Source organism: Strongylocentrotus purpuratus, unplaced genomic scaffold (assembly GCF_000002235.5).
Source record: "Strongylocentrotus purpuratus isolate Spur 01 unplaced genomic scaffold, Spur_5.0 spur5_scaffold_2, whole genome shotgun sequence".
In the NCBI taxonomy this organism is placed as follows: Eukaryota; Metazoa; Echinodermata; class Echinoidea; order Camarodonta; family Strongylocentrotidae; genus Strongylocentrotus; species Strongylocentrotus purpuratus.
This window is the reverse complement of record NW_022145605.1, coordinates 23,038,384-23,100,200: the sequence shown is the minus strand read 5'-3', so window position 1 is coordinate 23,100,200 and position 61,817 is coordinate 23,038,384. Positions and strand designations below refer to the sequence as shown.

The window sequence follows — 61,817 nt, the reverse complement described above, 5'->3', positions numbered from 1 at the left end:
TTAATCCTTGTCTGAATGAAGATTCCACCCTTCCACAAAGCGTGAAAAATTTCACGTTTCATTAAATTATTATAGAAAGCAGACGATTCATGTAGTAGTTTCTTGACTCTTATCCTTTTTGTCTGAATTCAGTTTCCCCCAATCGCGCAAAGCGCGGAAGCTTTGACGTTTTATTAAACTATTAGAGATAGAAGACGATTCGTCGTAACGTTCTCGAGACTCTTAATCCTTGTCTGAATGAAGTTTCCCCCTCCCCGCGCGTAGCGCGAAAGCTTTAGCGTTTCATATACATATTAGAAAAAAAGGACGATTCGTTGTACCGTTCTTGACTCCTAATCCTTGTCTGAATTCAGTTTTTCCCCCGCCCGCGCTTGCGGAAGTTTTGACGTTTTCTTTTTGGCGTTTCATCACAATATAGAGAAAGTAGACGATTCGTCGTACCGTTCTCGACTCTTAATTCTTATCTAATAATGTTCCGCGCGAAGCGCGAAAGCTTTGACGTTTCATTAACATTTTAGAGAAAAGGACGATTCGTTGTACCGTTCTTGACTCTAATCCTTGTTTGAATTTAGTTTACCCGAAACTTTTAAACCTCTGATTTCTTTAGCTGATATTATAGGAAAGTCAAACTTCTAGAAAGTACAAGTATTATAGTTGTAGTCTCTCTCGATGTCGTCACAGTTAGTAGGGGAAAAAAAATTGTCGGCCAACCGACATTATACATCTCGCCGACTTCAAATTCCTGCATTTATATAGTACCCGAGGATCGAGCAAGAATACCGACACGGCTGACCCGACACAGCAATTTATTTATGCGTGTCTTTCTTGCTCCCTCGACGAGACGACTCCACCCAACAACCCCCCCTCCCCCTCTCTCAGGCTCTTACCTCCCCTTGTTTCCTTTTTCTCTTTTTTTCTTCCTTTTCTCCTTTTCTTTCTTTCTCTTTTCTTTTCTTTCCTCTCTTCCCTCTTTTTCTTTTTTTTCTCTCTCTTTCCTTTCCTCTCCTTTTTTCCTTTCTTTTCCTTTCTTTCCTTTCTTTTCCTTTTCTTTCTTTCTTTTCTTTCCCTTTCCCTCTCTTTTTTCCCCTCCCCCTTTCTTTGTTTTCCGACGGCAGCGCAATTTCGCACCCCCCCCACCCCCACCCCCCCCCTTTGGCGACGCCCCTGGCCGCAGTCAGCTCAAATTAAGCTAGTAGGGTCTACTCAGCTAGTTTAGTAGAGTCTAGGGCTAATTGGCCCTCCCCTGAGTAAAGGATAGGGCTTAGCCTTGCTATAGCCTAGGGGGGCAACAAGTTGAGTGAAAAATAGGGTCTTGAGAACGGGTCATGGCAAGAGTTCCATATAGAGTCTAGTCCTAGTAGGCCTACTCCTAGATCTAGATCTCCCCCCCCCCCCACCCCCCCCCCCCCCCCCCCCCCCCCCCCCCGCTGAAAAAATTAACGACTGATAGAATCTACTTAGTTAGACTAGACCTATGTCTAGACTATGATAGAATTTTAAATTACTGGAAGTCCACCTGAGTCCGCGTTGCCCTAACCCTAACGCTAGGACAGAAATACTGGACGAAATAGCTTTAACATTAATGGATACAACATTAAATATTACATAACACATTGTGTTATTCTTCAAGTTCAACATCCAAAAAAATCAAATAAATTATTATCAAGTTCTTTTCTCATGTTTTAGTAGGGGGTATAAATATGGAACTCTTGTCTGGGTCAGAATTCGACCATCATGTCATGAATTGACCGCGCTTGTTGCGTGTGTACATGTATGTGTCTATGAGCGCGCTCAGCGGCTATGTACAGCGCTCATGCATTGGCTGTTCTGGGCAAAAATCCGGCCCGCACTGTTCGGATGCCATATGGTTTGGGAACTGGGAGTTTGCCGCATAGCGGCAAGAGAGAAGGGGGGAAATAATTTTGTAACCCTTGAGAGCGGCAACCGGCCCGGCCTGGCCGAGCGGCCCTCATTAAAAAATTGGCTCTGAAAAAGGGGGTCTTTGTAGCGGCACATACCCGTGTCACCAATATATGCGAGTACATTGGGATTTATCAATCGAATCATGTATTTTGGAGGTGGAAAACTTTCAATTGACGTCAAAGAATTTGAAATTAGGTATTACATAAAGGTAATAATTGAGTTCAAACCCATATAAATTATCATTTGTTCATTTTGGGGGATTTTGTATCATATAGTAATGGTGACATTCATGGATTTTGAATGCCAATATGCCAGGCGCGGTAAAAAAAAAAATTGTTGCCAATTTGAATGAAATGTAAAAATCCATGTCAAAATTATTAATTGTCACTGTGTGTCAAAATAGAATAGTCAAAGTGGATGATTGATATGATCAGTCTTGCTTCGATATTTAATATAATATCTTGTGCATCTTTCTGGTCTTAGCGGTAATTTTGACATTGGAATCATTGCAAGGTCAAACTTTTTTGTTTTGCATTGTTGTGGGTCAACCTAGATACACGCACCCGCTATTGCTTGCACCTACATGTACAAAGCATGAAGCCTTAATTCCTATTCACTGTCGAAGCCTATGTAACGACCCCGGTCCCGGCTTGTACATTTCGATAGCAACCGCTCAAACAAATGCTTAACGCAGGGCAATCAAGTGCTGTTGGATTATATGCGAATGTGTACTGTGCGCGTGCGTGGCCACGCACTGCGCATTCCAACTTCGACAGCGAATATAGAACCATATGTCAAAAAATGCTGATTACAACGATTTACCCTAGACCTCTATAACAAAACAAATTTCTGTTTATTTGTGTTGTTGGCATAGGGTTCTGCGTTGAACTGCTCGCGAAACACCCAACGATGAACATGCAGTATCTGCAGAAACTTTGCATGCTTTTTGGGTTGTCAAAATAATTTTCCTGATTTTTTCATTGGATTGTAGACCATGCAAGACTGGATCTATGACAATTCCATTGAGAAACAAAAATAAGACAGGGAAATTAAGTTCTAGAGGAAGCTTTGTAGGTGCACCGCTATCGCAAGAGATAGCGGGTGCGTGTATCTACATTGTAGGGTCAAACAGTCTTTTTTAACACAATTTTTCTGACACAATATGAAAAATATGTACATGTTTTTATTTTCCTGCAGCAACTACTTGCCCAAGAAGACGAGCGATGTGAGGAGTCGCGGTTGCAGGGCTAGGGCTTTTTTTTTCAAGCATCAAGATCAAGGAAAGAGTCACTGGTAAGTTTCACTGGGTATTCAAAATTTTGTATCCAAGACCAATTCGAGAGATCGACAAGAGCTGTAAGATATTCTCCGATAGCGGCGCTATATTACTTTGGTTGTGCTGCCTACTTCCAGGACAGGCACGAGTGAATAGCTTTCCTATTGAAATCAGCCAAAATCATGATGCGTCATTATAACGAACGGTTCTAAAACGCTATCGAAAAGTGATTTAAACATTGATTTAAATCAGTTTAAATAAGTGTTTTTGTGAGTATGGGGTTCCGTTGCGGATGAAATGATCAAATTAGCCGGCAAAAATTGAATTCTGTAGGATTTCGGCGTAAAAGACCGGAAGTAGGTAGCACAACCTGAAGCTGGACCCGCTGAGCCAACAGCGCACGTCAACCAATCAGAAACAAGCATTTAATTCATTTAATTTAACGCCCTCTAGCGGCCAAATAGTTATTGTCAATCCCCAATTTCATCATTCCCAATTAGGCCACTTGTGGTGATGGTGACATACACTAAAATAGATAATGGACCCCTTTTTGGAACTTGATACTTCCCTTACTGGAATGTAATCCCTTCTTCCATAGCGGTGTAACCCTACTAAATTTGATGAATACCATCTGTAGTTTTTCCTATTAAATGCTGTTATAATTCTTGGTTTATATAGGCCTTGTCTTCATTTTCTATTTTTCTCTAACCCTTTTAGACATGCTGACCAGAAGAAGACATTGTGGTGTTGGAAAACCCAACCCCCTTGAGGTAGCAGCACAATACACAGAGAAAGAAAAGGACCCTCCTCACTTCATTGTCAAGCTGTTTGAGAACAAAGGTAAGCAACATCATTTTTTAATTCATAATTAAGTTTCATGGGGCTGCTACAAGTTTAGGTCGTATACTGTCCAACAATATTTGATTGATGTCACAGCAGAAACATAACTTAACAACATAATTTGCATATTTTGCACATTCATTTCAACTCAAGTTCTTTTGTTTTATGCCTCCGACATGAAGTGGTGCCGGAGGCATTCTGTTTTTAGGTTATCCGTCTGTCCGTCCATATTTCTTCTTACCACGATAACATAAAGGGATGTACATGTATACCTGGTGTTCTAGAAGGCGCTGTTCGATGGCATGTTGTGCGCCGCCAATTTTATCCCGAAGATTGACCAGGCATATTTACATACATCATTTTTTTACTGTTTGGAACATGGCATTGTGTAAACACCGGTATGATCGAATAACATATATTGGTGTCAATGGCAACTCACACCGTCTGTCCGAGTACACATTGTCAAGATATTCTGACAAAATTAATTGTACTGATCAAATTGGCACTGTGATTTTTGGAAACATATAAATTCCTGCCATTTCCATCTCAACATAAAAGAAATAGAATAGTGAATCTGGCATAAAAAATCAGACACACTTCCTGGATACTTTTTGTAATCCTTACTTCCTCAAACTCTACAATGTACAGAACCTGCAAACCCAACTCTTGGAGGGTGTCCAAAATGAAAACAGTGAGAAACAAAACAAATTGAGTTGAGCTGGACATCCTTATTTACTACATATAGAGTATATAGGGACAATGTCTAGATGTGCGCCTGAAAGTAAATTGCACGAAATAAATTGCAAATCAATATTTTGTTGAAGATGACTTTCAGCTGTGACGTCAACAATCAACTATCGTTGTTTAGAGGTACCATAATGTTGGTGTAATGATGTCTTACTGTAATTTTTCTTACAGGAAGAGGGATAGTGGCACAAAGAGACATCTCAAAAGGGGAGTTTTTGTTGGAGTACCCAGGCCAACTTATATCTGCCCAAGAAGGCAACCAACGTGAGGAGGAGGAATCATCTGGTTTTCGTTTTTTTTTTAAGCATCAAGGACAAAGCTACTGGTAAGTTTGCACGTTTTATTCCTATTAGGAGATTATGAAACGGGCACTGTCCATCCGTATGTGTACTACCTATTACTTTTGGATGGTTCGTCCTATCATTACCAAATTTGAATGGTAGATGCATTAGCTAGGGAGGCCTATACATTTTAGTGTGGTCAAAGGTCACTCAGACTTTGTGTACAAAATGTTAAATTTGTACATAAGATGTTAAATCTACATATTACTTTTGGATGGTTCATCCCATCCTCACTAAAGCTGGATTTGGGGGTCATGCGGTCAAAGGTCATAGGGCAATAAATAGCTTGTGGTCGTGTTATCTCAAGAACCGATTGACGGATTCTCACCAAACTTGGCCCATGTATGTACCTTAAGGGGCCAATGATGAACTAATTCGATTTTTGGGTTATGAGGTCAAAGGTCACAGGGCTCATTATATATGCAATAAGAGCTTGTGATCACGTTATGTAATTGGGCTTAATATGTAAATCGCGCAATAGTGGAGGCATCATTTTCGACTGCGCGCAGTCGAACATCCATCTAGTTGAATGACATACAATATTGTACACTTTTCTTTGGAATACAGTCTTGATGCAACTGATGAGTGTGCTTTTGGGGATAGACTCGGCCGCCTCGTGAATCATGGACAAGGGAGGGAGGAGAACGCCCGAATGAAGATACTAGATATGAAGTCACATCCACACATGTGGATAATTGCTACAAAGAACATATCTAAAGGGACCGAAGTTCTGTACAATTATGGAGTTCGAGAACTGCCGTGGAAGAAAAAGGTAAAATTAATTTTGATAAATTTAGAGTATGATGGAAATTACAAGATTATTATCAGATGTGATAAAAGTCAAATTTTACCTTTTCATGTTTTTGCTTGTAACCCATGATAGACAAAGCAATACAAGTCATGTATGTGAGATTCAATTCTTTACCTCTGTACATTACCCATAATACTAAAAATTGCCCCATGTGATATAGCTAAACTGATTACATTTTGGACAAGTTTCTACTCATTATTTGGCTTTATTCATCTAATTTCTAATTATTTTTCCCCTCAGCATTTCAGAGGACAAGTTCAAAGGGAAGAAGAAGAAGGAGAGACACAAGTCCACCAACAGGAAAGAGGGACTCTAGGACAACAACAAGAAGGAGAGATGCAGGTTCACCAGCAAGAAGGACAGACACAAGGACATGAACAAGAAAGAGGGACTCTAGGGCACCAACAAGGAGAAGACATACATGTCCACCAACAAGGAGAGACACAGGTCCACCAACAAGGAGAGACAGAGGACCACCAACAAGAACGAGGAACACAAATCCACCAACAAGGAGGAGATACACATGTCCACCAACAAGAAGGAGAGACAGAGGGCCACCTACATGAAAGAGAGACTCTAGGACACCAACAAGGAGAGACACAGGTCCACCACAAGGAGAGACAGAGGACCACCAACAAGAGAGGAACACAAATCCACCAACAAGGAGAGATACACATGTCCACCAACAAGAAGGAGAGACAGAGGGCCACCTACATGAAAGAGAGACTCTAGGACACCAACAAGAAGGAGAGATGGAGGTCCACCAACAAGAAGGAGAGACAGAGGGCCACCTACATGAAAGAGAGACTCTAGGACACCAACAAGAAGGAGAGATGGAGGTCCACCAACAAGAAGGAGAGACAGAGGGCCACCTACATGAAAGAGAGACTCTAGGACACCAACAAGAGGAGAGATGGAGGTCCAAACAAGAAGGAGAGACAGAGGGCCACCTACATGAAAGAGAGACTCTAGGACACCAACAAGGAGGAGAGATGGAGGTCCACCAACAAGAAGGAGAGACAGAGGGCCACCTACATGAAAGAGAGACTCTAGGACACCAACAAGGAGGAGAGATGGAGGTCCACCAACAAGAAGGAGAGACAGAGGGCCACCTACATGAAAGAAAACTCTAGGACACCAACAAGAAGGAGAGATGGAGGTCCACCAACAAGAAGGAGAGACAGAGGGCCACCTACATGAAAGAGAGACTCTAGGACACCAACAAGAGGAGAGATGGAGGTCCACCAACAAGAAGGAGAGACAGAGGGCCACCTACATGAAAGAGAGACTCTAGGACACCAACAAGAAGGAGAGATGGAGGTCCACCAACAAGAAGGAGAGACAGAGGGCCACCTACATGAAAGAGAGATTCTAGGACACCAACAAGAAGGAGAGATGGAGGTCCACCAACAAGAAGGAGAGACAGAGGGCCACCAGCAAGAAGGACAGACACAAGGACATGAACAAGAAAGAAGGACTCTAGGACACCAACAAGGAGAAGACATACATATATACCAACGAGGAAAGACACAGGTCCACCAACAAGAAGGAGAGACTCTAGGACACCAACAAGGAGGAGATACACATGTCCACCAAAAAGGAGTGACAGAGGACCACCAACAAGAAAGAGGAACACAAATCCATCAACAAGGAGAGACACAAGTCCACCAAAAAGGAGTGACAGAGGACCACCAACAAGAAAGAGGAACACAAATCCACCAACAAGGGAGACACAAGTCCATCAACAAGAAAGAGAGACTCTAGGACACCAACAAGGAGGAGATACACATGTCCACCAACAAGGAGAGACACATGTCCACCAACAAGGAGGAGATACACATGTCCACCAGCAAGAAGGAGAGACAGAGGGCCACCAACATGAAAGAGAGACACAAGTCAACCAACAAGAGATAGGGACTCTAGGGCATCAACAAGAAAGAGGAACACAAATCCACCAGCACAGGGAGACACAACAAGAAAGAGGGACTCTAGGACACCAACAAGAAGGAGAGATGCAGATTAATCAGCAAGAAGGACAGACACAAGGACACGAACAAGAAAGAGGGACTATAGGACACCAACAAGGAGGAGACATACATTTCCACCAACAAGAAGGAGAGACACAGGTCCACCAACAAGAAAGAGGGACTCCAGGACTCCAACAAGGAGAGACACAAGGACACCAACCAGTCGAAAGAGAGTTCAAAGGATTAGAACAATCTGAGCATCCACAAAACTGTGTATCTCCATCAAGTTGTTCCTCAGATGAGGAAGAGCAGTACACACGCCCAAGAAGGTTCATCTACCCTAACCTATCTAAATCATCAAGTGAACTCCAAAATCATTTTGACAGTGATGAATCTGACCTTGATCCAACATATCGACCAGAGGAGGGTAGCAACGAGGAATACAGCAGTGATGATGAGGCAACTCTTGAGATTCATCCAAGAAATGTTCAAGTGCGCAAGAGACCATCTTCTGTTATATCTACACCAGATGAAAAACCTACAAAGATTTATAAACAGTGCCTTCCAGGATCATTTTCAGGGCCAGAATTGCCACATCAGAAAACCAATGATAATATGGAAACGACACACAAACACGAGGACAAGAAAACAAGGTACAAGAAGCCATCAAGGCCATGCCCTTTCTGCAACAAAGCTTGTGGTGAAAAGCTCTCGAGACACATTTGTTTGGTACATAAGGATAAGGAGCAGGTGAAATCTGCCATGCAGCTGCCAAAGCGGGAGAGAGACAAGGTGTTCTCAAAGTTCAGGAAGGAAGGCATATACCAAGTAAATAGAGAACGTATGAAAGATGACAACCCCATTTATGAAAGAGAAAAGTTACCAAAATCAGGGAATGATGACAACCTTAAAATGTGCAGTAACTGCAAGGGCTTTTACAGCTCACATTTCTTCTGGCATCACAGGAAAGTTTGCCAAGGTGATATATGCACTCCATCTGAAGGAGTACCAGTAAACCTCATGGAAGGGAAAGATCCAGTGTATCAAAAACACCCAGACTTTGTCACTGACATACTTAGTAGATTCCAGAATGATGACGTTGGGAATACGTGTAGAACGGACAAAGTGATAGTTAATGTTGGACATCGACTGTGGACTAAACACAGATCAAAAAAAGACAAGAAACTTGAAGTAAGAAAATCAGTTATGGCTGATATGAGAAGACTTGCCACCTTATACACTGAGTTTAAGAAGAAACACGAGGTTCATGGGACTGCAGATCTCACAATGGGACATGCTGGAGACATGTTCAGTAGAGAGCACTTCGAATCTTTGACAGAGGCAATCCAGACGCTCACTTATGATGAAACTGAAGGCAAACTAAAGCCAGGACTGAAACTCTGCTTGTACTTTGTGCTGAAAAAAGCTAGCAAAATCACTAAAGCTAGTTTTCTTGTATCCAGGCTAGATGAAGATGCATCTGAGATTGACAAGTTCGTAGAGATTCTTGACTTGAACCAGAATTTGATTTTTGGGGATGCACACTACGAAATCCAAAAGAATCGCCAAGTGCGTTTGAGGAAGCCTGCAGAGCTCCCGCTTGAGGCTGACATTGAAGCATTGAAGACATACACTCAAAGAAAGTCACAGAAATCATCTCTGATGAGTTCCTGGTTTGGGATTCTCACACATTTGTAGAGTTACGAGATCTGACTTGCTCGCGATTGACATTGTGGAATGCAAGGCGTGGTGGAGAACCCAGCAGGCTTACAACCGAAGAATGGAGAGATGCAGAAGAGGGTGTATGGATGCAGAAAGACAAGATTCATGAAGTTAAAAATCCAGCCCATCAGGAACTTTTATCTCAGCTCAAGATATGCTACCAGACTGGGAAGGGCACTAATCGCTTGGTTCCAGTCCTGTTCCCAAGAGACACTGTGAAACCTGTGCAACTTCTATGTGATCAGGAAATCCGGCATACAGCAGGAATAAGACCTGATAATAAGTACATATTCGCTTGTACTCAAATGTCTCATGACCATGTTGGAGGGTGGCATGCTCTAAAGAATGTCTCAGACAACATCAGCCTTTCGTCCAACGTTACGGTGAATGCCACCAAGAACAGGCACAGAGTGTCTACAATTTACGCATCCCTCGACTTGCCTGATGCTGACTTGGAACTATTTTACCGGCATATGGGACACTCCTCTACAATCAATCAAACAATCTACCAGACCCCACTTGCCATCCAAGAAATCACCCGAGTAGGGAGTCATCTCCATCATATAGATATAGGAGGTAGGTAAACATTTATACAAATTTTGCATTGGTTCAATGTACCATATTATATGTACAGCAAATTTATGATTATCTCGAGTTCAGATTTATAACAGCGAGGCAGTAGTAATAGAAATAAGAGCTGATATAATTTTGAATTGGGATAGCATATAGGATAATAACATCGAGCAACAAAACAACCAGTAAATGATACACCCAATTGTACATTTATATGAAAACAATTGCAAAATATTGATGGAAAAAACTTGCACCATTTCATATTCCCAAATCTGAAGCAAACCTAACGCAGAAAACAAAAATGTTCATCAAGTGATATTTACTATTTATTTATTTCATAAACTCTTTGTGTTTGGTATATATTTATTTTGTATTTGTTTGATTGCACTATTACAAATTTGTTAATTTGTTTATGCTCTCTCTCTCTTATATTGACTGTTGTTATATCGTGTATGCAAATTATTGATGTTCGCATTTTATATGTCTTTCCCTTCCCATAGGAATGAGGGCACGCAAAGAATCTGAAGCGTCTGATGACGATGGCTGCTCAAGTGCACCAGCGACCTCAAAGGATGGCTGCTCTACAGCACGGGTGAACTCTAAACATGACGACTCAACTCTAACGGTGACCTCTGAGGATGGCAGCTCAACTACACCAGCGACCTCAAAGGATGGCTGCTCTACAGCACGGGTGAACTCTGAGCATGGCAACTCAACTCTAACAGTGACCTCTGAGGATGGCTGCTCTACAGCACGGGTGAACTCTAACATGACGACTCAACTCTAACAGTGACCTCTGAGGATGGCAGCTCAACTACACCAGCGACCTCAAAGGATGGCTGCTCTACTGCAACATTGACCTCTGGGGATAGGTCTTCAGGTAATATGAAAGCGAAGTGTTTGTTTTTTTGCACATTGTTGCTTTGATATTAAACAGGGAGTTGTTCCCATTAACTCTGCAGTTCAACTATCACATGTGCTGAATTCATAGTTGTATTGTATTGTTGAGAATCATAGGCATGAGTTCAAAACTTGGTTCTTGTAGAATGAATCAGTTCATAAAGGTTTCAGCATATGATACAATGGAGATTCATGAAGAAAAAAAAAAGTAGTAGATTCATGCATTTATATGACAAATATTGGTGTAAATCTAATTGGATCTGCTCAGGAACGCAACACTGTATGGGAAAAGTTTATAGCTGACCATAATGAGAAGTTTTCCCAGCAACCATTGTAAATACTGAAAGATTGTGTGATATGGATACAATTTGAATCTAGCAACTGCGAGAGTAATGGTAAAGGTGTATTTGGCCTAGACATTTAAAAGTTGGAGGGACACATGGGCTCTAACTACCTGTGCGCATGCATACAGCTTGTTGATTGATTTATTCCATATTTTTTAGCCCATGTGAGCAGAATGCTCAAGTGAGATTTTGCCATCCGTTTTGTTTGAAGGGGGTATACTGGAATCAGCGTGCAGTCGGTTGGGCGGTCGCGCGGTCGGTCGAATCTTGTGTCGTGAACTACTTCCTCAGTTTTTGAACAATTCTAGTGAAATTTGGCACAAATGTTTGCCTTGGGGTGTTGATGAGCAGACACACTATAGGCCCCTGAGCAAATTTACAAACTTTTTTTTCCCCCTTGGGGCACTATGGGGAGGTTGCGAAATTCAGGTGAGCATCTAGTCTACTGGGCTCTTTTTGAGTATTTTTTATTTTATTTTTGCCACATCATATGAGATGGGGATTTGAGGTTTGCAAAACATTAATCACCCTGTTTAAATTACAGTATCTTTTGCCCATAAATAAATTGGTACATGTAGGTGTCCCGATGCTGTGGTTATGTTTCATGAGATAAAGCAAATTCAGGGGAGGGTAGTCATGCAAGCTGCAACCGGAGTGTTGTGCGTTTTAAAGTATTTTTCTTCTTTTCAAACATGTTTCATAGATGTAGGCACAACATGTGACAAACTGTGAAACATGTCTGAAGCGTAGAAGTATATAAGGCTTATATGTTATGTCATTACAGCCCGAAGGTACAACCGCTGGTCAAAGCAGGGAAGCAAGCAGTGCAAGCAGTATTTCTCTGCAGCAATCAAACAAGGGGAACCATTACCAGGTAAGCTTCTTTGTGTTTATGTTTAAGTGCATCTTTAGGCAAAGGGTTGAGAAAAGTTGTAATTTTGTTGTCATTTTAAAGGGCAGGAAACTGGTATAGCATGTATTAGAAGTGTGCATATAATTTATATAAAAATCAGAATATTGTGTTCCAAGAAACTAAGTTCCAGGGATCCCCAGCTTTCAGTTTTGGTAGCTTCCATTTACTAGTTTCAAGGTCTAGTCATTATTATACCCCTGCCAAACGAAGTATATAGGAATCAGCGTGTTGGCAGAAGTTGATGACAGTGGCAGAAAGTGCATTGCCATGGTAATGGCATATTATGACAAACAAAGGGGGGGGGATCTTGCGTCGCGAACTACTCCTTCAGTTTTGAACAATTACGTGATAACTCAAGTATGACTTGATGGAATATCATCAAACTTTGAGTAGGACTTGGCAATTAATAAATTTGATTTTGAGTGACACTGCAATAGCTGGGGGGGGGGGGGGGGGGGGGGAGGGGGTTATTCCCCCATCCATCAGATGTTCTTCGTTTACGCGATAATTTGAGTATGACTTGATTGATGTCATTAAACTTGGTGAGACGGTCATGTAGGACATGACAAGTAACTCAGGACTCATTTGATTTCCCCACCCCCATCTCGGACCTCGGCCATATATCAATGTGTGGCATGTGTGTATACATGGATTATTTGTTTTACAAAAATGCATAGTCAAATTTATTGTTATTCCTATTTGATTATGCACATATGCAACTTTTTTTCCAGGAGTTCTACTTTTTTTCTTCAGTTTCCAGCATTTATGGAGAAAGTGCACTTAATTGACATTAATTGGCTTTTCATGTACTCTGAAAGATAGCTTAGTCAAATTAATAATAAGTATTGAAATTTCATATGAGTTGATAGTGCAAATATGCAAATTTGTTCAATATAATGCAGTGCGTGAGAGGGCAGAGGCATACCAGTCGACTAGTTCCTATTTAATAACCTAAGATAGTATCGATGATGACAAAGGATTTAGAATGTATTGTTCTTATTTCATACCCAGGGAGGAAGGCCTGCACCACTTTCCTGCAAAGACATCAAATCACCATGGAATGGCAGGCGGTAAGAAATAAGGTGATGAACGAAAGGAATAAAGCAAAGAAAAACTTTGATGACAGAGAGAGGAGCTTCCTAAACTAATAATATTAGTTGGGTCAGATCATATGGTCTGATTAACATCTTTTGTTGCCTTTTTTGGCACAATACATGTACCTTCACCTGTATATTCCAGTAGGTATGTGGCTTCTAAATGAATATTCATGAAAGAGCTTGCACAAGGACTCATCCTCGTTTTGTTTCAGTGTCAAGCCTGGTCCTTTATCTGCACATGCGCAACCTGTAACTTGCTCTAATTTGTGATATAGCTGAATTGATGAAAGTCTAATATGGTGGGCAAAGAGGTCAGTTGAAACATTGGTGTAATGATGATTAATGAGCCTGAATGAAGTTAGTTTATTTCGGTTTTCCCTGCCATTGACTTAGTGTATGTATTAAAGAAAGTGCTAAATGGTTATATAGTGGACATTTTGTAACCTGGATGTATGCAAGTTAAATGAATATTAAAGGTAATACAAAGTTTTGGGAATATTTCACTAGGGTCGGAGAATAACGTTTAAATTTTCATTATCATTGTAAAACCTTGTGTACGAAAAACCGCCTCTGAATAAATTGGGCTCTAAAACGCTTTGGATTTCGAGATATTCTAATATGAAATTTATCGGTGCTCCCGATAAATTTCAAATAGCGCCTACGGTCATATAACGGTAGCTGCGACCATGAAAATCTCGGAATATGCAGTTCTGATATTAGGTTTCAAAAGAATAGTCAAGAAACATTGCTTTAAAGCTAAAGTAATATCAATCCGGAGAGGGCGCTATACAACATAAAGAGTTTATTATCTACAATTTCATCACTTTAGACTCGATTACAACAGCGACAACGATCATTGTGTTTTGTTGGATCGTATATATGCTTCCAATATGTACATTTGAACAAAATTCATGACCCCATACCAAAACTTTGTATTACCTTTAAATTTAATTCAGGATCAAATGAAGATGACATGTATCTAATTAATGATGTAATGATGAATACTGCTTTCAGTGCATGATGAAGGTTTGGACATTAGAAATGATTGGTTGCACACTGTACAGTGAAGTGTAGTTATGCAGTCAAACTTCAAGTTCAATTCAAGTTTATTAGAGTGAACTACATATTATTAGACAAAGGGTATTTATAGTACTTGATAATGATGTCAGTTTGAGCACAATCCCTTTTCGAAGTGTTTTTGAAGAGCATCAACTTGATTCCACAAGCACAGATATTACAAAGACACTTAGATGTCATTTTACTATCTAATCTTGCATATATATGGATTGCACGTTTGCATCTAGTTGAACTTTTGTTATTGTTATTCCTGTTATTGGAATATTTTACAGCATTGCCTTTTATATGGTGTACATATTTGGCTACATCAGTGTTCTTTGTGACAAGAGTAAATAATGCTAATTTGCTCATTTAGTGCTATAATAATTACATGTGTTAATGTTTTTATTCATGAGAAATGTAGGAAAAGTATAACGATTACATTCTGACCCACTAGGTTGTAGTGTTGCATAACATTGGGCACTGTCCCTATTCATCCCAGAATAGACATCGAAATATGAAAATGACTACATCGGGATTCATTTCAGAACCGAAGATCTCCACATGTATGTTCTTTCTTTTGCTTTCATTTGTGAGGACCCAGACCAAAAATGAGATGACTTCCTTTACTAGATTCAAAAGATACAGGCAAAGTTTTGACCACATCTTAATTTTACACCTTTTTTGAGAAGCTCTGTTTTCGTTCATGCACGAGTGGTTATTCATTGGTTCATGTCAAGTTAGTCATGGTTGGGTAGAGTATGTATGTTCCAATTATATGTAGAATTTCAAGGTTAAGCATTATTAGTTTTATAAATATTTTAGAAATATAAAACTACTACTGCTACTACTACTACTACTTCTACTACTACTACTACTACTACTACTACTACTACTACTACTACTACTACTACTAGTCTTGTATTACTACAACTACTACTAGTAGTACTACAGTACTACTACTGCTGCTGCCACTGCTGCTACTACTGCTACTACTACTACTACTACTACTACTACTACTACTACTACTACATTGGAACCTCTTTATAACGAGGTCCTTGGGACCATGAAAATTACCTAATGTTATATCAGGTTTCTCATTATATCAGTGTAAAAAACCAAAGAAATATAAAGAGCTGGGACCAGCAAAATTACCTCGTTATAAGAGGATTTTGTTATATCCGATATCGTTATAACGAGGTTCCACTGTACTACTACTACTACTGCTACTGCTGCTACTACTACTACCACTACTACTACTACTACTACTACTACTACTACCACTACCAAGGAGGTTTACTACCAAAACCACCACCACACTACTTTGTTCTGTCTCTCTCCCCTTCCTCCCTCCCTTTCCCTATTTCCAATTTTCTGTCTCTTTCTTGCCATTTCTTTATTTTCTTGCCTGATGATGTGATACACTGAAATATTTTCTTGTATTGTCTGTGCAATTTAAATTGTTTCTTTAATATTCAATGTGACTATTAATTTAATATTTTGCATTGAGATCTCTCCCATTTATATAATATATGTATTCTACTTCATGCTTATTTATAATTTTGAGCATGTGCCCAATTTTTATTGCTTGATTTTAGACTTGCTCAATTAATCCATGGTTTACCTTTGTAATAAATTCCTTGCTAATAAAATAACTAAATAGTTCCCGCGTTTTGTTTTTGCTTTTGAATGTGACCTTTTGTGGATGACCAGTTGAAGATGTGAATGCATATTTTGATTGAGTTTGTGTCCATATACACATGTCTGTGAGATTCGTTGTGTCTGGTTCGTTTTGTTTGGCTTGTGCTAAACGGTCGGGTCGCGTTCGGGTTCCTTTTTGAAAGTTAGCATATGGTGTCTTCACATGCAAGATTCTTTTTCCTTTTCATATTTTTCTTATAGTATACAAATCCATTCATATGACATTGATAATGATATTATGATTTATAAAGAGGATAGTTATAATTATGATAATGGGATGAAGATGGTAAAAACTGTTGCGCACCTGTTGCGCCCTGGATCCGCCACTGCATGTCATATCGAGTATTAACAAAAACAAAGGACATGTGCGAATATACCTCCACACAAGAAAAAAATGATAAAAAAAAACATTAATAATAACATAGACAAAATAATCGATAAACTTGTACTTCAAGGAGACACAAATATGTCTCCATTGAGTGGGTGTTTCCTAGAAGTAATGCATGTCTTCAAAGACCCAGGAAGTTTCCAGTTTGTGGAATTAAATCAAATAACAATAATAATAATGATGATGATAATATTTCTATAGATCTGACATTTGGGAGACATTTTGGTGTTATTATACCTACTTATAGGAGACACCCACATGAAGGAGACATTTTCGTGTTAATAAACAAGAATTTATAACAATGTTAATAGAAATGATAATAATGATAATAGTTATTATAATTATAACGATAATAGTAATTTAATATAGACTAAGCCTATGTGCAATCCTTATAACCCTTTAGGCTTGTATGAAGACTAATAGTATGTTCAAAAATCTATAAAGCAAAACATACATTTTAATTATGTTACATTTATATATATATATACATATATGTGTGCATGCTCAGTATCACTATCATTAGGAGACATGTCTCCCAATAGTATGAGAAAGACAAAATGTCTCCCTTTTGTTGCTCAGATAGTAATGAAACGTAAAGGAGACATAAATTACGACGGTATATCTTTTACCGAAAAAGTGTGTCTTTGAGGGTAAAAAGTAATTAAGTAATTGAAAGACTCTGGTTTGAAGATCTTTTCTGCGAAATAAAACGAAAGTTTGTATGCTTGTTTTAACTTTATGGTACCATTTTGCTACTGTCTCCAAAATATTGATTTTTATCACATGTCTTCCGTATGTGCAATCCATAGTTATATATATATATATATATCTTGCCATTATGTTCACTATGAATATGACTGACAAAGAAAGCGGACAAAATATACAGTTCCTCAGGTAGACAAACATCCCTTCACTGCTATTATGTACAAATGTGTAGAACAGGTGTCACATGCATATTCACCTTTTTACATACATGTAATAGCAGTGAAGGGATGTTCCTTTATCTAACTGAGGAACTGTATATTTTGTCCGCTTTCTTTGTCAGTTATATTCATAGTGGTTGTTTATGCATGCCATACACTCCATTGATACTATGTTGCAGTCCTCTCTTCTCTCTTCTTTTCTCTTTCTCCAAGCTCTCTATCCTCCTCTCCTCTTTGCCTATCCCTTTCTTCCTTTCTTCCTTTCTCCCATTTATAATGTATAATTGTATTTATGTATTCGGGCGTACCCACTACAAGCTATGCTTTTCGGGTTTTGCGCCTTCTTCCTTGTAAATACAAGTTCTTTAATTATATTTATGTTCCTACTTATAAATTGTATTGTTTGGACGAAAATAAATGTTCATTTGAATTGAATTGAATTGAATAAAACACTTAACCTCCTCATTTAAAAAATCAGATTTCATTCAATTTTTCACTGATCTGGGGCCCGTTTCACAAATCCTTTTTTCAATGACAAATGACAAAAATCAGTGACTAATCTGCTGATAACCAATCAGAAGCAAGGATTGCACTAGCTTATGAGAAAAGCTGCCGTTTGTCAATGAGGACAAGTTTTGTGAAAGAGGGTCCTGTTTTCCTTCAGTCTAATGCTTTCATCTAACCCAACTTGTTCCCTTGATCGTTTCTGGGCCCTGTTACATAAAAAGTTATGATAATTGTATCATTTAATTGTAACTTTACAATAACCGATAAATTCTGATTAATTTTATGTTACAGATAGAAACAGTGCATGGTAAGTTACAATTAATTGCAGCGAGATTGAAAACACAATATTTTTGATTTATTGTAAGTTTTGTAAGTCGATGACGACGACACAGTGAATTCTTGTGAAAACTACCACTAAAAAAACCCAAACACATCCCATCTGAGGTCATTTAAGGTCATATCGAGCAGAGGAAATGAGACTGTCTCCTTTCACCTGCTATAACATAAATTACATCCATAGTCTCAAGAAAAGAAGTTAAAGGGGAAATCCATCCTTCGCAATAAAACCAGAATTATTGAAAGTTTTAGAAATATCTCATCATGAATAAAAAAAAATAACAAAATGGTGATGCATGATCTCTACATGTATATTGGTAAGTCTAGCATTCCCATTGCAAATTAGTCTCCCTTTGTTATGTATAAGATTTCAAAACAGTTTAATTTTCTCTTAGAGTTTGAATAGAAATGTTTTCTCAAGCTTGCACCAAGCATGTATCCTTTAAAAAAATGCTCTTCTGTGTCCATTTCTCCAGTGTACCTATTTTTAAATGTGTAAACTCTTCCCCCCCCCCCCAAAAAAAAGACTGTACCTTGCAAATGGAAATAATAGAATTACCAAATTATGCGAGGGTAATAATAATTTTGTGATGTTTTAGTTCATTTTTGTTTACCTCTCTTTCTCTATCAGATTTTAATCAGACTCTAAGGTGCTTTTCTGATTTTATACATTCATTTAAAATAACTTCATGGAATGGTGGACTTCCCCTTTAAATGTGTTGTTTGTCAATTGTATTGTGGATTACAAATTACAGGAATGTTTTTGTTCTTCTTGAACACACACAAGAATTTGATTTTTCTTTCTTTCTGTTGAAATGTGACCTCTATCAGTGTATCTTAGGAATGTAAGCGGATCGTTAGCTACTTTGATCAGAAAATAATAGCTTTTGTACTAGGAGAGAGAGAGAGTGAGAGGGAGAGAGAGAGAGAGGGGAGGGAGGGAGGGAGAGAGAGAGAGAGAGAGAGAGAGAGAGAGAGAGAGAGAGAGAGAAAGAGAGCAAAGAATCATGCAGCCCTTTTACAGGTCAATTGCATTTTTGAAGCCAGCCAAAACGAATCAATTCGATTAAAATACATATTTGCACAAGTTACAGATTCAGTTGAAATGAAGAACAAAAATCTTTCACACAAATTCAAAAATTAGAAGATTTGACTTTCATAATCAAGTTCAAAATAAGATAATTACAAAATAAAAAATTAAATGTTTAAATAAAGAAATAAACAGAGAAATAAAAAGCGAGACTTCAACACCACAAATTCTTGATGCTCCACCTGATATGAATTATGCCACAATCATTATTATTTTCTTTTAATGTCAGGCCATAATTTTCGAGGTCCTTTCAGTATCCATCGATCTCCAGGCCAGGCTGTATTGCAGACCAAACGGAAATGAAAGCGTACTCTTAAATCAATAAAAATTCATGAGCTTTTCATGAACAGTTACAATGAGATTAGGTAGTATTTATTGATCAAAATCTGTCTTTTTTTTTAGTCAATGAACTGACCTAGCATTCACCCTGTGGTAGAATTGGCATGTTCTAGGACTCGTTCACATCTACCATGGTAACCCCTTTGCATTAAAAAAAAAAGACGTATACAAAATGTTCTTATACATACTGTTAGCAACTAAATTATTCACACCCCTTGTAAATTTGATGGGTTTTTTTTCTTCTTCACAAATCATGAATAAAATGTGGACTGGTTGAATTAGGGCCTTTGTTGAATGCGTTTAATTGTTAACTTAAATACGTCACATTCTCGAGAAACACAAATCGGGTCAAACCAATTTTTGTCACTTACTTAAAGGCATTGTTTGACAATGATTCCAGTTTTGCTAATCTGATATGCATGGCCCTACGTGTTACCAGTGTCTGTGAAATGGTGTAATATTGAAGCCCTAACAAAATTGCACTTCAAAATGATCATGAAGTGCCTCAAAAAAAATTTAAAACTTTGAGTGACCAGTTTTACCAAACTTATTTCCCCCCCCCCCCCCCCCAATAGACTGTAGTGTTATAAAAACCGTTGGGAAATAGGTTTTTGAAATTTCAAATTCCAATCATAAATATCTTGATAATCAGACAGGCGATCAGCTTGTAAAATTCATGGGGTTCCTGTCTGACCTAAAGGTTTCTAATTATGACTGCAGCATAAGCTACATCCAGGATTCTTTTTAGAATATGAGGCAAAGATACCCAATCCCTTTAAAGCATTACAAAACATGGTTAACGGGATAAATAACTTTCTTTCTTGAACGCAACTACTTTTTATTCATCACCACTTGCCCTTCAATGAAAGGTTAAATAAATCCACCAAGATTTTCTGCATCTTAAAGGAGATGGAGAGAACTCCACCTGTGGCTGTTATAGTCATGGCAATATACCCGAGCGACCCAAAGGCCCAATGATATGTGTTGAATTCCTTTTTCTTGAAAGCTGCCACAGGTAACCGATTGATGTGAATATTGCATATGAAATGCAATACACCATATACGTCATTGCTAAAATGGGAGAACATTACCAAGGTCGAACCAAAGCAACTATATTGATTTGAAGAATTCTGACAGAAAAAATGGAGAAACCTGTCATCCGTTTGGTGGCAGGAGGGTCTCAAAGCAGTGAAGAATAATTGAGTTCATTAATGCCCCCTGTGACTCCGAACAGATATGTTTTTACTTAAAGCCCTTCTAAAGTGTTGGGAGCCCCTAAATTTGCCAACGATTTTATGGCAAAATTTTACTTAAATTGTATCACAATGTGAAAGAGGATGTCGTTTTATGACACACTTCTACAAAGATACCCCCCCCCCCCCTCCCCCCCCCCAAAAAAAAAAAAAAAAAAAAAATGTGTTTGAAGACAAATATTGGTTAAAAAGAATACATAATTTGGGTTTTCTGTTGTATGCAGAAAACCAAAATTATGTATTCTTTCATCAATATTATGAAAATCCTTGCTTAAATGTGTCCTTAATGACATTTTCTTTCACATTATAATACAGTTTAAGTGAAATTTGTCATAAAACTGGGCTCCCAACACTTTAAGAGGGGCCTTAATAAAAAACAAATATATCAAGAAAGTGGAAAAGAATCTGCTAAGATCCAAAATGGCATTATCTAGGTGCACTCTACTTCCTCTCAACTGATGACTAATAAATATTCAAAAAAATATGAGAACAAAACAAGATAGAAAACAAAACAAAGAGGGGGGGGGGGGGGAGGGATTCCAATGACCTTTGACCCAAGCTCCTGGATGACATTTGGTTTGAATTTGGGTCATCTAAATTTCTGGATCATCAGCTTCTGAAATCTGGACAGAAATATAGAAGAGAATTTTCTTTCTTTTTCATCTCTCTGCCCAAACCCTTGTGGTATAGAAGAATTCTGACCTCTAAGCAGATCATGTGGTCTGATTTAAAAATCTAAACCTATGCTCAAAAGAAAAACTTTGAAGATTATCTTTGACAGGAAAGAATATCAGATAGCCTTTATAGAAAGTACATGGTATATAGTCAGTAGGCCTATATGGTAGTTCTAATGTGATGCACAGTATGCAAGCCTACATACATGTATTTATAAAGGATCAATTTGATAGATTCTCTAAAAAAAATATATGGAAATTTTGCAAATGCATAGTTAGTACAAGCAAGCCTTGAAATAAAATGCAAGGAACTAGGTTGTAATAAAAGGTGCATATGTTTTTAGGAGAATCTATCAAATTGATCCTTATAAATCCCTCCTCTCAAATTCTCCTTAAGAGCCCATTTACTGGGGAGACAAGGGAAATTCCCTATCATCCTCTTTAGCTTCTTCAACATAGCAGGATGTTCATTTGAACTCACCCACGTTCAGACTACCCAATACAGTATATAGCTACATGTGTAAGAAAAGTGATTACCCTTTAAGTCTGAACGTCTCATAAAGAAACATCATGAATAATAGCGAAACGCATGTCAGAGCATCATTTCGAATAAAATCTTGATAAAGAGTCAGGGTTCTGAACGTTGTATCGTATGAAAATCGTATAAGTGGGTGGGGCTTATTGCGAGTGCGGCTGTCATGTCAATTCAACTCAATTGACCTCTACAAAACTAATTTCTTGATACATGTATGACGTTTCTTCATACGATAATGCCATCTAGTCTATACCCCCCTTTTGTCATACATTGATTCTTTTAAATGTTTCTTCATACAATGATGTAATCTATTCTGTACGCCCCTTTCAAGATTGGTTGATTCTTTCTACGTTTATTTTTATGTTTTTTCATAAACACTTCCTCTTGTCTGAACGAGCCATTTTTCATGGATGGCGAGTGATAATGGAGATGAGATACTTGAGATCACTGTACGATGACGCTAATTTGGCAAGCAGCTTAGGACTATACTGCCTACCACTCGTCTCACTGTAGCTCTGTCTTTATCTCTTTTGACTCAAATACTCTTTTCACACTGGTTTTGCTTAACCCAGTACTTTGCCTAGCCCCGTACTATCCTTAACCCCGGACTATTTTTTTGGCTTTTTCACACTCGCTGTTTTTAGTCCCGTACTAGCGCCTATTCTGGAATAAGAAAATTCCTGCTGTTCTCGTGTATGTTATGATTGGACATACTTCGCATCTGGCCAGCTGCGATACGCTCCATCGCGTAGTACCGGACTATTTTTCGTTTCTGTTCTCATTCATTTGCTTAGCACCGCAATTGCGGGGTTAGCAGGAGTTAGCACCACAATTGCGGAGTTAGCCCTGCTATTTTGCAGGGTTAGTTAACCCCGTACTATAGGTGGGGTTAGCTAACTTTAGCCCACTTTGGTAAAAACCAGTCTGAACAGAAAGTGGAATAGGCTTAACCCCGTACTATAGGTGGGGCTAAGACCCCCCTTAACCCCACCTACTGTATAGTACGGGGTTAAGCAAAATATTGCCAGTGTGAAAACAGTATCAGGGAATCTCGAGATTATCTTCGGAATTGGTACATCATTTACATGTTGAGAACATAAGAAAACAAAGAAGTTTATATCAATAAAGTGATTAAAATGAGATTCCTTATAATCGCTTAATCAAAAAACAAAATTCAGATCAAAATATTACTTTTATTAGCTTTTGAAAGTTTCAGTTGGAAAAGATTGATAAAAAATGAAGAAATTAATCAGATCTTCGGCATCTTCAATCATCTTTTCAATCATCTTTGAGATGGTCTAGAATGTATGCATAGAACTTAAGGTAATACAAAGTTTTGGTATGGGGTCATGAATTTGGTTCAAATGAACATATTAGAAGCATATGCAATCCTACAATATACAGTGATCATTGTCGCGGTCGAAATCAAGTCTAAAATTATGAAATTGTAAATAATAAACTCTTTATGTTGTATAGCTCCCTCTCAAGGTCTAGATATTAATTAGACTATAAAACAATGTTTCTTGACTAAAATCGACCGATTAGCAATTCCCGTTTGGAAATTATACATCACAACTACCGTATTCTGAGATTTTCATGGTCGCAGCTACCATTGTACGGCCGTAGGCGCTATTTGAAATTTATCACAATTTACCGGGAGCACCGGTAAATTTTTATATTTGATTTTTCTCAAAGGCAGAAGTGTTTTAGGGGCTAAATTTTCTAGTGCTTATAATACATCCACATAGCCATCCAAATACATCAAAATTGTAAAGAATCACTATCCACCCAATTTTCAAAATTTCCCAAAACTTTGTATTACCTTTAAACCAAGGTATCGATAAGATCTTTTAGCAATTTCAATCAATGATAGCTCACTCACAAATACTTTTGACCGAATGGTATTAAAAGACACATGATTGATCGCTAAGATTTTTTTTGTTTTTTGTACTGATCCTTAGAAATATGATTTCAGAAATTATTAGTTACATGAGACATTCTACATGTAATTCATATCACTGTTTTGCAATAACTCTTTCTCTCTTTTTATGGAAAACTTGCGCGGGAATATCTTGTGAAGTTGTGTCTGTTGATAGAGACTAGATATATAGCTCATATATCAACTGGATTGTTTGTTTCAGCAGCTAGATTTGTTTTACAAACTTTTATTGCCCATTTCCAGAGTCGGGTTGGTTCAGTCAAATGGGGATGGATGACCTGGCAAATATATCGTCGCTGCCAACGTGAAATATTATATCTCAACAGGATGCAGTAACATATTTCTTTTGCTAAGAGCAAGCTGTTGTTCTCCGCATAGCATCATTTCTTTCTATCTATCTCTCTCTCTCTCTCACTCAATGCTCATCTATTATCCCTTTTGTGTCGATCTATAGCTCTTGATTTTTCTGTTCGTGTGTTACCTTACCTTTTCTTGTTTTTTCCCATTAAATCTTACTTTCCCAACTTTGTTCCCTAATTTTCGTTCTCTTCATCTCGATTATCACTTCTCTCTTCTCTCCCTCTCTGTCTCTCTCCCCCTCTCTCTTTCTCTCTCTCTCTCTCCCTAATGTTCATTTTTTTCCCCATTTTCTGTCTAGTGCTTTTAATGTTCTGTCCTTTCTTTCCTTAGAGCTACTTTTTATTAAATGATGTATCTCACTTCCCTAACTCCTCCTATCCATCAATATCTTTCTCTTCATATTTAATATTTGCATGTTGTAAACACCCTCCCCCCTCTCTCTCTCTTAGGATAAATTAAGTTCACAATTAATATTAACAGATTAAATTGCCAAAAGGACAACATGGCCTCAAGTTTGGCCCTCCCATTAAAGAGTTTCAAGACATTTACAATAACTATGGCATCAGAAACATCTTGCAAATAGCCAACGTTTCTTCTGACAAGTCATAGGCTATACATAAAAGTCTAGGTCCAAATGTCAATTCTTCATTAATTAGGTACCCTTAATTTGTTTTCCTTCTTCTTGATTCTTTATGTGGTCTAATATGCTGGCATCAATCCGCAACTTAACCCGGTTAAAGGCTTCAAGATGGAAACTTGTGGTGCATTTTTCACAGAAGCCGGGACTCCCAAATTCGGCAACACCAGTCATTAAAAGCGCATTAACCTTTGAAGTTGACCCCCGTGGCACTTGCAAGAATTTGACAGTTTCCCAGTACAGAGGGAAGTCACAACACTACAGAGTAGTGTAATGTAGACAAGTGCCCATTGATTCTCTTCAAACTGTGCTGTATTTCAACATATGTATGGACTTGTAAGCAGGGCAAAGGCGACTGCTAGTCTGGTCGAAGAACTTTTCCAATCAAACTTATTATGTTATTATTACTATTTTTTGAACAATTTATACTTCATTTATCTCAAATGAAAGCAAGCCATTACAATATTGAAAGTTTGAAACTTTAAAGGCACACTGAATACAGTAGCCTTTTATGGTAAGCTGGATCAATATTCCTTTTAATCATAATGAATAAATTCTTAAAATGTGCATGATTACCATGGGAACAACTGCTACAGCAGATTGATTGATTGAATGATTCAAATTTATTTCATATCAATTGTTTCCACAAAAAAAGAACATAGTCGATAAAGTAAGTTCAAAATAAAGATACAATGTGCTCTGGCAGCTCATGATTACCGTATATGAAAGTCAGCACCACTTTGGATGCACATTCAAATCAGAAGTATTTGACAGGGAATAATTCAGAGTTAATTTACCTGTCAAATGACAGAAAAGGGGGAACTCAGTCTAATATCTAATGAATGAGCTGGTGCAATCGATCTCTCTTCATAAAGATACTACCTTGCGATCATATGCATAATAGTTTTTCATATTTATTCATTACATTCTCATTCATTGTTGTGATACTTTTTTGTGTTAGCGGTACCAGACACGATTAGCATTAAATGCTATTTTCTGGTCCCATTTATCCTTTCAATGTTAAACATTCACATTTGATTGTTATATTGATGTACTTTTTGTTTGGATAATAAAACTTCAAACCCAAACTCAAACTCATACATCGTTGTCATATCTGGATTGAGTCTTACCTGTGAAATGGCTGAAGGGCTGTCCGACACCACAAAGATGACTGCTGTGGCGCCACGATGTATTGCTCTTTTGGCCTGTAATAAACAAGAAGAAAGGGTAGTAAATTAGAAAGGAGAGTGGAAATATTGCAAAGAGCAATAAAGAACACGGTTCCCTACGTACTAAACATTTACAGTCAACACAACACAAAGATAACATCCAAAAACATTAATAGAATATGTACAGACAACTATAGAATAACCGGTAAGAAGTAGCAAATTAGTACAGGTGCCTAAATCCCTTGGCCACCATGTTTCTGGACATAATAGTTGTAGCATTTTTTTGGTTGAAGAATTTGTTTTGGATGTCACTCATGGTCCAAATGCAGTGTTCAAGCATGGACCTACTGGTCCACGGTTCAAGCCTCAAGTTCTTGGGTAGGATTTGCCGCCCACAGCACAGAAGGGGTTTAGTTACTATAATAAAGCACAAAAAAGGAGTACATTTTCTTTTATCAGGGTTGAAAATGTTTCATATTATGTTTCTGTTACTGCCTCTCTGCATTCAACAGATACCGGTACCTCTAAAAATCAAACTATTACTAAATGGATTGCAATCAATAAAGTTGAATCAACAACTAATGGTCGTTATTTTCCCATTTAAAGCTATTTTCAAGCCCTTTCGTTTTGAGGGAGGTTCTAAATCAGTATTATCTTTCAAATGCCCTTGGAATTTAACCTTTTTCATTTTTTGGGGCCTGCAAATGGGACAAAGTACCTTTAATGTGGTCTTTACTCAGTCAGACACCCCACAGGAAACCGTTGATAGAACATTTCAGAAAATTTTCCTTGAGGGACATTTAGGAAAATTAAGCATTAAGGTTAATGGTCTTGAAGTACCAAGATCAAATGTAAATTGGTCTTTAAGAGTACAGTAATAACCTTATACTCTGTTTCAAGTTTTATAATTTTTTAATTTAGTTGAAAGAGAAGATTATTACTTATTAGTGCAGCAATTGACTATCAGGCTACTGATTAGGGTTGAAAGATTGGTAGCGTAATATTGCGTTTTTAGAGAGTGCTGAAAAGCAGAGTGAAAACTTTTCTTGAATTCGTTGTTTGACTAGTTCCCATGGTTTGTTGGAGTTGGTTCCACCAAGTATGAAACCTTGTTATCAAAGATGGAAAGTACAGTCATACCTGTCTATAGCGACCGCCCAAAGGAAACACAGAAAGTGGTCTTTGTAGACAGGTTCCTTTAGTACACGTTTCAACGAGAAACCATTTTCAAGGGAAACAAAAAATGTGGTCTTTGTAGTCAGGAGGTCTTTGTAGGTCACTAAAACAGGTCTGACTGTACGATAAAAAGGTCTCCCTCATGTGAAGTCTGAAGATACAGGTTCAGGGGCCTCTTGCATACAACACATTGCATCTAAGCACAACTAGAATATTAAACTAAACTTGATTTTCAACCAATAAATCGCATGTTCAGGACTTGCGCTTAATAAGTTTTTAGTAACTTTTTAACTCAACTTTGTTTTATGCAAAAGGAGGGCACACAGGTTCACGTTTGGTAATATGTAGTTTGATTCATGCATATGATGCACCATGGAAGAAAATGGAGACAAGTATTCTACCGCCTCCAGAACAACGCTTTCATGTTTTCGATCCGATCTATCTCTACCTGATGAATAAAACAATTTCCTCCAAGAATAAGCCTTCTTCGGGGCATGGGAATCCTCCATATCCAACCATTATCCACACCTTTCAGACTTACCGTCTGTAAGACCAACGTTCTAGAATAACTAAAATGCGCAGGAGAAGTAGGGGACCAGGCAAGGGGCTACTTTCAAAGTTTTCGAGAGAAAGAGGAACTGTTAACTTGTGCGCAAATCTTTACTAAACTTCTTGAAAATGTGCATTCGAAGTTTGAAGGAAAGGGATTCTTGTTCTACGAGACGTTAGATAGTTTACTATCTTATATCATTTCAAGGGTATGCACTAGTTGGACACTGCACAAAACAGAGTATGTAGATCTATGGAATTACCAGCAAAATTTTGCACCAGTTGTTCCTTTTATTGGTCATCTTTCAATTCACTGTATTGATTACGCCTCATATTACAGTGTGAGATATGCTGAACAGCCAACAAACAAAAAAAAGTTTAAAAAAAGATAAATGTAAATGTTATATCTATAAATGTATCAAAGTATTAATGCAGTAATGGGGGGGGGGGGGTAGCAGTTCGCATATGGTCTTTACTAGCTCTACATTTAAATCCCCTCATAAAAGAACAACTCTGAATAGATGATGATACAGATAATGAAGAAAAAAAATCATGAAAAGAAAAACAAATCTCATTGGTAAGTAGTCAATGATTCCCAGGGCTAACGACCCTCTTATAAAACTCCCCCAAATTTAATCAAACCTATTCCATTACTACTTACAAGGTATAACTAGACCGCTCATCTTTCACATCATCATGATCACCGCCCTCTTACAAATTAAAAGTTAATGTGGAGCCGTGCTTGCCCTCATAATCCAGATAAATTCTAGCCTTCCTTTATTCCAACGAATAATGGATCACGGGCGAGTCTTTTTTCTTCTCCTCCTCACACCCCTCCGTAGAATTAGAGCAGTCGGAGTCAAAGATTGATTTCAATTTCTCATTGTGTCGCCCAAGCGGGGACATTGCTCTAAGAAATTGGCGCTCCTTTGAGCTATGTTATCCGGTGAATGAGGCAATTATGTTGAGGGATTATCCCCCTGATGACTGGGGATTGTCCTGTGGATAAAGGATCCATTGTGCGAACTACAAAGGGATAGACCTTCCAGATACCCCTATCACTTCTGAAGGGAGGGTGTACGTGCATACTGCCCGGATTTTGTAGGAGGGTATAGGTATACTAGTAATACACAAATTAGATATCTTGGATTGTAATTTTCCATATTTTGCATGGAAGATGTATATACCAAGTTACATGAGAGGCAAATTGTGAAATGCTTTGCAACTGCATGAACAAGATGCTAAATGAATCATCCTCTGGAAAGACTTCGACCAAGACAAGATGAAAATGAATAGACGATCATTAAAATATGACATATTTTTCAATGGTTTTGTCCTGGTAATGAGGATTACTACCAAACCAAAGAGCACTACATGTAGGGCATCGACTTGGGTTTTGAACCTAGGACCTCCCGGTTACGAGGCCAATGAGCCATCGCCCATATTGCACCTCCTCATGGCTTTTGTATCAGATTTGATGGACTAGACCAAGATAAGATGACCAAGATTTTTGTAGAAGCTTTTATCTCACGTGAAACACAATCTCTATTCCCTTTGGACATTCTAACTCTTGCAACAAACTAGAACAAACGAAGGAGCAGCAGCAGATACACCATGGGAATATGCATGGGAATGCAATCTTCCAGCCATCTTAACAAAAAACTTGAGGAAGAAGAAAGAGAGAATTTCTGTAGCATATGTTGGGATGATCTGCTATGAAGATCAAGGGTAAAGTGAGCTGGCTGGGCTGGGAGAGACTTGTTGAACTTCTGTTCTATAGGTGTCTATCACAGACATCCTCAAGACTGTTACATCAATTGACCTATTGCCATAGGATGATTGGAGGGAGGAAGGTTGAACAGAGAAGAGGGATAGAAGAAAAGCTGCATGTACATGTACATACAGATCAAAGTGGAGAGAGAGAGAGAGAGAGAGAGAGAGAGAGAGAGAGAGAGAGAGAGGGAGAGAGAGAGAGATGGGCAACAGAGAGGCATGAAGAGATAGAGAGTGATACAATGAGGCTTTGAAAGACAGAGTTACATAAAGAAAGGAAGAAATAGGCAAAGATACATGTAGATACAGAGATGGAGAGAGAGAAAGAGAGAGAATAAAGCGAGAGATTAAGAAATGAAAAGAAAGCTCCTTAATTTGATGTACGAAGCAAGTAATGATGTTATATTAAATTCACAAAGAAAGGAAGACCTTCTAGGGAGAGACAGACATTCATTCAAAACAGACATGTACGCAAAAAGATCTGCATTAATCATACAGTAATAAAATAAGCAAAAGTCAGACAGAAATAATTAGAGGGATGAAAATTTATTAGAGGATTAAACAAACAAATCGACAATAAGGAGATCAGACAGAGAGACAGGGAGGCCGAGAGAAAGAGAGGCGGAGAGAAAGAGGGAGAGGGAGAAAAAGAGAGAGAGGGGGGAGAGAGAGAGAGAGAGAGGGAGAGAAAGAGAGAGGGAGATAGAAAGAAAGAGGAACAGAGAAAATAGGGATAGAAAGAGAGAGAGAGGGAGTGAAAAAGAGAGAGAAAGAGATAGAAAGAGAAAGACAGATGGAGGGAGAGAGAGTGCCAGAAAAAGCCAGAGAAAGAAAGGCGGCACTTGAAAGGTACACCAATGTACCCATTTTTCACCAAAGCATTCTACCAGGCTCTCTATACAGAGTGCGCTTGTTATGCCCTTCTCCTCTCTCTCTCTCTCTCTCTCTCTCTCTCTCTCTCTCTCTCGGGCCAACATCAAAGGAAGAGACCGCCAAACTCCGGTCTGATCTACTTTGTCAGTAACTGGATTTGTAAGCTATTTATCTTCAATGCAAACACGTTTTCCCTTTTTCTGCACTAGAAAACATGCACTTAATCTGCATAATTGTTCGGTCCCTTTGTGATGGTTGTTAGTTTCTGGAATGCGCATTGTCAAAATTCAAGTCTAATCAGCTTATAATGCTTTACACCACCATCACCGTGAATGAATGGGCCACGTGAAGGATGAGACTCAGACAGATACCATCACATTCTAAGAAGAAAGTAAAGTGGAATAAATATAAATGATAATTCAAGATGGACCTTACAGTTGGGTGGTGAATTTTTTCTCTTTAGGTATCACAAGAAAAGTTATTAAACTGCTTATAAAAGTCAAAGATTATACATTTACCCATAATAGTATAACATTCTACAGGTGTATGAGACATTACACAGCCTCTTTTTATTTGTTTTATAACGTAAACTTATATTTAATTGCAAGTATCTTATGATTGGTATACATTAGGACAGTATTAAATGTCAGAAATATTCCTAATACCCAAAGCAAAATAATTACTGTACCATTTCTTGTATTTGGTGACAATCTTTTCGATACCATTGTACTTTTAATTTTACATTATTCATTTGAACTTTAACCCCTGGGAACTATCCCATCCATACTAGATGCTAATTTTCAGATTTTTTTAAATGGGTTATTTGAATCCTTCACATAACCCCCCCCCCCCCCTCCCCCCAACTCCCCCTTTCTTACCACTTTGTATCCTTTTGCTTCCACCTCCTCCCCTACTCCCCTAATCTAATCTACCCCCTTCCCTCTCACCCCTCCTGTACCCTCTCCCCACCACCTCCTGTACCCTCTCCCCACCCTTCTCTACCCCCCTCCCCCCCCCCCCCCCCCCCCCCCCCCCCCCCCCCCCCCCCCCCCCCCCCCCCCCCCCCCCCCCCGCACACCCCCTCCTTATCCCCATCCCCACCCCAATCAGCCCCTCATTCAAAGTTGATTAAAAGAGTTTCTGAACATAACAATGTCCAGAGGTCATACCATAGAATATCTTGTAAGTCAACACAATAATTAGCTACATATAATGGACTGGACATTGATGGGTTTTTGATGGGGGAGGTTTCTCAGAAATTTCCACATGAGAAAACCACATGAATTAAATCCTATTCTGCACAATGTCGCCAATCAAGCTTGCTGCCTTTGTTATTAAATGAAATGATCAAGCGTAACCATGCGTGTATAATATTGAACATCAGATACGGAATGTCATTCTTGAATGATTACTTTCAATGGGCCAGTATTGAATCCAATGACCAAGGTAATAGTTTATATGTAAAGCCCTGAGAGACATTGTATTACGGTAAGCGCTATGTAAAAGCGGAATTTATTATTTATTATTAATGTGCATGAGCCTGTATGCATATTACATGAAACTAACTATGGTCATGTGATGACTGAAATATCATTGGTTCATTTGACCAAAATAGACAAGCTTTGAAGTCAAACAGTGCCCATTACCGAATCATTGTGATACTTTAAAACAACACTTCTTCATATTATTACATAATAAGAAGTAAATTTTAACAAATTAAATAGGAAATGCTGATGCTCATTGGATAATGCCCAAATGAGTTTCTTTAAATGTAACTTGAGTTTATCATTGTTATACCTTTATACAAGGAAACAAAGAGCCTTCCATACAATAACTTTTAGAATGATTGTATCATCATTTTGATAATATGTATTTATTTTAGGAAATGTTTACTTTTCTTCATAAGATTCCGTCATGAACGATTTTATGGCAACTTTCTAAAGTGTAATTTCTGCTATCCTAGACTGTTTTTTTTTTCAGACTTTTTCCAGGAGCTTTTCAGGGTTAATCGCTGTCTGTACTCCAGTGTCTATAGCGAAGATTTATTTTACGTAAAGTCCAATGTATTTGGTCATTTGCAGTCCCACAAATTACCAATACTGAAAATTTTAAAAAGTTATAATCGGAAGTGTCATTTTCCTTGTTAGGTAGATCTGACAGAAAATCTGTTATAGCAGTCAACTTGATAAAATCAGTGGGTATATATTATATACTAAGAATGATGACTATCAGAAATATATGGGACAAAGTAATGTAATACCAGAAAATGTTGTGCACTTGAAATGTTCATGAATATTGCGAGTGGTTCAGGTTGGCCAAAGTTTTGATGCTGTGAAAGGAGTTGATCTTGACACAAAAACTGAAATTTTGCAATTCACAAGTTCAAAATTCACAAGTTTCTTTCCAAGAAAATCACTCTCATTAACAAATCATGAAAGAGTCATGTCACATAAATGTCTAGCTCTATACAGTTTCTTGAGCTGGAGTCGGGCTAACTCGGACACGTTACGAATACGGGGCCGAGTTGTACCGGCATGATTGAATTTTGTATGAAATATCTTAGGGTTAGGGTTAGTTTTAGGGTTAGGATAGGGTTTAGCATTGGGATTAGGGTTAACGTTAGGGTATGCTGGGACAACTCGGCCCGTATTTGCAGCGGGCCGAGTTGTCCCAGCATACCCTAACTTTGACCATCTACTGACCTTGTCATACACAGAGAGGCATGGATGGGGATCAATGTAGGAAGACTCCAGGTTGACCACTGCAACCGTTCCAAATTCCGTTTCATCGTCATCGTAATCGTTGCACAGGCCTCTGGGATGGAACTGAAAAATATCAAGGGAAAAGCATAGTAAATATTAACAAAAGATTAACAAAAGATTTGTTTTACTCATTATTGTAACTGTCACGCAGGTCTCTAGTATGGAACTGATAAGATTAAAAACAGGGAACATTGTAAATATAAATTGTTTAGTCGCTGTGGACTGAAATCCTTAACTGCCACATTGTTTTGTGTGCATTACATTCCATACATATTGATTGTGTGACAAAAGATAACCATGGCAGTCCAAAGTTGTTCCATTAGTTAAAGGTAAAGACCAGTTATGGTCATGCGATTGCATTGTGAAAGAAACGTTGTGGAATCAATCAGAAAAGGTTGATCATCTAGCATCTAGCATCTGCAAGGTTCTGGAATCATCAAAATGATAAGAAATTTGGCCCATTCTTCGTAAAGTTACAAGCACTATACACAGAAAGATGTATATGGGACTACCCTATATCTCTCACAGACCATGAGAGAAACAAATTTACCAAATATATGAATTAGTAGGCGGTTTCCCGGCAAATTTTGTATCATCATGTATTAGTCAAAACATATTCTTTCACATGATTGGTAATGAGAGCTTCCATTTCATTTTTTGAAATTGGGGCATTTCCAATACTGGCCTTTACCTTTAAAGAAAGCATTTAAAGAGCAAGGTACATGAATGTGCCCTGTTTAATTTTTTTTTTATCAATAACAAGTTACAATAACTGTTAAAAGCTACTGAAATACTCAATTTCAATTCAATTTCAATTTATTTGCTCATAAAAATCCAGAAAACACATGCAAACATTCATAAATCAACATGATACAAAGGATAAAATTCACAAGAAAAATTAATAACAAAGTATACATTTGGATTAAGTAGAGAGGGACAGCAAGAAAGGAACAAGCCTTGTGATTAGCTGACCCTGTAACATAATACATTAAGGACGCTACAAAAAATAACAAATCACTTACAACAACATAAAGGGGGGGGTATGCCTATACATTTAAACAAACAAACTTGGTGAATACCTGTCTAAAATAAAGTGCCTAGATTTTGACTTTAAAACATTTAACGAAACTGCTTGTTTAATATCTGAAGAAAGAGAGTTCCAGATTTGGGGTCCTTGAAATAATATTGAGTTTTTAAAAGATGAGAGCCTCGGTTTGGGTAAATGAAAATCATTAGCATACTGCATTTGATTGGTTGAGAGCAGATTTGTCATAGAAATTTAGCATTTGTTAATGATAACAAGCATTATGAAAGAGGGCCATGGAATCTAGATGCTTATGAACAGTGTTCAATACCTTCTCCAGTTGGGATTGCATGATATCTGTGATGACAAAATTCAAAAATGAGTTATAAAGTTGCATGATTTGCAACAGTCAAGTTTTTTTTTTTTTTTCAATTCTTGTACAAACAGAATTTTAACACAAATGGAATGCTTGATTTTGAATTCTTTACAGTTTACTGCATTCGTACCTCCCTTTTCTACTGTGTTGACTTAATAAATGGGTGGTTCTTTAACATAGATGTTTATCATCACATTCATAATGAAAAACAAATTTTAGCTAATTTCTCTGGAGAGTTTGTGTGAAGTAATTTTCTACACGACTAGCCTCAAACCATCACAACCTATATTGAAAAGATGAATGCCAGAAGAGGACAAATTTCAAGAAACCTAAGAATTGCTGCACGATCTGCATCACAAAACCTACATTTTGAAAGAGAGATAAAGGTATGAAACCTATTAAGTGAGTGTTTTCAGGGTGAGGAGATAGCAGAGACTTACAGAACATTTGATAGGCATTTTATTCATGTGCAAGAGTTATTTAACTCTGAAATTTACAAAAAAAATTGAGGCATATTGCATAACAAAGCAATTGAAATTATTTGTTTGTAGCTTCACATTCACAACCCTCTGAAGATTTCCAAACAATATACTCCTGGGCTTGTGGTAATACTTATATTTTACACAATATGAAGTATCACCAAATAAGATATCAGAGCTGTATGATATCTCTTTGGTGTTACAAAATGAAGCATCTGAAATTGGAAATATTATATTTCATCTGTTTGGAGGCAGAATGGTGGTGTTACAGTATGCAAGTTAATGCCCTTTTGGCTAGAAACATTGGATTTGTCATCTTTCAAACATAACAAATATGCAGATTATTTTAGGCTCAAGGTATAACCTATAGGGTTGGTGGTTACATACTGGGTAAAACTCTTCATACTCTGCAGGTTTTGAATTGAGAAGCTGCGAATGATTCTCAATTAAAACAACTAATGAAAGGAGAGGAGATACTGAAGAATAATACTTGGACTGTCTGACTGCTATGATAGAACATGTACAGTACCTCAGCTAGTGTTTACGTACATTGAGTATGTGTGAACAGGGCATGATAAATACAAAGCTGGAGTGATCCATTACCTGTCTAGTCCACTACTCCATCTACTCTGTCTCTATTTATATACAGATATCTCTCACTCTCTCTAAACCTCCTCTTCTCTCTTCTATTCATTCTATTAATACACCTATTTCCAGCTAGCTTTCTCTCTCTCTCTCTCTCTCTCTCTCTCTCTCCTACTCCTTTCCCCCACTTATCTCCCTTTTAGGTTGCCCTTGCCCTTCCCACACATTTTCCTTCCTCTTTTTCTCCCAATTGCAACATTTTTTCTCTATTTATAATCTCTTTCTCTTTCCTCCTCTTCCCTCCCCTTCTCTCTATCTCTATCCAACTCTCTCTTTTCTTATCCTCTCACTCATTCTATGTCACAACTTTCCTACATCAACAAAATTTCATCTAGAAAAAACAATTTTCCAATTTTCACTAATATCTCATGAGTAATTTATTCATTGAACTAGCCTAGATTGAACACTGTTTAATTATGACGAAGTGTCAAAATAAGTGGGCCGAAATTGGAACAAGTTGGAGAAACCTCATTTGAAAAGTCACTTCATTTCTAGACGAACCCTTTGAATGAAATAAACAACCTTTTTTTAACCCTCTCTTTTCCTCTTCACGCCATCTCTCTCTCTCTCTCTCTCTCTCTCTCTCTCTCTCTCTCTCTCTCTCTCTATCTCTGTATTCAGTCCTCCACTCCAGCTCTAAACGAGAGAGCCTATATACACCCGGGTCGCCAGCGTTTCATCGTATCCACAAAGTCACAATTGGGACAAAAGCACGCATTCTGAGTTTCCTGCCACCAGCGCACTAATGAAAGGGGGAGCTCTGGCTCGACGTTCGTGCCTGCTCTGTCGGGTTTGTTAGGCAAGAGGCCAATTTCCGTCCAGCGCTCGCTCGCTCTCCCAGCTCCGCAGGTCTCTAAACATGGCTCTCGAGCTTTTTCTTTCTTAAGGCTGTAAATCAAAAGGTAAGTATCAATAGAGTATAGAGTAGCTATCACCCCCTGACATTCACTTCCGTAGTACCTAAACCCCATTCAGACTGTTTATTGACTTTAGATGTATATATGAAAAGTTTGCATATATGTGAACATAGCGCAGTTGTTCACTGGTTACAGCATCCAGGATTAGGTGTAATTTCAACCAGAACTGTCTCCAGAGATTGTATGAAACTTTTCCTGTGACAATTGTTCCATGTCAATTTCCTACCCTAACCCAGAGATGACAACCTCTTGACACAAAAAACAGACTGATTATCCTAAAAAATCGGATTTTCACGAAAACTCGAAAATATCAGAAAAATGTTTTACAGGTACGTACGGTCAAGTAAAATGCTTGCTCTTTCATTAAAAATTAATGAGAAAATTGTAAAGCAAAGCTTTTGTTGGGTTTGTGGGGTTTTACTTGTATATGTTTTTGTGCGATTCCCCTGTTTTTATTGGCTTTTATGGGTTAAAAAGATGAAAAATCATATTTTAAGAGGTTATATCACATTATCGTATTTCACTCTTATTTCACTCTAAATACCATTTAATTGTACTGTTTGGCATCTCTGCTAACCCAATTCTTGACTTGAAGCCTGGATCCAACACTATATCTAACTCTTACCCTAGACCTAAAATTACCCCAAAACCCAATTGCAACCCTTACCCTAAACCTTGATAAAATACAGCCCATGCAGAGCAACTGTCGCAAGAGCAAATGTCAAGTCACCGTCTCCAGAATGATCATTGTCTTGTACTTTGCAGACTGAATGCGGTATAGTACAAGAACTTTACACATTTCTATGCTTTGATAATGAAAATAACAATGAAAATGAGATTTTGTCAGTCTATGAAAATAACAACTTCCTTGAAACATCAAGTAAGCCCTTTCACTTCACTTTAACATTCCCTTTAAAAGCGTTTCGTTATACGATATAACCCCACTGTGTGAATGTGCCCTTAAAAGCAATGCAAAGAGATGGAGATAACCTTTCCAGTCATGTTTCTTCCCCCTCCTCTATACAAGCCAAGATATTTGATCACATAGGCTACAGTACGTCACATCCTCCCCAGGTTTAATTAGAAGTGCAAGTATATCTACGTCTTCGTCTCATCCCTAATCCAAAGATACTGATTCATGTTAAACCTTTATAACTGCCGCCTGAAGGTCAGACGGGCGTAAGATAAATAGGAGAACAATTTATATGGAAATGTCAAAAGCAGTGACTTGAAATGTACAGAAATGAAAGAAAAACATAAAGACATGTGGTATGAATTTAGATTTTCTTTCAACAGATTCAAGGCTTCGAGGTAGTCTAGGATGTTGGTGGATGTCTACATGGTACACAGAAAATATCAGTTTTTGAAATATGGAATCCAGAAGAGGAAAATTGCTTGTGAAAAACTATTTTTAGTTTTATGACACAATCATACATGATATGGGTTATTAGTTGTTGTATTTTCATGAGCCATGTATTTGTCTTTCGTAAAAGAATACAACTGATTATTTCAGCGTGTTCATTTGTAATATTTTTTAAAAAGTAGTTATTATGCACACTAGCTATCACTTGTATCTAAATGTGCATGTACAGTTGTACAAATCCGTTTTATAACAAAAGTAAGTTTCGTACTCTGAATAATTACATCCCAGCTCATTTCCATTTCTTTCTTTTCCCCTTTTTTTCCTGAAAGACAGGAATTGTCGCCATTCTAATTTCATTTTGATTCACAGAAATTGCTGATAAATTGGGTAATCATATGCCCCTATCTTCTTCATAGAGGTTTCTTTTTAAACCCACTTTACTATTTGCATGATTTGTAGACCTCTCTCTCTCGTAGAAATCATCCTCCTTCTTCCCCTGTTTATTCTCCCTTACCCATCCCCTTGGGTGTAACTCAACAGCCTTGAACACGCCCCTCCGCTCGAATTAGATACATCTGCTTGTTAGTTGTCATGGTAACGCTGATGGAGTATTTCAGAGACCCGTTTCACTCCCTCTCGTTTCTTTCGTTTGTCGGTTTCGAATCCTTGACCAAGGGGGACTAGATTCCTCCAGCACCGACGACGGCGGCTTAGCACATCTGACTGAGACAATTGGCTAATTCAATTTTGGACCGATAAAACCAACTTTGCCAGTGTTTTCCCGCTTTATTGTGTTAGCTCTGGCAATTTTAGTCCTGTTGAGGTATTTTCTTTTATTGGCCGCTCGGGTAACTGTACTTTAGTGTCCATGGTCATTTCACAATTTCAAGTTGAAGCTGTCGTAGAAATTCAATTACTCTTAAATCGCTCTCAGTTCTTTGAGGTATTGTCCACTCTCCCTCTGGCTGTCTATTCTTTTAAGGATCTTTCCTATTTTCTCCTCCTTTTTTGTCAGTCTTCATTGGATAATTATCTACGTCTACCATCTAAATATGAATGACCTAATTTTGCATTAGACTGGAGTTCCACAGGTGAATTTGAAATTCAAAGATTTCTCAGATTCAGAAGGATTTAATGCAATTATCTTTACCATATGTCTTTTATTCAATAATAGGGAAATGAATAAAACTATTTGTTCCAATAACCATTATGAGGTACAGATGTGTCTGCACTTTCTATTGCTATTTTCTTTTAAAGGCCATTTCTGGACGCATGGGTTCAAATGTGTACCATGTTATTACTATCCATTTGCATGCATTTATACAGGTAGATCTTCCCAATTTTCATTTTTTGTACAACAATAATAATAATAATATAATGAATAATATTAATATTGATGATGATTATAACAAATATACTAATGATGATAGTAACAATAGTGAGATTTGTGTACAGTGCTCATGTCTCTCAGACTTCACACTGTTGGCACTCCTGAATTAACTACAGCATCAGTAAGGCTGCCATTATGGCGCTCTAGCATTTCAAGGATTTAATTTCTGTCAAAGTACCCATTTACCTCACCTGGGTCGAGTGAGGCAAATGTAGATTGGTGTCTTACCAATGGACATTAGTGCTGTGGCGGGACTTGAATCGCAAACCATGTGATCAACAGTCCAGTGACGTATCCACTAGATGACGGCACATCTCTACGATACGGCAAGGATACAAGTGGAACCCTAATTCACCACATATCTTAATTGAAGTGGGTAATCTATCCCTTTAAGGAGGATCTAGTGGATAGGGAAAGCATAGGGGAAGCATTGAAAATAAACACACTTAAAATTCCATTTGCCATTGGGATGGACAAAGCTGCTGCTAAGTGGGTCAGGCAAGAGAGAGGGCAAGGTAGACAGAAAGAGAGGTGAGAGGTGAGAGATGGAGATAGAGAGGAAAAGAGAATGGGGGGGGGGGTGTGAGGATGGGTAGAGAAGGTGGGGGTGGGGGAGAAGAGGGAGGGGATTGAGTAGAGAGAAAGGAAGGAGGAAGGAGGAGAGAAAGTAGAGGGGAGAGATGGAGAGAGAGAGAGAGGGAAAGAGAATGGGACGTGTGGGGATGGGTAGAGAAGGAGGGGGTGGGGAGAGGGGGAGGGGAATGGGTAGAGAGAAAGGAAAGAGAAACAAATAACAAGAAAAGAGAGGGGAGAGAAAGAGGGAAAGAGAGATGGAGATAGAGAGGAAAATAGAATGGGATGCGTGGTGTGATAGGTAGAGAGTGGGGGGTGGGGGAGAGGGAGGGGATGGGGAGAGGGAGGGGATGGGGAGAGGGAGGGGATGGGGAGACAGAAAGGAAAGAGGAAGGAATAACAACAAAGAAGAGGGGAGAGAAAGAGGGAAAGAGAGAGAAAGAAAGAGAGAGAGAGAGAGAGAGAGAGAGATGGGACGAAGAGGCATGTAATCTTGTAGTGATCACAGCACTGTTACTTCATGACAGATAACAAGTATTGAGATGAATGATCATATCATCTTGTTTATTATCATCTCTATTTAAGGTCTGTGCATTCTCATGTGGAGTGCTACAGTGTAATGTAAGTAGGCTTGGAGTGAGCCTACATGTACATGCAATGAAGAGATAGAGAGAGAGGTCGAGAGAGAGGTCGAGAGAGAGAGAGAGGAAGAGAGAGAGAGAGAGAGAGAGAGAAAGAGAGAGATAGCACATTTTGTATGCTCAGAGCCAGGAGGGTGTTAACTATATCAGAGCGTGAGTTAACGCCCTTTCACTCCAAACAATTTTATAAATTCTCACTCAGAGTTGATCACAAACCACATCATAGCCCTCCAAACAGATGTGCTCTACATATTTATTATGTTTGAATAGTAAATTCTATTCTTTTTCCTATTAAAAATTAAAATTACAAAAAATTGATATATTCAAGAAAGGAAGGTTGCTGAATGATTCTGATTAATGGTCCCATGGCTCTCCTCACCTCTGTGCGGTTGCATGCAGAGTGGCGACAAGTCATGCATGCGCAATTCACACACATAAAAACCAAATGAGCAAACACCAACAATTTTTTTATTCTTTTTCTTCTAGTAGTGTACCGGGTAAATGGCAGTCCCCCCCAAAATAATGGGTTTTTCAAAATCGTTTTGGGGCCGTGTAGATGGGGCCTTTCCTATATCGAGGCTAGCAATACCACGATGGATTGCCACGTGACCGAAACCTAAAACCTGTGGACTCTTCACCCCACAAACCAAGATGAGCAAATGACAACATGTTTTTCTATGGGCTTTTCCACTATAGTGTGAATGGCAGTCCCCCCAAAAATTTGATGGTTTTTCTAAATGGTTTTGGGGGCTGTGTAAATGGGCCTTTCCTGTATTGAGACTAGGGATACCACGATGGACTACCGGACTACCACAAGACCGGTTACCTAAAACTTGCAGACTATTCACCCGAAAACCAAAATGAGCAAATGACAATGTTTTTTAATGGGTTTTTCCACTGTAGTGTAAATGACAGTCCTCAAAAGTTGATGGTTTTTTAGGGCTGTGTAAATGGGCCTTTCCTGTATTGAAGCCAAGTGATACCACGATGGACTACCGGACTACCACAAGACCGGTAACCTAAAACTCTTGGACAACTCCTAGGGGTTACCACATTGACTCTCCCGGATGGTATTACACCTAGGCCATGATATTGGAGATAACTCTATGACCTTGCCTTTGACCTTGGTTTGATCAAGGTCAAAGGTCATTTTGGCTCTTCAACATGTGTATGCGTGTAGGCCCTTTACTTCAGTTCCCAAGCCACAAAGGAGCGGTATGCCAACCACATGTGGGCCGGCTTGTATCTTTCCGATCCCTCGCAAGGTCCATTTTGACATGCTGGTAAGATTTCAGAAATTCAGGCACCTCAATACTAATAGGGGTAAACTTTCAAAAGCCGGTAGCCCTGTAGGTTGTGAATTTAACATTTCATTCATAGAACTGCTATGAAAATTATAAAGTACTTTTGAAGAATAAAGAAAAAGATACCACGAAGGCAAAAACCATGTTACAGTTTGACCAGTAACAAAAAGGCAAAACACACAAAGACGTGGAAGCATCGTTGGACCAAAAGAAGTTTTTTTTTCTCTCTTCTTTTTCCTCTCTCTTTCTGTTCAGTTTAACATGCAGTAAATTGGTTTGAAAGGACTCATAAACATTTTAGATAAACTTTTGAGCCAATCATATTTACCTCAGGATAATATTAGGTCCCAAATATCAAATTATGAATAGTTTCACTTCACTGTAACTCAGTACTACCCGAGGCAAAGACGTAGGCCAACAAGTAGTCATATATAATTACACAACGAGTTTACTTTAATTCAATGATCCATATATTTAATGTTCGATAGTATCAATATGCCTGCATTCTTTGACAATCTTTGCGAAATTCCTCTGGAAATGAGCATTCTAGGCTACCAAGCAATGTCACAACTACCATCAATCCACTTTTATGTTGCCCTCTCAGAGACAGAAGAGCTTTGTCGAAATTATACGAGTAAACGCCCTTCTGGCTCCAAGCACACAAGATATCTTCGCCACAGACAAATTTGGCACCTTCTACAAACCAGCTCTAATTTATTGCAAAAGCGACAAACCACAAAACTGTCCAATCTTTCAAATGATGATATTAAAAGAGAAAAGGAATGAACGCAAACCTCATGATATTGAAATATGTATCGCTGTGCCCACATTCTTTATTTGAGTTTCCGTTTTTTTTATGAGGGAGCTGCTTTTTAACTGGCTCAAGTTTATGGTGGAATGAGTCAATCTTGATTATTTATATTCTGCGGCAGTCAGTAAACTCAGAGGCTGCTGGATAAAGTGTGGTTGACACTGCTCAAATATTGCATGTTTGTAGAAAGAATCATTGTCTATGGCAAACAAAAGAGGTTTCCGACTATACTACCGCACTTTGAAGAGCGATGAGATGGCTCCGTTGGTATACACAGATAACCCCTATGGTGCTTAACACAGTCAATTAAAAGCATAAAAATCTTCTCGATGTGACATGGAGTAAAAGAGAAAAAAAATCATCCATGGTCTATATGTTTTTACAATGAGACATTATTGAAAGGCACCATTTTCAAATATAAGGAAATTGCCAGCTAGTTTTGCATATTCATGGTTTTTAATTTTTTTAATGATTATCAGGCCTGCTCTTGGCTCTTGGCATAAACATACACGGCAACAATATAGGCATGCATTGCAAATCATTAATCAGTCACCCATAGTACATAAAAACTTGGGATAAAGCATTTGAGCAGGAACTCAACCAAATGAATAGAATGAATTCAAATCAGCCAGAGGCTAAAAGAAAACGCTCAAATAATAATAAGTGTTTTTTAAATAAAAGAGGTTATCTGCACCCAGATCATCTTCATGCATGTTTTAGTCATGGGTCTAATGCTGCGTATCAATTTAGTAGAAACGTTGAGCAGGCCTTAAATTAATCGACGGCCATCGACGGCCAGGCCGTCGATGCCCCTATGACTGGCCGCGGTGCCCTCCCCAAAAAAGATATATTCACGGCCAAAAAGGCTGTGCCCTTTTTTTTAAACTGGCCGACGTGCCTTTTTTTCCAACTGGACGTGCCCTTTTTATTTTAAATTTGCGCACATAAAACCACCAATTGCGCCCATAATCATCTAAAACTAGACGGCAAGGCGCAAGTGTTTTCCGTGAAAATGCGCCCATAAATTATTAGAACAGTAAAAATACACGAATCACGAATAGTTTGCCGCCCACGAGCTCTCTTCTAGCTTCGTATTTAGTGCTTTAATAAGGCGCAAGTGCCGTGAAAATGCGCCCTTTGTTATTATATAGGCAATGCGCTAGCGCACGTACGGACGTACATGGTGCATGCTGTTGACGCACGCACGTACGTACAAATCGAAGGCCAGGATCAAGAAAACAAATCGTCAAATGGAGAAATAAACAAGCATTCAAATAGTCATTAGAGATCTGTCGAGGTTTGTTTGTAGGCCTAGTTTATTATTTTATCTCAAATAGAATTTAGAATTATCTTATTAATAAGTTAAGAACACCTACGATGTTCTCGATCGTAGTTACTCTCATTTTGCCACCAGCCGACCTCGCTTCAAAAAGCTACCCCGCCAGCTTCCCAAGACGAACGTTTCGAGTCCCGGTAAAATTCCGAGGGTGCATCGGTTTCGCTGGCAAACTTCCAGCCCGACAGCTTCCCACCAAAAGTGGCGAGAGCGTGTGTGCGAGGAACGATTTTGGTTTCGTGAATGCACGTTACGCAACTGAGCTGAGCGTGTCACTTTCAGCTGTCGAATGTCTATAAGGACATTTTTACATCTTATTTCATTAGTTAGGCCTATGTAGACCTTTCTATACAACAGTTAAAAAGATAATTTCTTCAAATTTGCTCCTACTACCGAGAGAGTGGCGCAAGGTTTGTGTGTGAGGTGCGATTTTGATTTGGAATACCCGGCCCGGTAAACTTGCCAATTAAGTCCTTCTGACTTTCGATGTTTGTGAAATTGACAATTTATTTATTCATTTGCTCATCAATATTTTTAGTTACTTTAAAATACTGTTTAATGTGCAAGTTTGATGTTCTTAATCAATCTTTCCTGTTCATATTGTTAAGATTAAAAAGTTATTAAATTGATCGTTCGATCTATTCACATTATGAAATTAACATTTGTAGACTCTCTTTGAACTTATGATTAGATAAGCGGCCTATCTGTTTTTGGAAAATTGCCCCTTGCTCTGGTAAATTCCCGTGGCAAAGGGCAACTTAAAAAAAAAATTGCCCCTTGCTCCTGACTGCTAAATCTAAGGCTTGCGGGCCGCCGCCTTGTTTGCAGGCGCGTAGCCAGAGTTTGGTGTTTGGGGGGGCACATACATGTAATCGATCGAAGTCAAAAAAAGGGGTCTACAAAATTTCAACCGATCCTGGAAATTTTAGGGGGGGGCACGTGCCCCCCGTGCCCCCGTGCCCCCCCCCCCCCCCCCGGGGCTACGCGCCTGCTTGTTTGTATGTACCGTAGACCTCTATACATTCTGTGAAGAAGCTGGTGCTAAAAGTCATGGGAAATTGATCCTGCACAAGTTTCATAAAATACACATGACATCTAACTAAAATAAAATCAATTTTTTTGGCCTCATACTCGATGCCCTTTTTGTAAAATATTTTGGCCTCGATGCCCTTTTTGTAAAAATATTTTGGCCTTGGTGCCCTTAAAAATATGAGGTACTCGAGGCCAAACTGGCCTTGCCCTAAAAATGACGAAATTTAAGGCCTGGTTGAGATGATGGTAATCATTGACTGTTAAATCATTAATCACAATGGACGTTTCTTCACCTTGAATATGGTGTATGGTTTATATAAGGTATTAGGCTGTGAGGTGCCTGAATGAAGGAGTTATATGGTCAGATAGGACTGTTCACACAAACGAGATGTAAACAAAGCATAATAGTGCAGGTATAACAGGTCACTGTATTACTACATTCTTCTCGATTCAATGTCCCGATTGAAATTTACATTGATAAGACCTATTTAGTACATTGACCTATTTAATACCTTTGAAGGGTTTTAGGTTTTAATGACTAACTCTGTCATTGCACGACACTCAATTTAACGTTCTGACTGTTTTCTTTAGTAGTCATATCTTTCACATTGAAAGCTTCTAACAAGGGGTTGGGCTCACTTGGCATCATGTGACGGCAAATAGCCGGAAAATTTAACGTTTTGCACTCAGAATTTCACCTCTTGAAATGTCAACATCAGCCTATTGGTCACTCACTATTTTACACATTCTCATCAAATTAATCTTGAATATGGTGTGCTAAAGAACGCATCGAATGCAATAAATTGAAACAAGTATTTATGATCGATTCAGCTCTCTGGGATAACTTGGCACTGATCATCTTCTGAGGCTGACTTGTCCCTAGTGCCAAGTTAGCCCGCATCCTTTAAATAACTGAACTATATCTCTTTTGTTGCATTATAATACGAAATTGAAAGTTCTCGTACCCTTCCTTCTGCAGTGGTCAATTCCTTTCATATTGAAGGTTGGGTTATTGATTAGAAATAGATTAATCAGTGGGCAGTGGCACATAACTTTGTCATCAATAGGCCTCCGCCTCTATTTTAATAATACCTAATGTTCTTTGACCTATGCCCATCATTTGACCCTCGGGCCTTGTTGTTCAGATATGATGCAGCAAAACAAGGCCTGTTTTCATCAGCTCAAGATTGCCAAATATTCCGCTATTTGAACTATAGCGATCGCAAATTATCCAGTTAATTTGCGTCTTCACCAGCTCAGAGACTCGCACTATTCGAGAATGCTAATTTCTTGAGCTTGAGTTTCAAGTTTCGAGGTCAAGTCTTGAGCTGAAGAAGACGCGATTTGTAACTTCAGGATTATTTCCCAAATCAGAAATAGCGGGCTATTTGGCAATCTTGAGCTGATGAAAACAAGCCTACTCGCCCTACTGTGGCATTTTTTTGGTTGATGTAAAGTGTAATAGGCTTCGCATTTTCAATCTTATAACACAGAGCTCAGTGAATATGAGCAGAGCCTTTGTTGCAGGCGTTTGCCATTAATTTGCACGCAAAAAACCAGCAGCAACGACTTTGTGGCGTTTTACCGTGTCCTATCTGAACAAGCTTTAATATTAAAGCATTAATGTATTGTGTAGGCCTACATGGTCATGTAAAAGTTTCATGTTCACATACAGAATAAATCCATGAATGTTATCCAGCTACTTTTTAACCAGTTTGAACCTAGCATTAGATTCACTTCTATATACTCATGTAGCGTATCGGTACACTAATTCTTACTTACAATATTTCACAAGTACGATAAAGTCATCAAAATTTATCAACACAATCACCAAACCTGGTGAAGTACCATAATATCAATAGGTATCACATTGTGCAATAATACCTTGATACTTGTACATAGCTTATGAAATATGAAGGGTAACTATGCCGTAATGACCATCTAAATACTAGTAACTCTTTACACAATGCACTTTATTTCATTCCTCACTATGCAAGAAGAAACCCAAGCCCTTCCCACTCTCCTGCTGCCCACTTTAGAACATCCACAAACAAAACACAGAGCAGGACAGAGAGTCAGATAGAAAGTAAGGCCAGGAGAGAGAGCTTTTAGTAGCTATCTCTCGTAAAGTGTAAACAAAATAACAAGATCACTTTCCCCTGCATGTCCGTCAGCATATCTCGCCATTACTGTCGCTCAGGTTACATATATATGTCACGGAATACTCATCATTAAAATATAAACAAGGCTACCAGCGAGAATAAGCGCCACCGAAAGTCCTCCTCCTCCTCTTCCTTATTCTTCTTCCTTCTCCGTTACGTCGATCAGCTTATCTAGCCATTATTGTAACTTAGGCTACATACGCGTCATAGAATACTCATTGAAATATAAAGAAAGCTACCAGCAAGAATCAACGCCACCGAAAGTCTTCCTCCTCTTCCTTCTCCTTCTTCCTCCTCCTCCTTCTTCCTCTTTTTTCTTCTCCTCTACGTCCATCTTGCCATTACTGTCGCTCAGGTTACATACATGTCATGGAATACCCATCATTAAAATATAAACAAAGCTACCAGCGAAAATGAACGCCATCGAAACTCCTCCTCCCCCATCTCATCATCACCAACATCCTGAAGAAGGATGTTACTGTACCACCTCACGTTCAGACTATATGTTGATTAAACGAAACATGTCTAAAGAAACGTATAAAGAATCGTTGTATAGCAAAAGGGGTGAACAGCCTGGACAGCAATATCAAATAAAGAAACGTTGAATATACACTTGTCTTGAAGAGGTCAGTTGACACAAGAGCTAGCTGGCCAATCATCAGTGCATGCTCACGATAAGCCCCGCCCATTTATACAATTTTCATACGAGCTGTGCAGACGAGAGCGGAACCCTGATTCCTTATCGAGTTTTCATTAGAACCGATGCTTAAAGATAAGGTTGAGTTCTGGTCACAGTGTGGAATCGATCAAAAAAGGATGACCATCTAACATATAATTATTGGTGTGTACCGAAAAGTTCTGGAATCATCAAAATGATAAGGAATTTGGCCCAGTCGTAGTAAAGTTACAAGCACTGTACACAGAAAGACGTACCGGTATATGGACTACACGAGCATGTGGCTTAAAATCCGTCCAGATTTTTATGCTGTTACATGCCATATTTAGAGTATTAAGGCATTTGAAGAGCCACGCTTTTCAGGGAACATTTATAATCTGATGTTCTTCCACACTTGCATAATAACAATGATAACGCTCACAAATTAATTTTCACCTCTTCCAAGAACTCAACCTTCTCTTTAAACCTGCGTTTCTCTTACAGCTATACAACGATTTTCGGTAGTGCGAACGCACGGTGAGAACTCATCACAAGCATACGAGCCTCAATTACTAGAATTAGATGCTGGCCTGACCCATTTAAGCCCTACCGGCGGTGCATTTAGCAGGCGATTTCAGCAACAGATACGGGAGCGAGTACTTGAGATCTCTTTCTCGTTGGAAACTATTAAGGGCAGGTGACACACACTGAATTCATATCTTCCTCGTGAAAGGATCGTTGCGAAGATTTTGTACAAAAAACAAGACAGTTCTGCTGTATAGGTACACAAAACCTTTATTAAAATGTGAGAGTTTGTTTTATTTTAACCTATTCTGTTTGCATTGTGTGGCAAAGTTCCTTCAAAGAGTATGAGCATTGCAAAGGGTGTTTTGACCATGATGGTTACCGGTACATTTTTGTTCTAAGCATTAAACAGGAAAAGGTAGCTTCAATGTGAAGTTTATGGATATTTCATAACCATTTTACTATTATCAACAAAGTACAATATTACAAACCAAAATGAACTGTTGATCGTTCATATATGACCATTCTTAGGAAAAGACTTGGTAGAAGTCGTCGGAAGGAGTGAATAATAAGTATTGCTGTCATTTCACTGGAGCCCTATTACAATGCTCTACGTTAATAAATCCATTATATTTCATACCTAGTGAGGATATCTAGCGCCTTAAACCAATCCTACTAAATTGTCATCCTTCAAATTTCAAAGTAATTCTGCACCTGCACAAGCATCAAGCTGGAAATTCAAGATACACGTAAGGCCTGCTTACTAAATATTTCAAAAAACAGAAAATTCATAATGTCACCATTGTTTGCTTTCTGTTTATGCATATGGCATAATTCTGACTACAAATTAATCTTTCAGTGGTTTTTGCAATATCTTATTACCTTTTCATTCACTCTTTGCACGAGGTTTGTAACTATAGACTACCTAACTTAAGGTGAACTTTACGACCTTTGGCCACTGGCAAGGTGAAGGTTAACTAGGTTTGCTACAAAAAGAGAAAGAGGAAGAGTGAGTGAGAGAGAGAGAGAGAGAGAGAGAGAGAGAGAGAGAAAGAGAGAAAGAGAGAAAGAAGAAAGGGAGGGAGAGAAAGAAAGGGAGGGAGAGAGAGAGAGAGGGGAGAGACAGAGAGAGAGAAAGTGTGAGAGTGAGAAAGAGAGCGAGAGGAAAAGAGAGAAAAAAAAAGAATAGAAAGAGAGAGAAAAAAAAGAAGAGAAAGAGTGAGAAAGATTTGAATGAGAAAGATTTAAATGATAAAGATATAAGCCTGTATTATATTGTACAATTTCCAATATCCTCATCATGAGTAGGAGGAAAATTGAGAAGTGATTCAGGTACTACAAGACTCATAGAGAGAGAGAGGTCACAATGCAATTTGATTTTATTGATTAGTTAGTCTGGCCATATACCCATACCTTCCACTTCAGAACCACCAGAAATGAAATTACAACGCAATGCCGATTTTTGATTAAATTCCTGAATGTGTCCATTCACATGCAATGAAAACCCCGACTGTGGATCAATGTTTCCATACAGATTGGGTTTCCGTGCTACTACGAAAGCCCACAGCTCATCACAATACCTCTCTCTCTCTCTCGTATAGTAGCCATCCTCACTCACTCCTGCCACCATGTTTCAAGAAGTTCTTGTCGACTAGAACACACCAAGCCAACGTTCATTTACACCCTTAATCTGACAGGTGGATGATGGGGGTTCTGCCCAACGCCTTCGTGAGTCCCGCCGCTTCACTCCTCCGCGGTGTGAAATGCAGCCTGCAAGCACCTGCCTGTAGATTTTGCCACCATGTCGTCCGTCCGTCGTTGCTACAGTACAATTTCATTTCTCGTACCACCCCCCCCCCCCCTCTCTCTTCCCCCTCTCTCCCTCCCTCCCTCTCTCTCTCCTCTCCATCCTCTCCTCTCCATCCTCTCCATCCTCTCCTCTCCTCTCCTCTCCTCTCCTCTCCTCTCCTCTCCTCTCCTCTCCTCTCCTCTCCTCTCCTCTCCTCTCCTCTCCTCTCCTCTCCTCTCCTCTCCTCTCCTCTCCTCTCCTCTCCCTCTCTGTTGATGTAAGGCTCTTGGCACCAATCAACCGTCGTCATCACGAGGGAGAGAAGGATAAGAAGTTCATGTATGTATGATGGTTATTGCCAGGCATTACTAAGGATGCGTCACATCTACAAGTAGGGACTCTGTCTCTGGAGGAATGAGATGCTCTCTCTCTCTCTCTTGGGGGTCAGCCTTCTGCATCCCCCTACTCCCGCTGTGTCTGTCTATCCATCAATCTGTTTGTCCATCCCTCCCTCCTTCTCTTGACCCTTTTCTTTTTCAGCTATATATATATCTCTCTCTCTCTCCATCTCTCATGTCATCCTTTTTAACTCTCCCCTCTTTCCCTCACTCCCTATCTACCTCTCTATCTCTCTATCTATCAATCTATCTTATCTGTCTTATCTTTCTATCTTATCTATCTCTATCTACCTACATGTATCTGTCTATTATCTGTCTGTTATCTGTCTATTATCTGTCTATTATCTGTCTATTATCTGTCTATCTATCTATCTATCTACATGTACATGTATCTATCTATCTATCTCTCCATTTATCTATTTGCTGAATCTGTATCTCTTTCATACTATATTCCATGTAGGTGTACTCACTTCTATCTTGTAATCTCCATCTTCCTCCTCCAATGTCATCCATCCTTCATACTTCTCCATCTTCAACAACCTCCATTTGCATTATTTTAATTTTTATACTTCAACTCTCTAATCTTTTTTCTCAGAACACCTACACTTTCTTTCAGCATCTCCTCCCTCTTATATTCACTCTCTATAGCTTACTTTTTTCTCCATCTTTTTCTTTCTCTTCCTTCTATTACCAGTGGCAGTCCCTCTATATCTTTCTCCCCTTTTCTCATATTCTGTCTTTAATCACCCTTTCCCCTCTTTCTCTTTCCCTCTGAATCCATTATGTTAATCACAAACACCAACGGCAGACAGGTATGAGCTCGTGAAGTGACAAGCACGTTAAACAGTCGTACGTACGTATGTAGCAAGAGATATTTCTGGAAATAATACACTTTGAAGATGATAACCTCATTATGTTAATGTCTACTGCACAGTAGGAGCTACTTACCGCAAATTAAAATGTCACTGTTTCGGTTTAACAGTGCTAGAATTCAAGGGAAACGTCCGATACAAAATTCATCAAAAATTCAGATTAAATTTGCAATGGCTAAGCTTTTGTTGCATTTAACGCATCAAACTTGATGACATACATCCAATTTGATTCATTGTCAATCCGGACACTTTCGCATGCATGACATTTTCACAATTTTTGCGAGCGGATTGGATTAATGAAGTATAAAGCCATGGAATTATCAACCTCAACCTAAACTATTTTGGGAGTGCACTGTAGTATGGAATAAACACGTATCAACTGACAGAACACTTAAAGATAAAGTTGAGTTCTGGTCATGCGATTGCATTGTGAAAGAAACGGTGTGGAACCGACCAGAAAAGGTTGATCATCTAGCATATAAGAATTTGTGTGTATTGCAAGGTTCTGGAATCATCAAAATGATAAGAAATTTGGCCAAGTCTTGGTAAAGTTACAAACACTTGCACAGAAAGATATATATGGGACTTCACAAACACGTGGCGTAAAAAGCCGGCCCCCGATTTTTACGATGTTACATGCATACTTAGAATATGAAGGCATTTGAAGAGCCATGCTTTTCAGGGAACATGTCTTAACTGATGTTCTTCCACACTTGCATAATAAGAATGAGTAATGCTCACAAATTATTTTTCACCTCTTCCCAGAACTCAACCTTCTCTTTAACATTTATTAGACACAACAATGTAAGTTTTTGTTAACAGAATACCAAAATGAATTGTATAGTTATATGAAAAGAACTATACAATAGATTAACAATTTGTTCTCGTCAGTACATTGTATACCAGTAACTAAACATTGTTCAGTGAAAGCAATGTTGAGCATCGGTTTTAACAAAAACTCAATAGAGAATCAGGGTTCTGTTCTGGTCGTCGTATCATAAAAAAGGGGCCCGATTCATACACATTTCTATTTTTAAAAAAATTGCTCACAGCCGATCAAATGCAACTATTTCAGTAGCTTATATTAAACAGTCATTGCAACTTGTTATTGATAACAACTTTTAAGAAACGGGGCCCTGGCCGGAGCTTATCATCATGAGCACTGACTATTGGCTAGTTGTCATGTCAGCTGACCTCTACTAAACAAGTTTCTTTATAAAACGTTTATTCATACAATGTTGTTATTCAGTCCATATGCCCCTTCCCTACACAATAATTTTTACATGACGTTTTGAATTTAGAACAAGTTTCTTCTATTTATAAGTATCGGCGTGCGTGGTGATCTAGATATACAGTAGGTATATGGTTGCACCATCCTCCCCCTCTCTCTCATCATGGAGGTCCATGCTCTCACATGGTGCAACCCTAAACCTACTGTATAAGTTTCTTCGAGTCTGAAAGAGGCTATCACGTGTACAAAAGCTATGCATTTCCCCACCCCATCATCAGGGAACGATTTCTTCATTTTCACGAGCAAATAAGGTCATAATACCACCTGAGAGAGAGAAGTATAGTTTTACAAGAATCAATCTGGAGATCTTCTGACCTTTGCGGAGTGGGGCAATGTAAGGCAGTGATTGGAGAGAAGGTATAACCATTCAAACCCCACATCCATAATGTCAATAGGAATTTGACATTTCTAGCCTGATGCTTTCAATGCATATTGCCTACATGGTATCAAGTACCTTGGGACTACAGATTTGGAGCAGGAACACAAAAGTCACTTTCACTTTCAACTCCCTGCTTGTAACATAGATTTAGTTTATTAGCTTGTATTTATAATGTACAGTAAAGATAAAGCTTACTTTAGGTAATTCATGGAATTGTATTCAGTTGAAATTCATACACATTCAAAAGTATCATCACAATTTCATGTACATGCTTATCTCTATAAAACTTGCAATCATGACTAACAGCGTGTCCACACACAAAACAATTTATCGCGAAACTCTATAACGAAACGTCGTATAAAGAATCATAGTCTAAATTTCAAAGTGTCCACACACAAGAAACGTCATATAAATAATCATCGTATAAATTCAAGGATGTCCATAAACAGAAGAAAGTAATCCTGAAACTCTACAGTCTGGTCTCTTTTCGCTCGAGGTCACGTTAAGCCCCGCCCAGTTAGTTACACTAGTTACACTCCCCCAGGGGGTCCCCCTGTCCACACACAACATTTCCGTGATTAGGCGTGATTCTTTATTGAGTTTCAGTTCGAAACGATGCCCAAACCTGCGTTTCGTTAGACTAGTTTCGTTATACGACGTATCGTTAGTGAGCGTCCACACCTACAATTTTCATCGTAAAACTATCGCGAAACGGTATCACTATCGCGAAACGGTATAGCTAATCATGACTAGTCACGGAAAATGTTGTGTGTGGACAGGGGGTAAGAAAAGAATCCCAAATCTAATTTGGTACATAAATGTAGGCTCTACTTGTGTGGAAATGATAGGAAATTTGTTGAAATCAACACTTATTATTAATAACTTTCAAGAAAGAAAAAAAGGGCAGACTTCCCGTACACAAATAAATAACCTTGTAGGCAACTGAGAAATGTAGCATACCAGTATGAAAGAAATAAATGCATAGATATTCATTAAAAGTTTATAATGAATTTTAGTTTTTGAGCAACAAATGCCTTCATCATCATCAAACAGCAGATCATTATCTTTCATTAACTTCATTGGATGAAATGTTAGAAATTCACATGAATATTTTGTGCCAGTTAAAAAAAAGGTTAACTATTATATTCTAACTCTAACTAACTCTCTGAATATTTGCTTGTGAAATTGAGGTCTGTGTACTACCACGCTGATCCAAATTAATATGTATGTGCAAGTATGGTACATGTATGGTTGAATTTTAAAAAAGAAGGAAAGAAGAATAAAAGGCTGATTAATAATCACCAGAGGCAGGGGTGGGTCAATAAAAACATTTTTCCTGGAAGAACAAGTTTTGTCTTCTCTAGCAACGAGGACTGCAATCCCAGACCTCTCTTCACATGTTCGTGTGAATTGCACGACTGAATATTTTCACGAGAGAAATCTCCTGATTAAACTGAATTAATGGGTGGCAACATCTTTGAATTGCCCTTATAGTATAGAGGTTGGGCATTAAATTTATTAAGGAGTTGAGTCAACAGCCCCCAATGCCACTTCTACAAGTAGGGGAACTAATCCCTCATTCAGACCACTGGAATTCATTGTATAGCTGTACGATATTAAGTCATGTACTGTTTTTCTAGCCTGAACGTCGATTAAAGAAACGTTGTATAGTCAAAATGCATGTTTGAGTATTGTTTCAAATGAAAACTTGATAAAGAATCCAGAACATGTTGTATAGTCTGAACGCTGTATCATACAAAGATCGTATGACTGAGCGGGGCTTTTCGTGAGTGCGTACTGTGGATTGGCCACTTGTCACGTCAATTGACCTCTTCATAATTGATTCATTTATACAAATGTTTTATACAACGTTTCTTTATCCGTTTCTTTATACATGTACATTTCTTTATACAGCGTTTCTTTACAATACAATGTTTCTTTATACAACGTTTCTTTAAACAATTTTTCTTTATACAACGTTTCTTTATACAACGGTTCTTTATACGTTTCTTTTATATGCAACATTTCTTTATACACAACGTTTCTTTATTTATACTGTACAACGTTTCTTCATACAATGTTTCTTTATAGAAGTTTTGTATAAATTTAAAGTCTGAACAGACTAAAAGAAGTGAAAAGCACATCTTCAACTTTTTTTCTTTGCTTTGCCTTGGAAGTTGGATTAAGCGCCTGGTGGTTTACAGAAGCTGGATTGGTAGCTTAGGAAACAGACCGAGCTGACTGGAATGGGAATATACCTTTCCCTTAGTCACTCTCACTCCCTCAATATTTCTATGTTGTTGTGTAATACCTGGTAGGTACCCCCTCTCACTCTCTATGCACTCACACATTATAAAGATCCAACATGATTTTGAAGAATGTACATGTAAAAGTAACATTTTTCATTTAAATGATTAGGTACATATTGGGTAATCCAACAAGAAAAACAATTTTCTCTTACATACATGTGCTACATTTCCTAAACCTTTTACTCCCTCTCTATTCTTTCTAATTCACGATACAATGAAGCAGTAGGCAGTGTCCCCTTTTAAATTTCTCAATAAAGGGACCCCCCCCCCCCCCCCCCCAATAAATTTTTTTTACAAAGAGTGGCTGGGGGGGGGGGGGGAGGGGAGGGGAATGGAAAATGGAATTACAGAATTAACACCCCTCCACTCCCTATATTATAGGACTACGTGTACAAGTACTATACATGTACATGTTCTGTCAATGGGAGTCGCAGAACTTTTGAAAAGTCCCCCCCCCCCCCCCCCCCCCCCCCACCAAAAAATAAGGTTAATTGGCCTCCGTGGTTACATCAAGGTTGTGGGATTCAAGCATCACTCCATACTTCGTTAGTACTGATTAAGTTGACAGTACAGGTACCTAGACTCCACATCATTTTTTGCACTGAAAAGGCACCAACACTTCAAAGACACAACAACATTCATGAGCTATGAATTCATGTCCGATTTCAAATCAAGAAAACAACTTGAAAAGCAGGATTTTCTAGTTGTTTCAAAGTCTCATTCCATCCTTGCTGAAATATTATTAGATAAATTTAAAGAGAAGGTTGAGTTTTGGTAAGAGGTGAAAAATAATTTGTGAGCGTTATCTTTGTATTATGCAAGTGTGGAAGAACATCACATAAAAATGTTCCCTGAAAAGCATGGCTCTTCAAATGCCTTAATATTCTAAATATGGCATGTAACATTATAAAAATCGGGACAGATTTTTATGCCACATGTTCGTGTAGTCACATATACACATTTCTGTGTACAGTGCTTGTAACTTTACCAAGACTAAGCCAAATTTCTTATCATTTCGATGATTCCAGAACCTTGCAGTACACACCAATACTTAAATGCTAGATGATCAACCTTTTCTGATCGATTCCACAACGTTTCATTCACAATGCAATTGCATGACCAGGGGGGTGTTTCACAAAGATCCTAAGTTGAACTTATCTCTAAATTGGACTTAAAGCCGTTTGCATCTATGAAAATATATTTTTTTTAAATTTATTTTTAAAAGGCATAAAAATGTTGATTCAAATCTTTCATATTTTCTATTATATCAAGGAGATTTCATGTTCTTGATGTGGAATTTTTTAAAGTCTAAAATACTTGAATTTTCGCTTTTGAATATATTTCATTTTAAGGCTACAAATGGCTCTCCATAATTTTGAAGTCCAACTTAGAGTTAAGTTCGACTTAAAATCTTTGTGAAACACCCCCCAGAACTCAACTTTATCTTTAAACCAAGATCTGGTTAGTAGAAAGGAGTAGCAGTGTAGCTGGATGGAAGGGTGGCTGTACTAACATCATCTCAATCATCACCGGTACAACCTTACATCTACCATAACATGAATATGAAATATCACACCCAAGTATCCTTGATGTAAAGTTTACACCAGGGCGTTCTTCTCACAGCTTAGCTTGGAGTCTTGCCTTTGACTTTCACAACAGGAGTGCTTCGTACTTAAATTTGAGCTCTCTCTTCCTGAGCTTTTCTTCTGAGCAACTACATTTATACCGGTACTTTTTAATCCTATGACCACATCCCGTATCTGTTGCTGAAATTGCCTGCTAAACGCACCGCCAGTAGTGGGTACAACTAAATCTAGAAAAGTTACCTACATGTATGTATTCAATTTAAATTGATGGATGTTTCTTTATAGAACTCCTTGTGATTTTAAAATTTTTATTTCACCTGGTACTGTTAGTTTCAGCACATTCAAAGGTGAAATTTGCCTTATAAAAATGAACAATAATTGTTGTTATATTACAAAAGATCCAGGCAAGCTTCTCAATTATCAAGATTGTCTGTATCAGAAGCTTGTACAAAATTTGTAAATCCATATATTTTATTTTTTCTACAAAAATTAAACAACATTTGTATTAAAATAGTGTGTATGCCTATACTATGGGCAATAAGTCTATGGGTATTGTAGATATGTGTAGATTGAAAACAACTTAATAATTATAATATTTGAAATGTCAAATTTTCTTTCTCTCTCATCCAAAGCATCCAAAGTATCAAAAGGTGATTTTCTTTCTGCGCTCTTGCTTGCCTCACAAATGGGAATGAAAATGTTCCTTAATACATTTATCTCTAGCACATCTTGAGGACCCGACTGCACCCCGAGCCTGAGGCACTGCTAATCAAATGTTTTCGAGAACACATAACCACGGAGCAATAATCCAAGTTGTATAGAGGATGATGAAGAATAATTCCCCTTTCGCAGTTCCCTTTGATGTTGAAGGGGCCGTGCGGCATTAAAGCACATGACCACCACACATCATAATCCAAACGAGGAGACCGACCCTGCAGGCTAAAGTGGCGGGCAATAATATCGGCCGAGTTTCCCTGCTTTGGTCGATCGGTCGTCCGACTTAAAGGGAGATATATATGTGTACTTGAACATGAAATAACATGCATTGGTATCTAAATATCTAATTTCAGTGATAGAAATGAAAGAACTTGTTTCCTTCAGAAAATGGTACAGATTACATGTTTATGTACATTTACTTCCTATAACATGTAAATGTTAGACTTCATTTGTGTCAAATAATTACTAACATTTTGTCTTTGCATTCTGAAAAAGAATATGCCTGCACTTTAAACCAATCACATCATCCATAACATATTTTGTTAAATAATAATTTTGTTTTGACAATTATTATTCTTTTTTAAAAGCAACCCTAAATTTAGGAAATGTTATTTTCAACCATCCATATGTTTGGCATAAATTTGTATTTCACTATACACAAACTACTCTGATTTTAATATAAAGCTAAATTGTTCATGAGTACTGTATCTTCAGATCCGATAAACCAAAGCATATTTGCTTAAGATTGTATTTTCAAGCTAATGGGCTTCATGTACAAACTGTAGGAGAAGTACCTGGCACTTTGTTTCAAGATGGTTTGATTCCAATCAACATCTACATGTAATAGTTTCAATACCAAGTGATTTAATGCATATTATTCCACCAGTTCAAAGGATTTCTAGTCTAATCATTTTGAATACGATGTAATATTTGGGTTTAATTAGAACACACAATCCCAATAGGCCCCAGCCAAATTCACATCCAGCTTAGTAATCAAAGGGTTAACAGAGTTCATATGAAGCGAGACGTGTACCAATAGAAACTGAATTACTGGTGCTTAGACTTCTATCACTCACACACCAATGTGAGTTCACATACTATGATTACATGAATCCATACATGCTTCACCGAGCAACACTGTCTTAAAAAATCAATTTGTGCCATAGCCTGCACACTGCACATCTGCAAACACTTGGCATCATTCATAAAACATAAAAAAAGCACCCACCCGGCCCCGGTCTCTGCACCACCGCATCAACCACTGTAAATTGCAAGCATTATAAAATCATCGGGTTTGAAGTGAGAGAGAAAAGAGCTGGAGTCGACTGAAATTCAAGATGTTGAGATTGACGCAGCCCAAATCCCCCGATGACTAGATAGTGTTCTTGACTTTGGCGTTGATCACCGGACCGATGCCATCATGGCCACAGAGGAGCTGGCGAGAGGAGACAAGATGACGCGACATGGTAAACTCATCATCCACTGGCTGCATCCACACTCAAGTTTCACTCGCTGCTAGCTTTCCCACACTCCCATTATAAAAGTCCGACTGCACTGCGGTGCATAATCTTGTTTTAACCTGACCTGATCAGGCGACAGCTAGCGTGCATTTCGGTATCCGGGTGGAAAAAACTACTGCATCGATCAATCCCCCCAAAGAAGCTATTCTCTTAAGATTTGGGTACTCTTATTTCTGCAAGTTCAGGATAATTCATCAAATTTACTTCAAAAGTAAACTGCATCCACACTCAAATTTCACTCGCTGCTTTTCCACACTCCCATTATAAAAATCTGACTGCAGTGCATATAATCTTGCTTTAACCTGGTCAGGCAATAGCGTCCAATTCAGTATCCGGGTTGAAAAAAAAAATACAACATCGATCCCCGAAGAAGCTAATCTCTTAAGATTTGGGTATTCTTATTTCTGCAAGTTCAGGGTAATTCATCAACTTCACTTCAAGTGTAAACTGTGAAAGCAATCTACAAGAACTTAGGGATTGCTTGATGCAATCTGTTAGTAAATTGTAAGTTAAATGTAAAAATTAAAAACAAGTCAAAGTGGGCACAAGTAATACTACTTTGGGTTATATCTCGGATATCTGTTGGATCTGATAGGTATAAATGTACATGTATGTGTAAAAAATAAAATAAAGGATTTGTTTCGAATTCTGAATCTAAACTTGGGGAAGCAGCTGTCTACATTTACTTTCCTTGAATATAGGATGGTGTGAAAATGTTCACTGGGGCCGCCTCCACAATATCTCAATCACTGGAGAGAGCTAGCATTTTCAAGATCGCATCGGCTAACATCTTGTAGAAATGTCATTCCTAATGGTTCGTAATGGCAAGTGAAAAGTGACATTCCATATGCCTAGTAAATAGAACATCGCATGATCCATTACACTGCACACATGAAAGTCGTTATGAAATCGTTGTCTAGATTGCCATGTTCATGTGCTGGGTCATAGATGTGATGTCTATCTTGTAATGAGTATTACAGACAAATCAAAGTCTATGACTCTTTGATAGCGGTTATTCTAGTTTCGATGTTAGTGACGTGCAGTTAACAACTTAATTATTCATACCCTTACCAAGTTTTCTAGTTATTTAAGCATGTGAAAAATTAATTATCTTGATTTAAGTTTCTTGCGAATGTGACGTATTAAAGCTGACATTTAAAAGTTTTCAACAAAGGGTTTAATTCAACCAGTACAGCTTTCATTCTTGAGTCACAAAAAACATCCTCCAAAACCATGAACTTACAAGGGGTATGAATAATTCAGCTGTCAACTGCAGGCCTTTTTGTAACACATTATAAGGTAGTGTCAGAGCATTTCAAGTGCATGATCTCGTCACAAATTATCATCCACTTTGAATTTGACTTTGTGCAAAATTGAACAAGCATTCTTCTAACTTACAATAAACATTTGGGCTTTTAAATGTACATAGAATGAAGTATTAAAGCTCACAGATCTCTACCTAAAATGAAATACATTACAGTATAAGCTCATAATGCACCAATTGAGACAACAACCATTTTGAAACACACAAGGCCCGTCTTCACTATCTCGAGATTGCCAAATATCCAGCAATTTGAACTATCCCGATCGCAAACTATCCAGCTAATTGCGTCTTCATTAGACCGAAGTAGCAAATTAGCTGGATAGTTGGTCGGGATAATATCCCAAGATATCTCGGTCTAGTTTGCAAAATATCCCACTATTTCCCAACTAGCGGGATAGTTTGCGACCGTCTTCATTAGACCGAAGTACGGAGTCAAATATCCCGATCCCATCATACACAACGATTTCCGGTTTTCCGCGCACATGCGATCTATACCGCTCAGCGCCGCGCTAGTACAGCTAGTAAACACAGAAAACCGCAAACTAGACCGAGATATCTTGGGATATTATCCCGACCAACTATCCAGCTAATTTGCTACTTCGGTCTAATGAAGACGCAAATTAGCTGGATAGTTTGCGATCGGGATAATTCAAATAGCTGGATATTCGGCAATCTCGAGATAGTGCAGACACGCCTACTGAGGTAATATGCGTAGGTGTAAGGACTAATATCAACCCTAACCCCTAGCCTAGGAAAGTAGGCTGGGGTTCATTAAACCACAATATTCCTAAAAATAGTATCCTTTCATGCCAAATGACTTTTCCATGAAATCGCTGGATACAAATATGAGAAAACAAACTTTCTTTCATAAGAAGCCCTTCAAAAACATGCCACCCTAACAAAAG

General features: G+C 38.4%; 2 protein-coding genes across 3 annotated transcripts; both read left to right on the top strand.

Annotated features, from left to right (window-relative positions):
* The first annotated feature begins 3,680 nt into the window (after window positions 1-3,680).
* LOC115926427 (nuclear speckle splicing regulatory protein 1-like) lies at window positions 3,681-7,421 on the top strand. The gene is made up of 5 exons (XM_030991130.1): window positions 3,681-4,039; window positions 4,958-5,111; window positions 5,695-5,899; window positions 6,179-6,541; window positions 7,356-7,421. The coding sequence occupies exons 1-5, from the start codon at window positions 3,919-3,921 to the stop codon at window positions 7,419-7,421; spliced, it is 909 nt and encodes a 302-aa protein (XP_030846990.1). The 5' UTR covers window positions 3,681-3,918.
* On the top strand, window positions 7,274-13,720 carry LOC105447111. 2 transcript variants are annotated; one of them, XM_030992014.1, is made up of 5 exons: window positions 7,274-10,203; window positions 10,701-10,936; window positions 11,002-11,080; window positions 12,229-12,318; window positions 13,369-13,720. In XM_030992014.1, the coding sequence occupies exons 1-5, from the start codon at window positions 9,714-9,716 to the stop codon at window positions 13,503-13,505; spliced, it is 1,032 nt and encodes a 343-aa protein (XP_030847874.1). In that variant the 5' UTR covers window positions 7,274-9,713; the 3' UTR covers window positions 13,506-13,720. The 2 variants fall into 2 exon arrangements, 1 of the variants encoding a protein (XP_030847874.1); XR_004065248.1 differs by lacking the exons at window positions 11,002-11,080; window positions 12,229-12,318; window positions 13,369-13,720 and having other exon boundaries at window positions 10,701-10,797.
* Window positions 13,721-61,817: the final 48,097 nt, after the last annotated feature.

Excerpts from the sequence above, each read along its gene's own strand:
- LOC115926427 (XM_030991130.1), top strand. The coding sequence starts at position 3,919 with ATGCTGACCAGAAGAAGACATTGTGGTGTTGGAAAACCCAACCCCCTT. Across the intron at positions 4,040-4,957 it reads CAAGCTGTTTGAGAACAAAG|GAAGAGGGATAGTGGCACAA; the intron begins GTAAGCAACATC and ends TTTTTCTTACAG. Across the intron at positions 6,542-7,355 it reads ACCAACAAGGAGAGACACAG|GAGAGACAGAGGGCCACCAG; the intron begins GTCCACCACAAG and ends ACCAACAAGAAG.
- LOC105447111 (XM_030992014.1), top strand. The coding sequence starts at position 9,714 with ATGCAGAAAGACAAGATTCATGAAGTTAAAAATCCAGCCCATCAGGAA. Across the intron at positions 11,081-12,228 it reads CTCTGGGGATAGGTCTTCAG|CCCGAAGGTACAACCGCTGG; the intron begins GTAATATGAAAG and ends ATGTCATTACAG. Across the intron at positions 12,319-13,368 it reads ACAAGGGGAACCATTACCAG|GGAGGAAGGCCTGCACCACT; the intron begins GTAAGCTTCTTT and ends TTTCATACCCAG.